At 38.9% G+C, this 71164-nt stretch overlaps 5 protein-coding genes across 5 annotated transcripts; all 5 read right to left on the bottom strand.

Moving 5' to 3' along the window:
- Positions 1–1929: 1929 nt before the first annotated feature.
- Positions 1930–5430, bottom strand: LOC113021633 (uncharacterized). Its single transcript, XM_026166334.2, has 7 exons — positions 5095–5430; positions 4536–4823; positions 4137–4445; positions 3603–3698; positions 3191–3265; positions 2905–2960; positions 1930–2494 (listed from the first exon to the last, which is right to left on the bottom strand). The coding sequence occupies exons 1-7, from the start codon at positions 5216–5218 to the stop codon at positions 2195–2197; spliced, it is 1248 nt and encodes a 415-aa protein (XP_026022119.2). The 5' UTR covers positions 5219–5430; the 3' UTR covers positions 1930–2194.
- A 14150-nt stretch (positions 5431–19580) lies between these two features.
- LOC113021867 (uncharacterized) lies at positions 19581–30250 on the bottom strand. The gene is made up of 8 exons (XM_026166680.2): positions 30062–30250; positions 23325–23516; positions 22836–23156; positions 22437–22751; positions 21638–21664; positions 21361–21438; positions 21011–21066; positions 19581–20582 (listed from the first exon to the last, which is right to left on the bottom strand). The coding sequence occupies exons 1-8, from the start codon at positions 30123–30125 to the stop codon at positions 20271–20273; spliced, it is 1365 nt and encodes a 454-aa protein (XP_026022465.2). The 5' UTR covers positions 30126–30250; the 3' UTR covers positions 19581–20270.
- A 3155-nt stretch (positions 30251–33405) lies between these two features.
- On the bottom strand, positions 33406–39281 carry LOC145428755 (polymeric immunoglobulin receptor-like). The gene is made up of 10 exons (XM_080301443.1): positions 39180–39281; positions 38619–38918; positions 38173–38475; positions 37775–38083; positions 37422–37455; positions 37229–37296; positions 36932–37003; positions 36547–36602; positions 34124–34150; positions 33406–33477 (listed from the first exon to the last, which is right to left on the bottom strand). Exons 1-10 carry the CDS (start codon positions 39217–39219, stop codon positions 33406–33408), a joined length of 1281 nt encoding a protein of 426 aa, XP_080157569.1. The 5' UTR covers positions 39220–39281.
- A 4166-nt stretch (positions 39282–43447) lies between these two features.
- On the bottom strand, positions 43448–59196 carry LOC145428816 (uncharacterized). The gene is made up of 8 exons (XM_080301556.1): positions 58936–59196; positions 57578–57859; positions 57054–57365; positions 56662–56955; positions 47640–47678; positions 47299–47385; positions 46950–47005; positions 43448–45720 (listed from the first exon to the last, which is right to left on the bottom strand). The coding sequence occupies exons 1-8, from the start codon at positions 58973–58975 to the stop codon at positions 45415–45417; spliced, it is 1416 nt and encodes a 471-aa protein (XP_080157682.1). The 5' UTR covers positions 58976–59196; the 3' UTR covers positions 43448–45414.
- A 799-nt stretch (positions 59197–59995) lies between these two features.
- On the bottom strand, positions 59996–70754 carry LOC113021632 (polymeric immunoglobulin receptor-like). The gene is made up of 9 exons (XM_026166333.2): positions 68167–70754; positions 67216–67515; positions 66599–66901; positions 66201–66509; positions 64437–64484; positions 64224–64304; positions 63702–63757; positions 62790–63105; positions 59996–62109 (listed from the first exon to the last, which is right to left on the bottom strand). The coding sequence occupies exons 1-8, from the start codon at positions 68198–68200 to the stop codon at positions 62791–62793; spliced, it is 1446 nt and encodes a 481-aa protein (XP_026022118.2). The 5' UTR covers positions 68201–70754; the 3' UTR covers positions 59996–62109; position 62790.
- Positions 70755–71164: the final 410 nt, after the last annotated feature.

Below are 71164 nucleotides of genomic sequence, written 5' to 3'. Positions count from 1 at the left end.
CGCCATCTCTACTGCACTCCATCTTGCCCTCACACACTTGGAAAAGAAGGATACACATGTTCGAATGCTGTACATAGATTTCAGCTCAGCATTCAACACGATCATCCCCCAACAACTGATCGGAAAGCTGAGCCTGTTGGGCCTGAACACCTCCCTCTGCAACTGGATCCTGGACTTTCTGACCGGAAGGCCTCAGTCAGTACGGATCGGGAACTGCACCTCCAGCACCACCACACTGAGCACTGGGGCCCCACAAGGCTGTGTGCTCAGTCCTCTGCTGTTCACACTGCTGACTCATGACTGTGTAGCAACACACAGTTCGAATTACATCATTAAGTTCGCTGATGACACGGCCGTGGTGGGTCTCATTAGCAAGAACGACGAGTCAGCGTACAGAGAGGAAGTGCAGAGGCTAACGGACTGGTGTAAAGACAACAATCTGTCTCTGAATGTTGACAAGACAAAAGAGATGGTTGTTGACTTTAGGAAGACACGAGGCGACCACTCACCGCTGAGCATCAACGGCTCCTCTGTGAAGATCGTCGACAGCAACAAATTCCTGGGTGTCCACCTGGAGAAGGACCTCAGCTGGTCGCTCAACACCAGCTCCCTGCACAAGAAAGCCCAACAGCGTCTCTTCTTTCTGAGAAGACTGAGAAAGGCCCGGCTTCCACCACCGATCCTGACCACCTTCTATAGAGGAACTATTGAGAGCATCCTGAGTGGCTGTATCAATGTCTGGTTTGGGAACTGTGCCGCAAGACCCTACAGCGGATAGTGGGAACAGTAGAGAAGATCATCGGGGTCTCTCTCCCCTCTATTGAGGACATCTACACTACATGCTGTATTCGCAAAGCCACCAGCATTGTGGCTGATCGGACACACCCCTCTCACACACTCTTCACACTCCTACCATCTGTGTTGGGTCCGTCTAGCACAGGCCCACCGCTGGAACGAGACAATTAAAAAACACAGCAAAAGCATTGAACACCAAGTAGGCAAAGTTCTTCTTGTTACTCATGCATGAGGGAGACCTGCCTGGAGCCAAGTGTCGTTCCACCACTTGACCTCCGTCAGACTCTCAGCCAGGTTCCCCATAGCACTCCTTTTATTGTGGTTACATGAATATGCATAGGGTCATTAACATATAACATCTTACATAGGTATACATGTGAACAAAGAATACTGTGTGTGTGTGTGTGTGTGTGTGTGTGTGTGTGTGTGGGGTCAGAGTGTGACCCCATAAACAACTTCCCTTAACCTGCTGGTCTGGAAAATCCAACAGTTCATCTATATGTAAAAGGCACTTAGACTCAACTACGTTAATCCTACCATAAAACAATAAAACAAGGTACGACCTCTTCCCATGCTCCCAGGATGTAGGTGTGCATTCCAGTGTGGAATACACACCAAGCCTTTGCAGCCTGCTAAAGATCACACATCCTATCACTACACAATTGATTATACACCTCTAAGCATATATGGTTAAATATTTCTAAGCATAAATTACAATCAACAATACAAAACCTAAAAATCTGGAAAAAGGTACCGAAGCATTCGGGCACACACATCCAGACTGTGCAACAGCTTTTTTCCACAAGCCATCCGTCTCCTCAACAAAAAGGGACTGGACTGATAAACACACACACACACACACACACACACACACACACACACACACACACACACACACACACACACACACACACACACACACACACACTCATACACAAATACACACACACAACATTATCACTCAGCTTAACTACCTCAAGCATTGAGTCTAGACTGACTAATCAAAATAATAATTAAAAAGTCATGAACATTTTTTTGTATCAAAAAAATATCGAACCGTGACACCAAAGTATCGAACCGAACCATGAATTTTGTGTATTGTTGCACCCCTACTATCTATCTATCTATCTATCTATCTATCTATCTATAGCAGTCAGTCAAAACCTCTCTCTCCTCGTGGTTATACGCGGTTTTTGCAGCTACATAGTTTTACAGTTTGTTTTACTAACTCTTCATTCTGAACCAAATTTTCAACATCCTAAGACAAGTTGCTGAACCCCTGAGTCATATTTAACGTTATTTAATCATAACATCACATTAACACATTTTCACTAAAACTAATTCTACAAGTTGGATCTATAATGCTGAAATCATCTAGAAATTCCTGACAGAGCTGATCTTATTTTCGTATTTGCTCTAGCTCATTGACTGCTGAGTAGAGATTCTCCTCTGCTGGTCTGGATGCTTGAGTGATGGTTGAGTTATCTGGACGTTTTCTGAAATCCACAGTAGAATATTCACAGGCAGACGTGCTGGGATTCACTTCCTCACCACCAGCTTCCCGAGAGTGGCTCTGAAAGTTGATGGTAGAGTAATGTACTGAGGTGACATCTGTGTGCATGCCGGCAGTGACATAAATCGAATCCACTGCATTTCCTGGCGTCTGGAGGCGCTCCTGGATTTCCTCATAGGCAGAGTCCTGCAATTGAATGCGATGAAAAATTAAGTTAAAAAACAACACATAGCATCCGAAAAATTAACAATATACATGCAAATTATACTCAGAATATATATATATATATATATTAAAAATTATTATGTCATTTAGCAAATTCAAACTGTAGTTTAAATATTTTCTGAAATTATTCTCAAAGAAGTTCAGTTGTGATGTGTTGAGTTGCTGTTATTAATTTAATTGTCATTCAGATGTATTAAAGCATTTTTTTCTTTCTTGCAATAATGTGAAAAACATTTGAAGCTTTATAAGAGACGCCTGACTAGAACACTTTTGTAAGCCGACATCTGCGTGTGTGCAGCTCTGTTCAATTATCCATGATTGCTGGGTCAGACTCTGTGCACCAGTTATATTAAAGACATTTTCACACTAACCTCTTTGACGTGCTGCAGCGATGCACTAATTCCTTTGTTTTTTGTACATGAAACTCCTGGCAGAAACAAGTAAGAAAAATTAGGGAACAAGCAAAATCACATGTTGAGTATTTTCTAGTAATTTGGTTTTGTTCAGTGTGATTTAAATAGAAATTTTCAAACTATTATTAACTTGAAATTTTAGCAGTAGACATTACAAATAGAGAAGTACATGGGTGTGTTTATGTGGGTAAAAATAGCCTGTATATAGTTGTGTTTCATGATGTGCAATAATGCATGTTCTCACGTTTGTAAATAAGGAAGAAACCGATCAGAAACACAGCCACGCCAATGATCACAGCAGTGGTAATCCCAAAGATGACTGCAACACAAAACCAGAATAAACATTTCCATCATAAACGTCTCAAACTGTCTTTGTTGAACAATTGAAAGAAAATAGTATAAAAACAATGTGAATGTTTTATACGTGTGACCATCTTGAAACTTCCCCATTTCTTATGAACAGCAGAATTTTCAGGGTGTATCACACATCTCACAACGACTCGCAGCAGAGCCTTTGGTTCATGTTACATATGATAGAATTCATAAATTAAATGTAAAACACGCACATGTATCATAACTTTATGTCCTGAGGAAATAAATGAGTTTTACAGATGTTAAAAGGTAAAACTAAACAACGTGGACATCTTCAGACTTACCATCTGTCTCCAGCTCTACTGTCACACCATGACTCTCAGCAGTTGTGGTGGTTGTTGTAGTTAAAGGGGTAGCGGATGAAGGTGGTGCTGGTTGTACTGAAAGCAAAAAATAAAAAATATCTGTTGAAGTTTGCAAATTAAAAGTGTTTTTTCTTGTGTTTGTTATTTTGATTTCTTCTTGTGTTGTGATCTCTGGTGGGATGGTTTTGTTAAAAAAATTGACACTCTTGCTTAAATGTCACAGCTTTTTAAAAATTCATCTTGGTAATTTTTTAAAACGTTGTGCTTTGTTGCTGAGAGTAAAAAACAGTTATTATTATTATTTTCCTATCTTAAAGCTCAAACAGCTTCCTGTCATATAAAACTTTTGTATGTTACTATGTTTGTGTAAGTATGCAGTTTAAGGGTTCATACAGTTTATTTCTAGTTATTATGAATAATGTATAATAAAATAGGTAAAAAAAACATATGTCTGTCTTGTGCTTAATGACCACGGGTCAGATGACAGCCACAGAATAAAACAGCACGTCTCACCTGTCAGGGACAGTCTGTTGAAGAACTTGTTGCTGCGTTGTTGTTTTGTTTCCGCTCCACACCAGTACGTCCCGCTGTCTGCTGATGTTACTTCTCTCACTGTTATCGTGATGTTTTTCTCTTTTATGTTATCAGTCATGAAAAACCTGTTGTTCATACCAGGCTGGCTGGTGTTTATGAGAGCTTGACATATGGATGGATCTTCTCCCTTACAGATGAACTTTGTTGTTGAGGAGACAGTCTGGTCGTATTTACACCAGTAAGTGAAGTTCTGTCCAACAACTGGGCTTCTTTTGAAATTTTTAATCTCTAAAGAAAGAATTTGCCAGCAGACAGTATTTTAGTTGTGCCATTTCCTAAAATTTAGACCTCGGGGGCTGAACATGTGAATTTACTCACCTTCGACTTTCAATTTTACTTTTGTTAGTGCGACATGATGATTGTTCTCAGTGAACTTTACTCCACACCAGTAGGCACCCTTGTCCTCACTGGACACATTACTGATGGAGACACTGTATGTGTTTGTGTGAAAGGATATTCTGTCTGATAAAATGTTGTTACAGACAGAAGATTTCTCTTTGCAGAAAAACCACAACTCAGTTTTATTTTCAGGATGATCGCATCTGATGGTGGTTTTAGCTGTTTTGTATGCAGTTTGATTGAATTGCTTTGGACAGCCATTTTCTTCTGCAAAGAAAACAACAAAGAAAAACGTAAACAATTCTAACAAAATGGTTGTAGGAAATGAGTAAGTAAGTAAATAAAATGTCTCTAAAAAAATAAATAGTGCATTAATAATAAGTGTAATTTCTTGAATTGGCAGATAAAATTTTTACTATTGGAAGCTTTTTTGTTTGTCTTTTTCATTGTTGATGGTTCTTATAAAAATATTGTTTTATACAGTAAAAACAAACAAACAACAAATAAAAACACTTGAATTTTAAAGCGAGTCTCTTACCAAGTTTAAATTGCAGTTTTTTTTTGTCATCATTCTTTTTGGGGTCCTTGTTCTCATCTTGTTTGAGGATTACTCTGAGAGTCTTTTTTTCAGTTTTTGAGCTACGATCAGCTACATGGACCATTTGACATTTTCCAGGTGTTTTTTGACAGTTGCAGGTGAATTCGGTCCATTCTGATGTGAATCTCTTCGTTTCTGACTCACAATCTAAAGACAAACACTCACATCATGTCAGTCATTGTAAGATAATCACAGGGGTTGATGCAATCATCTTAAAGACATCATCATCATCAATCATCTTTTTTAATATAAATGTAACAAAAAAAATCCAGAATATAAATACTAAACGTTTCTTCTATTTCTGGTCATATGAGTTGCGTGAGTTCTGGGCCGTGCACTGTTACGCGAGTTGATCACACCCAAAGTATCTTTCTTTATTTAGAATTATTGACCCTACATTGGCAATCAAGACAAGCAGTGACACAAAGCTGTTTAACAGCTTAAAGTAACAATTTGGTTACTTTGGTTTGTTACTATAATTTAAAAGAACTGAAAATAGCTTCTAAATTATAGTAATAAACTTAGTGCATTTAAATCCAGAACAGAAAGCTGCTGCGTGAATTAAAATATTTATCAATATCAAAACTCAATCATTACGAAACTGGAGAATCTGATTGATTATACTCGAGTATTTCATCAGTTTCTGCTGCAGTCTTGTGGTGTTTAAAGCTCTGAGAGTAAAGACTAAAGATAAAAACAGAGTCGAAGCAGAAGAGGCTTGGCCTGCAGGCAAATTCCACAGAAGGAGGATCGTATATTAATGGTAATTGTTCGAGGCAATGATGCAAAAGAGATTAAAAATGCATAACATAACAATTTACAACATAGTTATTATTATTGCATCATATGTATTCTGATCTCCTCACCTGATATAAGTAGGAGGATGAGCATTAGCAGTAACTTCATCGTGTTGGTTTGGGTTTGAAGGCTTATTTATCTGCAGTTAGTTTGTCTCTCCGGTCTGTTGGTCAAAATTTAGTCTTCTGACTTTCTGTCTGTACTTCCCCTTTGCACTTTCTAAGCATACACTCCTCCTCTTATACATTACATCTTTTAGCACCAAACAGGAAATAAGTGGTCTGTGAAACAGAACCACTCTTGACATGCAATAGTTTTCCAATAGTTAGACAAAATTTGCAAATATTATTGAATCTTTTTGCAAAACTCTAACCACTCTCCCACAGTGAAGCATATTTTCCCCAATGATTTACATGTGGTGAATAATTCTAAAGACAGAAGGCAGAAGTAAGGCAGGAGCACAAAAAGCCCCTCTTCTTTGGAACCAGCTCCCAGTTTGGATTTGCAAGACAGTTTTATGACCCAGGTTATAATTTTGTGCATTTCTTTCACTGCTCCACACCTCAGGGTGGTGGTGTTCATTTGTTCTTCTGTGTTATCAGTAGTGGTTTTTGATACGGGCGACACGGGCGGTTGCCCGGGGCGGCATCGTGGCGGGGGGCGGCATCATGGTCATCGGCAAAATAAAAAATTGCTCGTACTTATGCTGCTCCAACATCAGCCAGCGCATATTGGGAATGGCATAGGCACCGATCGGTTTTCTGTCGCCCATTTGCTGGGAGTAAGGGCGCCCTCCGTTTGTGAGGCTTGCTGCACAGAGAGGAGAGGGCGGGGCGGCGGGGGCAGCATCTAATAACCAACTTGCAAAATAAAACAAAAATAAAAACAAACCAACAAACACGAAAACACCAGACATCATGATACAGACTTATAATTTGCACCGATGTTTTCTCGAAATTCTATACACGAAAAGTGAGCGCAAGAGCCCTCGGTGCGCGTGCTCGCTGCTGAAGTCACAGTAAACTTTATTGTCATCTCTGCTACATACAATCCAGTATATAGAGAGACGAGACGACGAGGCTCCAGTTACAGCAGTGCAAGTAAACAAACAATAAATATAAGAAGCGTAAGAAAATAAATATACTCTTTAGGACTCGGGGTAAAGGCATCAATAACAATTTAAAATTTATAATTTACAGTTTGATGATTTAAAGTCTCACACAGGGGAGGGGGGGCGGCTGCTTCCAAATAGAGCAAATTTCATTTATAATGATGTAAATCCAAGCCCATTATGTATTCATGATTTGAATCCTGGGTTGTGTGAACTCCCAGAAATACACCTTAGACAAAGTGAATCTGTGAACTAAGCTGTAGGTGTCATGGATCGCTGTGTGGCAAGCAGGAGGAGGACCCAAATGCATAACTCACAGACACGGGGATGAACTCGAGAAACACAGCTTTAATGCTAGCACGGCAGAACACAGGAAATACAAAACTAAACTGGGGAAAAGTAAACTAACACTCGCAGGTAGACACAGGAAGATCCACACAACATGAGGGAGAACGCGACGCCGAACAGAGGGAGACGCAGACAGAAATACACAGAGGGTTAACGAGGAAAGTGGGAACACACGGGGAACACAGCTGACACAGATAACCATAACGAGACAGGGCGGGGTGAACATAACACTGACGGGAGACAGGCAGAGTCAAACAGGAAGTACAGAGGTTCAAACAGGAGGAGAGAGAGCACGGGGAAAAACACAGACATAACGGGCTGAGGAAGACATGGAATAAAACACGAGGGCTCACAGTTACACAGGGGCACACAGGAGGTAACCAAATAAGGAACATCTTAACAGAAGAACCTAGGAACCAAGGCATGACTAGGGGATGAAATACAAAACATACAAAAACCGAGAATACCGGGCCCACATGGCCCGGGTCCATGACAGTAGGTCTATTAGGTTATGTTGTGGTGAAACTGGAGTTGGGGGACTTGTGTTCATACTGGAGTGCGAAATTAAAACCAATGGAAGATGGACAAGACAAGTTCAAAGTCATCAGGTGCTCAGTTTAGAAAAAAGAGAAAAGAAGAGGAGGAGAAACGAGCAAAAGATGCAAGCAGATGTGTCAATGGATAATGGCAGCTCATCCTGAAACAATCAGAATCAGAATACTTTAATATTAATCCCTAAATAATGTGCGTTACAGTTGCGCCAAGAAGAAATGGTAAATATAGCAACAGTAACAGACTAAACTCCAAACATTATGATTTTAATATTAATTAGTCCTTGTCAATTGTTGATTTGTCCTGTTCTCATTCTATGATGTATTATGATGGCTGTTTGGTAGCCGTTTGCATACAATGCATACACATATGTACTTCATGTGTGTGTGTGGTTCCGACAACAGTTTTATGTTAATGTACAATCCAGGGAGCCAAACAGGCTAGGACCGCCACTGTGTGTTATGATTGCTTAAGCTCCAGCTGGCTGCTGACCATTTGTTAGAAACCGAAGAAGTTCATGAAGTCATTACTAGTTAACGTTAAAGGGATGGTTGGCTCAAAAGAGCTCTGACTTTTTGTCAGCCTGGCTACAGAGCTGAAGAGAAACCTGGGGTGGTTCTTATTTTCTTCAATCAGTGATGAATAGTAAGATGTTCTGGCTTTGCGGAGGGCTTTCTTATAAAGCAGCAAACTATTTCTCCAGGCTAAATGATGATCCTCTAAATTTGTGACACGCCATTTCCTCTCCAGATTACGATCATCTGCTTTAGGGTACGTGTTTCAGAATTATACCACGGAGTCAGGTACTTCTGATTAGAGACCTTAGTTTTCACAGGAGCTACAGTATCCAGAGTCGTACGTAGTGAGGAGGTGAAATTATTAACAAGATAATCGACCTCTGTTGGGGTAGCGTTCAGATAGCTGCTTTGCTCTGTGTTGGTACAGGGCATTGAAGATGATAACAGTGGGTGGATTATATTCTTAAACTTACTTACAGCGCTTTCAGAAAGACATCTACTGTGATAAAGTCTACTCTCCACCGCTGTGTAATCAATTATTGTAAATGTAAATGTTATCAGGAAATGATCAGACAGGAGAGGGTTTTCAGGAAACACTGTTAAATGTTCAGTTTCTATGCCATATGTTAAAACAAGATCTAGAGTGTGATTAAAGTGGTGGGTGGGTTCTTTTACATTTTGAGAGAAACCAATTGAGTCTAATAACAGATTAAAGGCCATGTTGAGGCTGTCATTTTTAGCATCTACATGGATGTTAAAATCACCCACAATAATTATTTTATCTGAGCTCAGAACTAAATCAGATAAAAAGTCTGAGAAATCAGACAAACTCTGTGTAAGGCCCAGGTGGACGATAGATGATAACAAGTAAGACTGGTTTCTGAGGCTAAGCTTTCAGGCTTTCAAGTGAATTAAAAGTCTGTCTTGGTCTTTCATTAATTAATAGGCTGGTGTGAAAAATTGCTGCCACACCGCCCCCTCGGCCTGTGCTTCGAGGTTTCTGGTAGTTAGAATGACTCGGGGGTGTTGATTCATTTAAACTAACATAATCATCCTGCTGCAACCAGGTTTCTGTAAGGCAGAGTAAATCGATTTGTTGATCAATTATTAAGTCATGTACTAACAGAGACTTGGAGGAGAGAGACCTAATATTTAATAATCCACATTTAACTGTTTTTTTATTCTTTGGTTCAGATGTGGATACTGTATTGTTCTTTCTTTGTAATTGTTTATGTTTAAGTTGTTTGTTGCTGGTTTTTAGTTTGTTTTTTGTCTTTTTGGAAGCTGACACAGTATCTATGGAGATGGGTTTTTGGGTGGGTAGCAGGAGGAGAGAAGCTGCAGAGAGGCGTGTAAGACTGCAACTCTGCTTCCTGGTCCCAACTCTGGATAGTCATATTTTGGGGGGTTTAATAAATTTGTCCATTTTTCTAGAAATGAGAGCTGCTCCATCCAAAGTGGGATGGATGCGGTCTCTCCTAACAAGACCAGGTTCCCTCCAGAAGGTTTGCCAATTATCTATGAAGCCCACATCGTTTCTGGGACACCACTCAGACAGCCAGCAATTTAAGAAGAATATCCGTCTAACATGTCACTCCTGGTCTGATTGGGGAGGGGACCAGAGAAAACTACAGAGTCCAACATTGTTTTGGCAAAGTTGCACACCGATTCAATATTGATTTTAGTGACCTCCGATTGGCGTAACCGGGTGTCATTACTGCCGACGTGAATTTTGATTTTAATGAATTTACGTTTACCCTTAGCCAGCAGTTTTAAATTTCCTTCAATGTCGCCTGCTCTGGCCCCTGGAAGACAATTGACTATGGTTGCTGGTGTCTCTAGCTTCACATGTCTGAGAACAGAATCACCAATTACCAGAGTTTGACCCCCGGCGGGTGTGTCGCCAAGTGGGGAAAAACGGTTAGACACATGAACGGGTTGGTGGTGTACCTGGGGCTTCTGTTTAGGACTATGCTTCCTCCTCACCGTCACCCACCCTCTTTCCCCAGCTGCTTGGCGTCTGCCGGGGAACAGCTAGCGGGGCCTATGCTATCTTCGGCTGCACCAGCTACAGGGGCCTGGCTAGCTATGGGTGAATGAAGAGTGCGAAGCCGAGTCTCCAATTCAGTAATCCTGGCCTCCAGAGCTGCAAATATGCTACATTTGTTACAGATATCATTATTGCTAAAGGAGGCCGAGGAGTAACTAAACATCTGACACAATGAGCAGGAAAGTGCAGAAAGGACAGGTGAAGTAGCCATGGTGCTAACGAGTTGGCTACGAGCTAGGCTAAGCTAGCGAAACAGTACAGAGAAAGTGAGTGAATACTTTGGCTATAAATTAGGTAGTGAGTACACAGAAAGTGTGCTTCGGATGAAGCACGTGAAGATTATACTATGAAAAAGAATGTATTTAAAAGTTGTTAATTAAATTGCTAAGCAAATAAGCTACTCAGAAACACCACTGTGTTTGAGCAGGAACAGGAAGTGATACTCTACCGCAGAGCGAGCAAACACCAAGTGACAGCGCCACCAAGAGTTATTAATCTCTGTTTCTCTTCCACAGCATGTCTTTATCCTGTTTTCCTTCTCTCACCCCAACTGGTCATAGCAGATGGCCCCGCCCCTCCCTGAGCCTGGTTCTGCTGGAGGTTTCTTCCTGTTAACTCATTCACTGCCATTGACGTCTATAGATGTCAATTGAAAAACTTACGTTGACTGCCATTGACGTCTATAGACGTCAATTAAGTTTTTCAATGGGAGGGGCCAGAATACAACCTCGGGCAGCTTGTCAGTGAATTTTATTTTTTCATATATTTGTAAATAAATTGTTTTGATAAAACATAACCTTTCTCAGTGTTATTTCTGTTTTATAGAAGTGAAAAACTATTTTATATGTTAGAGGTGTCACAAAGCAAGAAATATTAGTGTCAAAGGCACTTTTCTGCTTGAAATGTATTTTTCACAAAAAGCTCGTTTTCTCCCTTTTTTTGGTCAAAACAGGCATTTTTGGTGGAACCCACCTCTCTTCTACAGCTGATTACTAAAGAATGGAAAATGGTAGAAACAAGCTTTTTTTTTGGATGAAAGAAGAGAGTCTGTTCTTCATTTTGGTAGGTTCAGCGTTTATATGATCATAACACACAGTTTTCTGTGGCTCTTCAAAAATGAGTAAAAATGCTCAAAAACCCTGGCAGTGGGGAGTTGCCTGATTTGAAAATGGCTGGCAGTGAATGAGTTAAAAGGGAGTTTTTCCTTCCCACTGTCGCCAAAGTGCTTGCTCATAGGGGGTCACATGATTGTTGGGTTTTTCTCTGTATCTTATAATTGTACAATAATAGAAGGACTATTGTACAATACAATATTGTATCTACTGTGCAATATAAAGTGCCTTGTGGTGACTGCTGCTGTGATTTGTGTTCCTGGTAGACTAATGCTTAAAATAAAACTTCCTTCACTGTCCCCACTTCCTAAACACAATACAAACAAACTTTGTAACTTAAGAGGTAATGTATTATTATTTGCCTTGAACATAATTAATAATGTCTGTAATTTCACCAAATCTTCTAATTTCAGCAATTTCAATTTTATAAACAGTTCATTTGTATGATCTCTGTATTTAACATTATGAACCATTCGTACCGCTTTCTTCTGAAACAAGTATAAAGGTTTTATATTACTTATATATGTATTCCCCCACACTTCAACACAATAATTGAGATTGGGGGAAATTAGTGAGAAATATAAAATACGCATTGCCTTATAATCTAGTATCTCTGACATTACTCGAAATATAAATATTTTTAACCATCTTTTTTCTAACATGTTCAATATGACATTTCCATCTTAATTCATCATCCAATATTACCACCCCCCAAAATGAAGTTCAGTAACTCTGGTGACAGCATAATTACTGAATGGGTTTCAGCTGCCCTGCACAGATCTTAAATGCTGATCAGTGGTAACGGCAGGAAGCTACGAGTTTTTCTAATTACTGTGGAACATGGCAACAGCAGTGGTGACAATACACAGGCACGTGAACTACATGATGTATTCCTGTTTTTTCTTTTTAAAGCAACTTCACATTTAGGCTACATAAGAAAGTAGGATGTGACATTAAACCCAGCACAATACACAGAAGCAAAGAAAAAGGAAAACACAACATGAAATGTAAATATGAACAATGGCTTTCATGACCATTTAAAACATGCATTATTATAAAATATTTTTTGTAGCAAATCTCGGCCTCTGTGACACAAACGTACACTTAGATGATGATTGTATATGAATGTTAGACAGAAAACGCTTTGAGTATTCAGAAAGAGTAGGTGCTATATAAGAACCAGACCATTTATCATTACCATTTAACTGCCCACTCCAGATACTGTCCCTCCCTCTGTCCACCTGCACAGTTCTGCAGGTTGAACATAAGCTGCTGAAATTCCTGGCCTCGGGCAAAGTATTCAGGCCAAGCAACTTTTCCTTGAGCTTGGGACTTACTCTAAGTTTTCCTTATTAAGTAGGTCCAACACACAGTCTCCTGCCAAACAACAATTCAAAGTAAGAAAGATTCAGTGGAGGCCCATTAATCCTGGTGGATGAACTTATAAATCGTGGACTTTAAAGCCTAATTTCGGTGCTCCTGGAGGTGGTACACACTAGTCCGAATAATTTGTACAGCTCTTTAAAATGCGAGGTCGGATTTAAGTTAAGACTGAATGAGCGACAGGTCAATGAACACCAGAGGGAGGAGAGCAGGGATGTTGGAGTTAAGGAGTTAGCCAAGGTGTGTAAGGCTTTTGAGCGGGGTTTTTCTGCAGAGCACTGGAGCGTTATCAGGAGCAAGAAATCCTTCCATGGCGAGTATCGCTTTGCCATCATCTTTGCTTATATTCAGCAGCAGTTAACCAGCTGGCACATTATAAACTGCCCAGATTTGTTTGTAATTACATGTTAATCTATGGATATTAATGAGTACAACATTTGTTTACATTAAATAACCTCAAAAATGACTAAGTGGCAGAGCTGTCCTTATGTCTATTATTGCTCAGGCTCATTGACTGCTGAGTGGTGTTTCTGCTCTGTTGGTCTGGATGGTTGAGAGACAGTTGGTTGGTTGGAAATTTGCTTAATTTAAGATTGTAATATATATTTACAGGCAGAGGAGCCGGGTTTCAGTGCTCACTACCAGAGCAGCTTTGAAAGTTGATGCTAGCATAATGTGGTGAGGCAGCAACACCTGTGGGAATGCTGGGAGTGACACAAATTGAGTTTGCTGCATCTTCTGGCTGCTGGAGGCGCTCCTGTATCTCCTTGGACACACAGTCCTTCAACAAGAGAACGAAAAATGTTGTTGAAATAGTTGATTCATAATCCTAATAATAAATGCTATTCAGACAAATTGGACTTAAAACTGCAAATAAGGTAAAACATTTTTACCTAAAACTTTTACTACTGAATTTCTAGCTCAACAACACATAATAACCATCACACACATTATTGCTGTCACACAATTACAATTTGACAGAGATTAATGAACATTCTCACGTTTGAAGATAAGGATTGAAACTCCCAGAAGCACCAGCACAGTTATGCACTTCATTACAGTAATGAGCAGCTCGAAGACACCTGCAAAATAAACAAAAGGGTGTAAACTTTAGACACCGATGGAAAAATGTCTGTTCCAGCTGGCATCATGTTTCAAACTATGTGAAGATGAGTCTGAAATCACTTTAAGATTCTTAACGGGACTAAATATAGTTTTTAATTGTCTTTAGAGAGTTACTGATTCAAACTCAGCATTTACTTTTATAATATGTTCACATGTTGAAACAAAATAAAATAAAAATGTCAACATCTTTTCCGCAACCAATCACCAAAACAGTCTTACTGAGTCTAGCTAATCTCATAAATCAACTGTCTTATTGCATTTGCTCTAATTTCAGGCGACACTTTATAATGTTTAAAATTCAAAAACTCGATGCAGTAGCTGGCACTGTTGTCTCACAGCAGGACTGGAACATCTTTCTGTGTGGACTTTGCATGACCTCTTTTTGCATCTGCACCAGTTCTTTCTGTGCTAACCTGCTGAGGTGGACTAAACAATGGACTGATCCCTGGTAGATTCCCAAGTGTTAATTAACAACACAGACATTAAAGTCATTGTAATTGTAATGTTCTGGAACTTAAAACTCAGTTTTCTATGTGAGATTGAATCAGCTCAGTTTAGAGTTCAACTAAGTTCATATTCACTTTGTTAAACATATTTTTGGGCAATACAGTGGTCCTTCACTATAAAGCGGTTCACTTTTTGAGGCCTCGCTGTTTTGCGGATTTTCTTGTGCAATTTTGCATGGGTTGTTGTTGTTGTTTTTTTACAACACGTTGTGTTCTGCATCTCCTCCGTGCTGTGTCTCCTGTTCAGTACAAAATGCGTTCAGCTTGTCAAATTTACATAATCTTCCATCGCTAGCAGTGTGACTCTGAAGTACAGTGCTGTATGTTTGTAAGTTTTCTCCCCAACAAACACAACAATGTCGATGAAACTTTTCGCACCGTTTTGTCTGCTGAAAGCAGAGGAAGATGATAACTATCAGACAAAAAGTCTGACTTCTGGACGTGCTAAAGGAAAGTAGAAATTACCGTATTTTTCAGACCATTAGGCGCACCGGATTATAAGGCACATTAAGCGAAACAAAACAGTCAGATAAGTCAAACTTTACTCAACTCATTCTTCTTGCTTCCTCTACATCTGTACCATTGATTCATTAATGCTGAATTCTCTGGCAGCTGCTCTGTTCCCATGTTCTGGACCTGAACACAGGGTTTGATCTTTGGTTTCGTTCTATAATACTGGACTTATTTTTCTACTAAGGTTTGAACTTTGAGAGTTTAAACAAGACAGAAAAGTGTGAAAATGTTCACGCCTGTCATAGAAAAGTGTATAAAGTGTGTCGTGAGGGGTTTTACAGCCTTAAAACATCTATATTAATTGTAAAAAATGAAGTTGGCTACTTTCTGGATTTAACCTGTCCTGGGTTATTTTTTAGAACTCCCGCGATAAACGAGGAACCGCTGTACAGCCCTTTGATGCTCAATCAAAACAACATTTTTAGGAATCGAGCTGTAATTAATCTAAATTCAGCTCACGCTCCATGCCATTCACTGGTGGTAAGGTACCATGAGGCTCATGTGTGACCTGCACTGTGGTCACACATGTGCCCAGTCCCAGTACTTGTGTGTGATTTGGGGCATATCTGGGCCTAAGTGGAGCAGTCTACATCTAGAGTGTGGGTATATGCCTTCCTAAATGCAGGGATGCCTAAACAAAGGAGAGATTATGGCCATTTTAAATAAATGTACCAGACCACCTTGAACTTTTCAGCAACGATATTTAATTGAAGGACTAAAATGTGCAGCCAATGGTATACGCTGCTGCATTTCATTGTGACATAGTCCAGTGTGGGCTTCTCTGACTACAGACTACCTCTGCTGGACATACTCTTACATCAGACCCACAGGACCATGTCTGCTGGCTTAGAGGCTTCAAAGTGGTCACACCCTTTGTGGACAAACACAGATTCTTACCAGAGCTCACGTGAGGAACAACAGCTGACTGTGTGAAAGTTGGTGATGCTGTTGATGGCTCTGTAAAAAAAAGTGAGAATTATAATTAAATGTATTTGTCCAACAAAAGATTAAGACATACATCAAATATACATCAGGTAGCAAAAGTAACACTGACCCATCATAGATATAATTTAGATAAATACACCAGTTGAATTTGGTGAAACCCTTAGAGCAGCATTGTGGTCCTCGCTCCATACCATTCACTGGTGGTAATGCACCAAGAGACACATGTGTGACCTGCACTGTGGGTCCCAGCACTTGTGTGTAATTTGGGCCATATCTGGGCCCGAGTAGGGCAGTCTACACCTAGAGTGTGGGCATATGCTCTCCTAAATCTAGGCATGCCTAAACCCTTAAATAAATATAGCAGACCACTTTGCAGCAGTATCTGACTGGAGGACTAAAATGTCAGCCTGTGGTATAGGCTGCTACATTTCATGACCACGTGCCCAGTGTGGGTTTCTCTGACTACAGACTTACTCTGCTGGACATATGTCTCCCCAAAGTGCTCTCACACAGGGCCCGCATGACCATGTTAGAGACTTCAAAGTCATCACTCCCTTTGTGGACAAACACAGATTCTTACCAGAGCTCTCGTGAGGAACAACAGCTGACTGTGTGAAAGTTGGTGATGCTCTTGATGGCTCTATAAACAAACAGTGAGAATTATATTTAACTGTATTTGTCCAACAAAAGATTAAGACATACATCAAACATGCATCAGGTAGCAAAAGTAACACTGGTCCTTCACAGAAACACACCAGAATGTTTTGACTCTTAGATCCTGAAAAAATGTTTCCTGGACTTTTTAATTGGTTTGATATATGGACTTAAATATATGATACATGATTAATAATAAACCTACAGCACCTTCAACCTCCAGTTTTATTTGTCTGACTGAAACTCTGTAGCTTCCATCCTTTGATCCCACTCCACACCAGTAGACACCAGCGTCCTGTGAGGAAACACCACTGATGGACACGTTGAAGCCTCTGTTGGTGTTTGTGAGTCTGAATTTCCCGTTTAACCTCTGACCTTTTGTTGACAAAATATCGTTACAGGTGAAATTCTCCCCTCTGCAGAAAAACTGGACCCCGTACTTGAAATAAACATCTGAATGACACTTGATGTTAGCTGCTCTGGTCACAGTTTGAGTAAATGGCTGCTGGCAGTTTTCTGTATAAAAATAAAGACAAAACCCCCCAAACAAGGACAATAAAGTATTTGAATGTGCTTCATTATATCACAACATGTAACTTGTACTTTGTCACACACTACTTTAACATTTTTAACTTCCTCGTGTGCTGACAAAGGTGTGAAACAGATGAAGACACGAGCAAACTGTGAAATTTCCTTTCAAAAGTCTGAGATGTAAAGTAACTTCTGAGATTAAAAAACAAACAAAGTAATGTAAACATGCGTTTAACCTGTAATCGGTAATAAATCTTTACATTTCCAAACTATGATTTATGTTGTGTGATAGAAACAAACTATATAATACCAAAATACAGGTGAGGAAATCTGATTTTAGTTATTAATTTCTTGTGTTGTACTAATAACATCAACAACAACAATAATAATCACATTTCTTACCAGATTCCAATTCCTTTATGACAGGAGATCTGTTTGAGCCTTGATCAAATTCACATCTGTACGTCCCAAAGTCTGCTTGTTTAAGATCTCTGATGCCCACCATCAGAGTTTTATGTTTTGTATCATGGTACAGAGAAAATCTGCCTTTATCGTCCCAAACATCCTTCAGAGAGCTTCGTAAGCTTGTTCTATTGGGAAAAACTACATTGACGTGGTCATATTTTTTATTTGCTCCAGGATATTTGCAGATGAATTGAACCCATCCTTGTTTGCATGCCATCAATTCATCATCATCATCAACACCATAGGCAGCACAACCTGCAGATCAAAGAGAAATGTTAGTATCCTGTTATGTCCTGTTATTGAATTTTCTGTGTTTAGTAGGTAGGACCCCTTCTCATACAGTTAACACTATAGATAATCAGACATCTGTGTCACATATGTATATGTAGTGTTGCTTAGTGTGAGATATCTGTAAGTATGTGTTAGTAATGTTTTTACCTGTCGTCAGTGAGAGGATGAGTAGTAGCAGTAAGTTCATTATGTTGGTTTCAGATCTGCAGTTAGCTTCCTTTTGTCACGCTGGCTCTTCTGTTGGTCGCTTAAATTTCTGTCACATAATACCTAAAGTTTCCTCACACTAACTTTTCTGTTTAATGTTATTTTGTCATAGGTTACGATCTTTTCATTGGCATTAAAGATGAGGTAAGTGTTGCGTGGGACAAAGGAAATGATCAGACAGCACGACAGAAATAGCTTCATACTTTTAGTTTTTACTGCACCATCACGTCAAGGTTAGGCTATGAAGAATATTTCACAAAAGCAAAGCAACGTTTATTTGTATGTGACCACATGATGTTGAATGACACTGATTCCAGAAAATTTGAACACTGTCTGAACTGGAGATGAAAGAAAATATTTTAGTCTCTTAAACCTCGACTGAAAACACCTCGAAGACAACACGTCGAATGATGGGAAAGCGACATGTTTCCCACCACATTCATTCACAACGTCAGGTAGTTTGCTGAACTCTAAAATCGTTTTAGAATATTTATAGTAGTAATGTAAATGTGAATCACTAACCAAGCCAATTTAATCAAATCTTTAGTTTCACGTCACAAAATCTGTCGTTTTCATCCTGCAAACCAGATGTTTAAGGCCCAGTTTCATCTGTAAATTGATGTAATCTGTAAACCCTGTAAGCTCAAATGAGCCTGCATCATTTCTGCAGAAGCAGAGCCAGGAACAGGAACTGTTCTAACCCTGAGAGAGGTTGGTGTTGGCAATGCAGCAAAAATAACGATGAGTTAACTTCCAACTAAAAACCTGTGGGATCAAGAAGTGGCACAAATAAACTGCTGCATGACCACAGACATGCAGAAAAACACTTATCTTGAAAGCAGGAAGTGATGCTAACTACATCACTGTGATACACGGACCTGTTAACTTGTCACTGACAGTAAGATGTCAAAGAATGGCCTGGTAAAAGTTAATTGAGTGGTTGAGTCGACAGCACACACAGACTGATTTGTTCTTAGTTTAGATAAGTTCTGGTTATTAGTTTCTTTTCTTTTTTTTAAATTCCCTGATCGATTACTGATAGATGAATTGATAAAGGAATCTATGACCCTTTCTTTCTTCCACACAATGTGTTATTTACAGTCTGTGTGACCAGCTCACATTTTATGAACCAGTCATTGTGCTAAATAAAATCACTGAGCCAGTCATCCTTCTGGGAAATACTTTCCACCAATTATGACATCATTTGCAGATTTCATCTAAACTCTTTGTTATGTCCCCAAGACGGAGGCCCGAGGAGGGTGTGGGGAGCAACCAAAGTAGAGCTGGGAGAGAAAGAAACAAGCAAAATAATACAGAAACTTTTAAATTATAAACTTTATTCTTATCGACACAAAGAGACAGCAGTGCTGTTATATCAATATCAAAACAAAAAGAAAAACATGACACAATTCACCAGGAAAGAAGGACATTCTGCTATTACTAAATAAAAAAGCAAATATAATAACGTTGTGTTATCTTAAGTCAAAAGCCAAACCAAAAACATACATAAGAAATATGCACGCACAAAAAAAAGAAAGAGAAAAAACTCCCCAAAGACATATTAAGAGGACCACAACAGTAGTCCGATTGCGCGAGCTGAGTGTGAGCATCATTAGCAGTTCATTTTTCCTTTTCCAAGCTGCTCTTCATATTCTTGGCCACCAGATGCCGCCAAATAGCACCGTGTTGAAAAACTGGGTAACAAACACTTTTTCAAAACAAGCTTAATTTGCCCATCACTAGATTTCAACACTGCTCCCACAAACACAACTCCAAAATACATTACCGGGCTCTTCTTTTGCTCAACCTCGGTTTCATACACTAGAAAACAACACCTGGATTTTATAATGTCGGGGTTAATGGCCGAGTGGGTCCAGGTGCCGACTGGGGAAAAGAGCGGCATGTGGGCCCTGGAGAGAAAAGAGAGAGAGAGTGGAAGAAAGAGCAGCACCACACACCTACACCTGCCCAGCTCCACAGAATATAACACGCTTTAAAAAGCACATTTCATTTTGGCTCAGGCTCATTGATTACTGAGCAGAGAGTCTCCTCTGCAGGTCTGGATGGTTGAGTGATTGTCGGGTTGGTTGGACATTTGCTTAATGTCAAAGTAGAATATTCACAGGCAGAGGAGCTGCGTTTCAGCGCCTCACCACCCGCTTTGTCAGAGCAGCTTTCAAAGTTGATGCAATCGTAAAGTGGTGAGGCAGCTACATCTGTGGGGACGCTAGCAGTGACATAAATCGAGGTCAGTGCATTTTCTGGCTGGTCTGGTTGCTGGGGGCGCTCCTGTATCTCCTCATACGTACAGTCCTTCAACTACAAAATAAAAAAATATAGTTTAAAAACTTCATATAAAATCACATAAAACTTTTGGATGTTTATTCATCTGTATGATTTATTGCTGTCATGTTTTATCATAAATACACCCTACAATCATTTTCAAAATGATTAAAAAAACATTGCGGCAGGTTATGTTGCAATGTGCTGATTAGTTGTAATCATTAGTTGCCAGTAAAATATATTTTAAAGGAATGTATATTTTCTTTCATTATTGCCGTAATGTGAAATATATTTCATCCTTTATAACAGACGTCTGCCTGAAAAGCTTTTATGAGCCAACATCTGTGTGTCTGCAGTTCAGTCCAGGAGGTTTTAACTGGGGAGACATTTCAACTATGTTTCCTGGATTGTCACCAGTTATACATGAAAATAAATAAATAAACAAACTAAAATTCCACACTAACCTCTTTGGCATGTTGCAATGCTGCATTAGCTCCTCTGCATTTTGAAAAGGAGATTCCTGGCAGAAACGAAGCAGAAAATCAAGAAATAAGCAAAATTATCTGTTAAAGATTTACATTTTTTCTAGTTTGATTGTTTTTAAATGTCTGATATGATGAGAACTCAGCAAAGATTATATCTTTCATAACTTTAAAAAATCTACGTCAGCTAATGTCATGCATCATGTATACTGCAGATTGTTAGATAGCATTTGTACAAAAGTACAGGGATGTGTTTTTTCTTTTTTTGGATAAAAGCAGCAAACATGTTTGTGTGACTGATGATGTACAAAGGATTTAGTGAAAGTTCTTACGTCTGTAGACAAGGATGAAAACGACCAGAAACACCAACCCAGTTATTATGATTACAACTATTCCAACGTCAGAAATGCCTGCAGCGTAAACCAAACAACAATTTTCCAGCATTATTCATCATCCCAGCATTGACATCCCAAACTGTCTTTGTTGGAAAATGTGAAAGGAGCAGTTTTTAAGAAATTTAAAAAATAAAAAATGTTATGTGAACATCGACAAACTTTCCCACTTCTCATAAGCTGCAGAAGTTTTAGGATACCACATGTACTCTCTCACCATGACTCTCAGCAGATGCAGTGGGTCCTGTAGTTGAAAAAACAGCAGACGTAAATGATTGGTGGAAACCGAAGGAAACAAATGTGCATTCAGACTCTACTTTGAGGCATTAGATTAACAGAGTTTAATTAAAGGATAAAATAATATCATCAATTTGGGAAAAAAAATATTTATAATTTTTAGACACCAGCTTAGAGGTTACCATCTCGTTTTCCTCTCCAATTTTTAAAGTGGCATTACAAAATCTGCATATCAAATATCCTTGTGCAAGATACTAACCGCTGGTTGCTCTCCGATGCATCCATCAGAGTGTGAATGTGTAATAGAATGTAAGTTAGGTTGCACTGAAAACCTAGAAAAGTGCTTGTGTGAATGGATTTGATTTGTTGAATGAACAAGTTGTATAAAGCGCTTTGAGTGCTCAGAGTAGAAAAGCGCAATATAAGAACCAGTCCATTTACCATTTATTAACCTAATGTAGTAATACCTCATAATCAGAAAATACACATTTTTAGTGCCGAGTATAAGCACATCCTCTTTTCTTAAAGCTCGTTCTGTGTCAAACCTTTTTGGCAAGTTCGTTTCTTTTAAATTCTTTTAAAGTCATTTTCTTTCTAACAGTTACGATTAAAAGTCTTTATTTTTTAATATTTTTATTTTTAAAATGATTTTATTAAAACTGCAAAAAATAAAACATTATAAATAATGAATTAAAAGTAAAATATATGTGCAAAATGAGCCTGCTTTAATATGCTGTGCATTATGACCCAGGGTCAGATAATAAAATAGCACGGCTCACCTACAGTCAGGGACAATCTGTTGAAGAACCTGTTACTTTGGTGTTCATTGGTGCTTTCTGCTCCACACCAGTATGTCCCACTGTCGTCCGCTGTCACTTCTCTCACTGTCATGGTGATATTTTTCTTTTTTTTATTGTCATTCATCCAAAACCTCTTGTTCCTATTGGGATCTCTGGTGCTTACTAAAGGTGTACATATAGATGGATCTTCTCCCTTACAGATAAATTTTGTACAATTTGAGAGAGTCTGGTTATATTTACACCAGTACGTGAAGTTCTCTCCAACAGCTGGTGATCTTGTGAAGCTCTTAATATCTGTGGAAAACAGAGGCAAACATACGTTAGTAGTTCCTAAATATAAAACGTAAACCTTTAAAGTGGAAAAGATAAGTTATTTACTTTTAATACTTAGTTTTATTTTTGTGAGTGCAGCATGATGAATCCCCTCAGGTGATCTTACGCCGCACCAGTAAATACCATCATCCTGAGAGGACACATTACTGATGGACATATTGAAGCTATGGCTGATGTTTGAGGGAGTGAATGTCCTGTTTGACTTTGGATAAGATTTTGTTGATAAATTGTCCTCGCAGGTGAAACCTTCCCCTTTGCAGAAAAACTTGATCCACGACTTGTATTTGTCTTCTGGATAATCACATCTGATGGTGGTTTTAGCTGTTCTGTATGCAATTTGATGAAATGCTTTTGGGCATTGTTTTGCTGGGGAAAAAAAAGTATTACTCACAAATGTCTTTTTCTCTGGAAAGGAAAGGCTCACATGATCCATTTATTTAGATACAGTAATCCAAACTATGAATGTGTTGGCCAATGTGAATTAAAATCAGCCACAGCATATATGAATGTGAATAAGAAATTATTCCTTCTTACCAATTTTAAATTCTAATTCCTCTCTGTCAGCTGATGAATTCTTCGTCTGATGTTGCTTAATGATCACTCTGAGAGTGTTTTGCTCAGTTGTTGAAGCCTTAGTCATTTGACATTTTCTAGTTGTGTTTTGTTTGCAGGTGAATTCAACCCATCCTTTTGTGCAAATCTTCTCTTCTGACAGCAGCTCACAACCTAAAGCAAACATTCACATGATAAAGGCCACTGAAATAAAATCCCAGAGGGGGGTCCGAAGATGGTATTTAGGGAAGGTTACTTTTAAAATGTATTCCACTACAGATTAAAGAATACATGCTTCAAAATGTATTTTGCAACGTATTCTGTTACTCAATGAGAGTAACATATTCTGAATACTTTGGATTACTAATATATGATCATGCTTTTTACAACTACATGAATGTACTATTGCTGTGTGATTTATTACTATTACTGAAGATTATTTGCCATACCAATACCGACTAGATTTTTAAATCTTTATTTAAAATGAGTAACAGTAGGTGGACATTAGGTAAGGCTGCACTTTTTGCAGCGATCTCATAGAAAACTATTCCTGTATCAGTGATGTTTTCTTTTTGTCTGCTTTCATAACTGCACATGATTATTTGCAGCTAGCAGGTTGTTAATGCAACATTCATTAATAGTAATAAATCAGACAGCAATAGTACATCAAAGATACTTTAGTGGCACATAACCCAGGTAACTACCACAACTAAAACAAGTTAGTTGCATTAGGCTAACGCTAGTTTTTTAAAAAGAACTTACTTCCAGCTGAGAGCAGCTTGTTTGCTGGCAGGTCAGATTCACTTTAAATGTGAAGTGGTGTCGGAATTTACAGCTCCTAACCGTAGTAAAGAGACATCTGTCTAATAAGTCGGGCTCCATGTGTACACGTGTGACAGTGTGACACAAGTAAGTGAGTGTTGGGCCGGAACGTTAGGCTGTATGTTGTTGTTGTCACATGACTTGCTAATAAACCTTACTACTCTGCTGGGTAGGAAATAGATATTCCATTAAAGAAGGAGCTTTAAGATCTTCAGCGCAGAGGGATCATCACACCAGTAGAATGCAGCACAGACTGGATCAGTGGGATGGTTGTGGTCCAAAAGCAGACTGGGAACTTAACGGTGTGCATTGATCCAAAACTCTTAAACAAAGCCCTGCCTGATCTATCAAAGGCTAAAGTGTTCACTGTCTGCGACATGAAGAGTAGATTCTGGCACGTGAAATTGGAGGAGGAGTGAAGCTACCTGACAACATTTTCGACTCCGTTTGGAAGCTACAGATGGCTGAGGATGCCGATGGGGATAAGTCCAGCTCCAGAAGTGTTCCAGAGAAAGCTCACCCAAGCTTTGGATGGACTGGCAGGGATCTACATCATTGCAGATGATGTGCTGATTACTGACCCCAGAGACACAGATGCTGAAGCAGTACGTGACCATGACGGGAAGCTGAGAAAGTTTTTGACTCATTGCAGGCAGAAAAACATTACGTTGAACGCAGAAAAGTTTAAACTTGAACAGAAGGAGACTACGTACATTGGACATCAGCTGACAAGCAACAGTCTGAAAATAGACCCAGAGAAGGTTAGGGCTATAGAGCAAATGTCCAGACCTACATTCACGAAGGCAGTACAGAGACTGTCAGGTATGGTGAACTACTTAGCAAAGTTTTGCCCACATCTGTCTGACCACTGTGACATACTGAGACAACTGACACACAAATACAGTGAGTGGAACTGGACACCTCGACACGAGGACGCATTCCAGAGACAGAAAGAGAGTATAGCAGAGGCTCCAGTCCTGAGATACTACTGCCTCTGGGCTGACCGTATAATGTGACGCTTTGGACAAAGGGTTCGGTGCAGCACTCGTGCAGAAGCGTAAGCCCCTGGCTTTTGTGAGTAGAGCACTTACACGTACAGAGCAAGGTTATGCCCAGAAAACTGTAGTTTTCTGTATGGAGAAGTTTCATCAGTACACATATGGTCGTAAAACGGTAGTACACAGTGATCACAAACCCTCAGAGACCATTGTAAGAAACCCAAACGGTTGCAAAGAATGCTTATGTGCATTCAGTAATTTCAGATTCAGATAATGGTTCACAGTATACGCCTGGTGAATTTGAGAGATTTAGTCGACTGTGGGACTTCCAGCACAAAACATCTTCATCAGGTTACCCTCAGAGAAATGGGAAAGCTGCATCGGCAGTGAAGACAGCAAAGAGGCTGCTGCTCAAGGCAAAAATGGCAGAGCATGACCCGTATCTTGCGATTCTTGACCATCGCAGCACACCATCACAAGGCCAGCTCAGAGGCTTCTCAGCAGAAGGACACAGACCCTTTTGCCAACCAGGATGAACCTGCTGAGGCCGAAAGTCATTCCAGCCCTGCAGGAGTTTGCGATGAAACTGAAGCACCAAAACATGAACTCTTTGAAGCTGCGGAACAGTGTCAGAGTTCAGCATTTTGACCGGCATTCCTCTTGGAGCGGGAGAGTGGACTATTCACCTGAGGTCCTATGAGGTGCAGTTGGACTCTGGGAATGTCCTGAGGGGGAATGAGGAGGCACCTGAGGCGTGCAGGCATTAAGAAAACGTCATGACAGACACTGGGGTGCTGAGCCACTCAGTGGCAGCTCAGTCAGACACTCGTGAGCAGCAGATTAAGACTGACAAGGTTTCAGGGGGTGTCAGGTTGAGACCAGGCTGCAGAGTGCTTCCATCACTTTGGTACAAGGTGTCATGATCCTGGGCCATGTTGGCCCAGCTTTCTTCGTGTGTTTTGTATTTTGTTCTTTATTTATGCCTTGGTTCCTGGGTGGTTCTGTTAAGATGTTCCCTATTTGATTTCCCCATGTGACTTTAGCCCCTGTGTGCCCATCTGTGTATCGGTGAGTCCTCGTCTCCCCTCCTTGTGTTTTATTCCATGTTTCCCCAGCCCATTATGTCTGTGTTCTCCCCGTGCTCTCTCCCTCTCCTCCTGTCTGCACCTCTGTGTACTTCCTGTTTTACTTTGACAGTCTCCCGTCAGTGTTGTGTTCACTCCTGCCGTGTCTCGTTATGATTATCAGTGTCAGCTGTGTTCCCCGTGTGCTCCTACTTCCCTCGTTAACCCTCTGTATTTATGTCCACGTGTCCCTCAGTTCAGTGTCGCGTTCTCCCTCATTCATGGCCGTGTGTTTCTCCGTGTAATACGTTACAGTCTCCAGTTTAGTTTGTATGTTTTTTCTCTCCAGCAATAAAGCTGTTTTGAGTTCATTCCTGCCTCCGTGAGCTTGCATTTGGGTCCAATTCCTGCCTGCCGCACAGCAGAATCATGACACAAGGACTGTGTTACATAACGAGGACTTGGCAGCCTGTATTGTCTGAAGGGAAGAGTTGTGTATTCTTTGGAAATGAATGTTCACTATAGTTTGCAGAACTGTACATGTTTTAATAGTGGAATGCTTTTGTATTCTTTGAGCAGTGTTGGTCAAGTTACTTGAAAAAAGTAATCAGTAACTAATTACTGATTACTCCCCCCAAAAAGTAATCCCGTTACTTTACTGATTACTTATTTTCAAAAGTAATTAATTACTTAGTTACTTAGTTACTTAGTTACTTTTTAAAAACACGATTTACAACCTGAAGAGGTGATAAAGTGATAGATCTTTCAGCCCAATTCTACTTTTTCTACATAATCCATCATACAAAATGTAATCAAATGGAAAAGTCTCTTTTTTTAACTTGTTTTATCAGTTTTAATCTTTTAACTTTATGCATCAAGCAAAACATTTAATTATATGCAACATTCTCTGACTTGAATAAATTAGTTTAACATTTAAACCTATTTTCTACACATTCCAGCACATAAAATAAAATATTTTTTGTGTTTTCACTCACTCTTTCAAACAGATGCAAGTAAAACACAGCAGAAAATAAATAAAGTCAAAGACTCAGCGGTCCTTTTGCTCTATTTTCACCTGTAAAGCAGGAGCAGGGTAGGCGGAGGGTTACCCTGGTGCAGGTGTGCTGCGGTCAGTTGAAGAATCCGCGCAAGTGTCTCTGTGAGTTTCCCATTACGTCGTAGCTACTCGGTGCTTGCTCGGAAGTTTAGGGGTTTTTTTCGCTGTAAAAAGAAGTTTTCTTCCCACGCACGATGGACGCTAATGTTTTTGTCACTTTTTATGGAATCAAACTCAAAGTAAGGTCAGTACTTCCACGCTTTAAACGCTGCACGCTCATACTCTCTCCCGCACTCGATATATTATCCATTGTTGATCTGCACACAGCTGCTGTCACCAACGTCGCACTTGCTTACGTCACTGTCATGAGACATTCTCGCAAAAAAATCACGGTTTTAGTAACGCAGTAACGCAGCGTTCCTACGGGAAAGTAACGGTAATCTAATTACTGATTTTGCAATAGTAATCCCTTACTTTACTCGTTACTTGAAAAAAGTAATCAGATTACAGTAACGCGTTACAAGTAACGCGTTACTGCCCATCTCTGTCTTTGAGTATTTCATATTGTTTTCTCCCTCAGTAAGAAGAAGAAAAAACAAAACAAAAACAAACTTTTGTTTTTTCAAAAAAAAAAAGAAGGGATGTAATAATGTGAATTATTGTCTACAGGATGCATTGTGTTCCACAGTAGGTTGTGTTGCTACACGGACGTTTTAGAGTGTGACACCAGTAAGTGAGTGTCGGGCCGGAACGTTAGGCTGTATGTTGTTGTTGTTGTACATGACAGAGAGGCAATCTGAGTCACATGACTTGTTAATAAACCTAACTACCCCGTTGGGGTATTCTGTAGTCTGTCGTGCATGAGACCAGAATACAACACCGTGTTCCCAAACCACAACCACAAACACAGTGTACTTCTAAGTCTTAACAGCTTACTTACAACTGGGCTCGTACGTGTATTCTGTTACTCCCCAACACTGCTCTCACAGCACTCTTTTCTGCACAATGGAAGCTGCAGTACAGCGGCCTCATCTCTGCAGCCACAGTACCAATCCATCTATCGACCTCCCGCTTCCCTCTGAACAAGACCCTGTGACTGCACAAGTCACTGAACAACCTTCCACCATCTGGCTATGCCTAGAAATTCTGTCTACAAGAATTAAGAATACAATCAATGACAAAGAGCAGCGTTCAAAACCCACCAGGAAATAGTCCAAATTATTGCTGGCAATGCAAACCAGGCTCTTGCAGCAGTTGTATAAGAACCAAATAGCTTGCAACAACCGACCAGATACCCCATAATAGTGGATCATGTCCCACAGAATACTTTGAGCGACAAAATCGAATGCATTGTCTCTGATCTATTGTTCTGCACAGATGACAGGCTGGACCCGTTTCCTGACCTGGACGCACAGAGAACAAACCCTCTCATTCAAAAGCCCCGACATACAGGCAAGGAAGCCGAGGGGACACCAGGCTACGCACCCCAGCCTGCTGCCTCTCAACAAGGACACTGGTTCCAGAGCTCAAACCGTGTGTAGAGGTGAGCCTGATTATATCTGGCTGGTACCTCTCAACCTCACATACTGACCCAGGATCCTTCCCCACCAGAGAGCTGATGTTTCATATCCACACCGCCAGCCTCGGTTGCCAGGGATCGGTCCGTCAGGGCCTCTGCCCTCGGCTGCCACAACACGCAATCCACCCTACCCCCACAGTGCTTCCTGTGGGTGGGGGGCCTACAGGAGGGCATAGAGACCTTTTTTTTTTCTTTCTTTTTTAAAGTTACTTGTAATCTGTCACAATTGGCTTGTTACATCATGAGCTCATTGTAGTTTTCCTTTTTCTTGTCACTTCCCGTTTTACTTTGCCTTTTGCTTTTGTGTGTCATTTTGCCTTTACTGGTTGTGTTCTTCTGTTCCTGTTTGATGCCACTGAGCTCATGTTCCTGTTCTATTGTCTTGGAGTTATGTTGTTGTTAAAACACATTGTTCATTAAAATTGTTTTTTTTTTCACTCTCTGCCTTTCCAAATCTGTGGTTTCCTCTTACATCTGCTCAGGGGCGTTTCCTAAACGTGGACACAAAACCTCTGACGTAAACACACACACACAAAACTTTACACTTTAAATAAAAATAGAAGCTTAAATGCTTCTAGTTTGAAGACACAGTGTTTTAGTGTATATAATGAGTGCCCATTTCATAGGACATTACACATAACAATTAAAATTTTGGCAAAGAGAAATTTCACAAAAATAACACAGATGTGAAATTAAGTGTTAGTCTTCTAATTCTTCTAAATGAGGTTAAAAAAAGCTGTAAAACAGCTAAAAATGAACTCAGACTATTTGCTTCTGTAATCCTCTGTCTCCCACATTGTTTCACCCATGGTTGGTATCAACTTTGAATTAAGCCTGGCTTGGTTTTGCACTCTAAACTGGCTTAAAGCAATAGTAGTAGCAACAGCATCATCAGAAGTAAATGTCAACATTTTTATTACAAGTATTTTACTGAGTGATAATGTCATTAGTTTTACTAGAGGATTAAATGAGGTCTGCAAATCATATTTAAGTCTGTGAAAACTCGTTATTTTTGCCAAAAGATGGCCTGTTTCAAAGTAAATTATTATAAGTTATGAAGACAGTACATAAGCAGAAAATAAAAAGCTCAAACTCAAACGTCCTACTGTGTATGATTTAACACCATAATAAGAACATATAATGTAATATACAGTACAGCACTCATTATTATATAATATCAGGGTTGGTAATCTTTTTACCTGTCATTAGTGAGAGGATGAGCAGTAGAAGTAACTTCATTATGTTTGTTTTGTTCTTTAACATCTGTATGACTAAAGTATTCAAATGCAGTTATTTCCCATTTGCTTGTTGGCTGCTGAGTTGCTCTCCAGTGTCTATTCTTAACTTCATGGTTTATGGAGCCTACATTTTCTTGCTGCTCCTTCCTGTTTCTACTTCCCATTTTGAAATTGTTTTTAATGCCCCCTTTCAACATCACACACTCTCATTTTTAGTAAAGAGGAAGTTATTGGTATGTGTAAGTTTGAGAAAGATGGACAGCTTGTTAGGGTGCCTGGGTCGTCCACCCAGTGTTTTGTGTTTTTGGTTCTTTGATTTTGTTTATTTCATTATATTCTAGCTTTGTCTTATGGGTTATAGGATTATTCTTAGTTTAGGTTCTCTATGTGGGTTTTGTTAGAGTTTTAGTGTTCTGCTTTTCTGTCTGTGATCCATAGTTGCTGTATCCCCGTGTCAAGTCCGCATCTCTGTGTTATGTTTCCTGTTTTACTTTGAAGTGATGTCTTATGTTAATGTGTCTGGTTTTGCTTCCCCTGTCTCGTTAGGCCTGATTTGCCCCAGCTGTGTTTCCCTCCTGTTACCCATTGCCTGATTGCTCCCTCTGTGTATTTTAGCCATGTGTTTCTCTGTGTCAGTGTCGCATTCATGCTGTGTGTTCTGCCTGAGTTCATGTTTATATTTTGAAGTTTGTTACTTTTGAGTTCACATTTTGTCTCTGGAGTCTGCACTGTAGGTCCTCCATTTCACCACTCCTGCCTGCACACAGCCTTCACATGACACAGCTAAAACACTGCTTTTCATTCTCTGAATCAAATTCTCAATTTTCTAGGGAAAGTCACTGAATCAACCATCTTTTTTTAAATTGGGTTTAATACAGTTTGTGTATCTCTTGCAATCTTGTCTGCAAAACAGATGATTATTTAATGGCACACCTTTTTGCACAGTTACGCACTTTTTGTACCTCTCGCCCTATGACAGCTGGGATAGGCTCCAGCGCCCCCCAAAAAAGAATAAGCGGAAGCGAATGGATGGATAAACAGTAAATCATGTTTTTACACATGACACGAGACCCCAATGAAAAGAAACAGAAGACATACAATATAATTTTAATAGATATAATTATATTAGATATGTTTATAATGTATACACATACACCATGTATGTACACAGTTCTGAAAACACGAAACTCAAAATATTTTGGGCACTTTTAGGGTGTGTAATTTTTCACAGTTACTTGAATAAAGAAGCTGGTTCAGGACTTCAGTTTTTACCAGAGTATTTTTAAGATAAGTGTTTGTACTTCTACTTTAGTGAAGAGTGTCTATTTTGTCACCTCTGTTAAACAACACGATTAAAAGACTGATGAAGAAGTTCAACTTGTGAAGAGAAAAAAGCCTTACAGACATTTTTATTTCTGCTGTCCCGTGGTTTGTGTTGAACCCTTTGAACACACTGACTGAAAGCCCAAAATAAATACTGTCCACGGGTCACTGCAAGACCAGCAGATAGACATGTGACAACTATGTATGTATGTATGTATGTATTTCAAAATGCTAAAAATTCCTTCTGATTATAATGCATGTTTTATTAAAGAATGTATCTTTAAGATCATAACAATCTAATTTTGGTTCATAATCTTATCAAATAACAGGACGTTAACTTGAAATTCTGGTTTCTTTAACTCTTTAATAAAACCTGTCATAATTAATTTTGTAGTTTTGCGTAAAAAAGGTTTTTGTTAGGTTGAAATTGTTAAATGTTGTCATTGTGTTACTTTAATTGTGTGATCAAAGACATTCTCTGTTTCTGTTCCCCTCCCCGGCCTGCTGAATGGTGGGGGAGACAGTTAGCTATAGTTTTTACCTGCATACATTTCAAGTAAGGTTCTCGTGTCCTTATTTAGTGAGGATGATTTACTTCCTGCTCTTTATCTCCTCACCTGTGTTTGTATAGGGTAAACCTTTGGAGGAAGCTAAGCCATATACAGGGGTGAGGGGAGATGATCACCAGTTTTTGCTTATCAAACGGTTAAAGTGTTCTGTCTTGCTTTGTTCACAGGAATAAGTCTGAACTAGCAGGCCTGCTGAAGCGCAGACCCAACAGTTTTGCTGACTGGAAGCTGATGATTGTCTTCAGCAGCTGGACCTGGCTGTGATCGCAGAGCTAACTGTAGCAGGGTTGTAGCACTGTATTACAACCCTGATTTCCCACTGGGTCTAGGCTGACTACTTTCTAAGCACCAACGAATAGTTTTATAAAACATTTACATGAAATTGCTAAAGTTGAGATTTAGTAGAACAATAAAGACGTTAGAGAAAGAACCAGGGGAATGGTATGACTTTTTATTGTTTATTGTGAATATTCCTATTATTCCTAATAATTACAGTCAGAAAAATTCAATTCAATTTATTTATATAGCACAACCACAAAGTGCTTCGCAGTAATATAAAAACAGATATACATAAAAACAGCACAGTCAAACGTTCAGCACAAATGAGTCTTAAGCTGCTTTTTAAAAGAATAAATACAATCAAGGCAATGTAATGATGGAGGGAGCGCATTCCACAACCTGGGGGCCACTGCTCTAAAACGTCTCCTCTGGTCTTAAAACGTGTTCGAGGAATTTTTATGGAATTTCTTTTGCTTATCAAGCCAGAAGCAGGGTGTTAAATTCTTTGTGTTTTTTATTTCTCCTTATTTAGTAACATTTTATGTGCCCAAGAGAGGAGGAGAAATTGTAACAATTACAAAAATCAGCTGTCACACAAATACAGCTGTCAAACAGTACATGTGTGAGTGAATACAACCAGCCCGTACCCAACCACAAAACAATGAATTTCAAATCAATTTTAAGAGTAATCTCGTTGTCTCATATCTATTTTGTTGATCCTTTAAATTGACTTAAACTATTAAGTCTATTAAGTCACAGTAACAAGTTCTAACAGTTTTATTTTGTTCTACAGACTATTCTAGGAACAAAGGGCAGTATTTTTAAAAATGATATTTATTTTTGCCCAACTCTGTTATGAACTCTGAGAATAAAAAGTATTTCTTGTTTGACTGTGTTAACTTTAAACCTCATTTTTTGGCAATGCGCAGTAATCAGAAAAACATTCCTCTTTGTTGTTTTAGCTGATAGAAAGGCAAGTCGGGCTGGTTGAACATTTGCTGAACTCCACAGTAGAACATTCACAGGCTGAGGAGCTGGGTTTGAGTACCTCACCAGCAGCTTTGACAGAACAGCTTTGAAAGTTGATGTTTGCATAATGTGGCGAGAAAGCACAGAGTGAAGGTTGGCTCTAACTTAAATTGAGTTCGCTGCATGTTCTGAGTCTGACACCTGAAGGTGCTCCTGTGTATCCTCACAGGCACAGACCTTCAGTAAGAGAACGACAAACATTGTTTAGACACAGTCACAACACTTGTGATATAAACTGCACTACAAATTACAACTAAAATAATAATTATACCAAATTGTTACTACTGGGTACCTGTGTTTGAGACAATAGAGAATACATACAATAAGGTATACACACAGGCAGCCACACAGCATTCTGAAGTAATGTTTTGCTCTTCACTCAGTGATTCCTTTCATTTTTTTCCTTTATACTTCGACTATAACATACTGTTAGCTGTTGGCACTAAAACTACATCGTTAAGTTTATAAAAAAGAAAGGAAATTTGAATTTAACTTAACATATTCCTCTTTTAGCATGGCTAAAGGTTCATTACATTCAATCTTCTATGATGAAACAGTACCTAAATTTTGTCATCTGTAGTAGAATAGCATCTATCTATCTATCTATCTATCTATCTATCTATCTATCTATCTATCTATCTATCTATCTATCTATCTATCTATCTATCTATCTATCTATCTATCTATCTATCTATCTATCTATCTATCTGTCTGTCTGTCTGTCTGTCTGTCTGTCTGTCTGTCTGTCTGTCTGTCTGTGTGTGTGTGTGTGTGTGTGTGTGTGTGTGTGTGTGTGTGTGTGTGTGTGTGTAAAAACAGCTACCTCAAGGTATTTGTTGTTGCCATTATCCTACAATAAAAAGCAGAATAAAAAGCATATTGTAATACAAGAAAAGAGAGAAAAATTCAAACAATCACATGAGCAAATGCTTTTGAAACAGTGTGAAGGAAAAACTCCCTTTTAACAGGCTCAGGGAGCTGCTGCTGCGACATGCTTGGGGTGAATCCTACCTCAGCATGACTTAAGGAGGATTCAGGGTCGCCTGATCCAGCCCTAACTATATGCTTTTACACAGAGCGGGTGTCTGTCTCCCAAATCCAAAGCTGGTTCCACAGAACAGGGGCCTGAAAACTGAAGGTTTGGGAACAACAAGCAAGCCCGCAGTCAGAGAGCTAAGTGTTCTAATGGGGTGATATGGTACTATAACTTCGTTAAGATAAGATGGGGCCTGATTATTCTAGACTTGTATGTGAGGAGCAGGATTTTGAATTTGACTATGGATTTAACAGGAAGCCAATGAAGAGGAAATCTGCTCTCTCTTTCTAGTCCCTGTCAGGACTCTTGCTGCAGCATTTTGGATTAACTGAAGGCTTTTCAGGGTTTCAGGACATCCTGGTAATAATGAATTACAGTCGTCCAGCCTGGAAGTAATAAATGCATGAACTAGTTTTTCAGCATCACTCTGAGACAGGATATTTCTAACTGTAGAGATGTTGCACAAATGGAAGAAAGCAGTCTTACATATTTGTTTAATATGTGCGTTGAAGGACATTTATTGGTCAAGACCAACTGCACGATTCCTCACAGCGTTACTGGAGGCCAAGGTAATGCCATCCAGGGTAAGAATCTGCTTAGATACCATATTTCTAAGATTTTCAGGGCCGAGTAAAATAACGTCAGTTTTATCTGAATTTAGAAGCAGAAAATTAGAGGCCATCCTGGACTTTAAGACATGCCTGCAGTTACCAATTGGTGTGTATACAGTGAAAATGTATACCATGCCCTCTAATGATACTGCCTAACAGACACATGTATAATGTAGCAGAAATGGTACCAGAACAAAACCCTGCGGAACTTCATAATTAACCTTAGTGTGTGAAGAGGACTCTCCATTTACATGCACAAATTGGAGTCTTTGAGATAGATGTGATTCAAAACACTGCAGCGTGGTACCTTTAACACCTACTACATGCACTAATTGCTGTGTTTTTTCAAGCTGATGGTAGAAAAAACCAGCAACTGGTTATCCAGTAAGGGTCTCCTGGCTAGACACCCCCCATGCTAAAACCAAGCCCTGGAATGGCATGGCTACGTCTGCTGCCTCATACACAAGCATTTCACTACATGTTGTACTGTGTATGTGACAAATAAAATTTGAATTTGGTCTGTGCTTGTTGTTGGTGTCGGATTTAAAACATAATGGTGACAAACACTGGATCGAGGTGCCCCCTCTTAATATTTGCTTGAGCTACAACAGACTCTAGAATCTCCACTGGTGAGACAACAGTACTAACCAAGTACCTTGAATCTAGTTCAGACAAGCAAAATGAAAGCAGGACTCAGAACATCTTGATGTAAAATGTCGCTGGAGTTTTATCTGATGGATTACAAAGCCACAAACCTCTCAGCAGAGGAAACATAGGCAGTGGTTTTCTACAGAATGCTACAAATTTAATCTCTTCAGACAGGCTGCAAGACATGTTGAGCAATATGTCAACATTATTTCTGTTTTTTGGATACGAGCTTAAATAATGTCCATGCAGTTAGAGATTAATAGCTGGCCTGATGAGGAGAGTCAATAATAAAATTATGTCCCTAAAATTTAATCAACGTTACTTCCTCGTTGTGTGGAAAATACTTTTGTTTTAACTAATTGGTTGTTTATAAATTGCTGCATTTATGAGTGCAATCTTTTATGTGAAATAGCGCTACATAGTTATTTTAGATCACTTGGTACAACATTGCTGCCTCTACTCTCAACAATACTCATTAAACAATGAGGCTTAGCAACATCACCATAATAAACCCTCATTGAGTGGTTTCTCTCAGGATGACAAATCCACAGAGGTGATGGATGAATACTCATACCTATCATACTGGATAGGCTGATGAGGAGGTTTATTCTCTACTAGTTAAGAGGTAATGAACTGGATTTCTTGATTTCTTTTGTGCTTTTGGGGAGTTTTTAGTTGATTGTCTGACAAATTATATGGTTTTACTAAAAGACTAGAAAGTCTGTGGTTTAATTTGGGTGACTGAAATCCATATAGTGCATCCTTTCATGGATTCAGCTTACTATGATAACTCTCCCCTCTCATCCAAATCCACCACATCATTGTTTTTTGTACCTTTGTTGCTGCTCTCTCCTCAGTATAAAAATTGACTAATACATGAAAAAGTTAACTAATGGTTGTATCAAAACATTGCTGCATTAACTATACTTCATATCAGACACACGCACCCACCTGTTTGACATACGATGCTCCAGCTCCATTTTCAGCATTTTTTAAATGTGAGACTCCTGCAAAGTGAAAAGAAAAAAATAAACACATTTCACTAAACTGATATGCAGCGGCCTCCACTGGCTGCTTCTGAAAAACTGTCCAGCAAAGAACTGCCAGAGTTGCACTGATCATTATCACTGAACTATTTTCCATTTTGATTTAATCTGATTTAACAAGAAATTTGAAAAGATAATCATAACTTGTATTCAGAAGTCATGGGATGGAGAATTTGGGGACTCTGCTAATGTCACTCTGTCTGCTGTGGATTTTTAGGTGTTATCTGTGCAAAATATGGAAGAATCTCAATATTGTCTTATTTTTGAGAAATGAAAATGAATGTACTCACGTTTATAGACAAGGAATAAAATGATTGCAAACATCAGCTGCAACACAGCCACACGTAGGATCAAGGTCATCACTACATCACAGAAATTTAGACCAGAAAATTATTCAGCATGACATTATTGTTCAACTGCCGGTGCTGAAGAACATAGGAAAGATAAACCTTTTGAAAGTTTTAAGACTTTCACATCATCAGTTTATTTCTACGTTTTCATAAACAGTGTGAACATCTTAATCCAGCTTCAGCACTTGCCTTCATAGCAGATTTAAGATATTAAATAAATTAAATAAAGTCTCTCACCAGAACTCTGAGGAGCTGCGGTGGTTGCTGTGGTTAGAGGACCTGTTTCTGTTACAGGCAAAAGCTCTATAATAACAAATGGAAAATGCATTGTTAATGTGTTCAAACATGGTTTAAAATCTAATTTGTATTTTTTGGTATGTGATTTGAATGTGAACACAAATAAATAAAGACTCATTAAACACATTCATCTCTGTCTGATGATCTTCGAGCAGGTGATTTGGTCCCTGGTAAAAAAGAATAAAAAAAAAAAAAAAAAAAAAAGAGGACCTGTTTCTGAGAAAAACCACAGTCCTCACTGTTAAAGCTTTTTCTTTATGTTTTTATAAACTGTGTGAACGTCTTCATCCAGCTTTGTCACTTCTTTTCTGTATTTTTAAGATACTAATTAAAACCATCTCTTGCACAAGTGAAACATAAAAGATGTTTACCTAATGCAAGAGATAAATCAAATATTATTGCTAACATTATTTTGTAAGAGTTCTATGAAACTCAATAGAACAGAAACATGTTAAGAATTAGTGATAAATTGTACAAGCAACTTACCTAGAGTCAAATTAAACCCATCAAAGAAGTCGTCATGTGTTTGATTGTCTTTGTGAGGGTCTCTTGCTCCACACCAGTATATCCCACTATCGTTTGCTGTTACTTCTCTCACTGTAATGGTGATACTCCCGTTGTTCTCTTTCATTATAAATCTCTGGTTCACGTCAGGCTCTGTGGTGGTTACTAGCTGTTTGCATACAGTTGAATCTTCTCCTTTGCAGATGAATTTTATACATGAGGAGGCATCCCGGTTGTACTTACACTGGTAAGTGAAGTTCTGCCCAATAGTTGATGGCAAAGGTTCAATATCTGAAGACAAAAAGACAAATATTTGCCTTCAGCTTATCAGCCAGCTTTTATCATTTAAACCTGTGATACTGAACATGTGGAATACTCACCTATAACTTTCAGGTTTACTTGTGTGTGTGATAATCTGTAACTTCCATCATTTGATTCCACTCCACACCAGTAATCACCAGCATCCTGTGAGGTCGCATGACTGATGGAAATGTTCAAGGCACGGCTGCTGCCTGTGAGAGTAAACTTCCCTTTTGACGTTGATAAAATGTCCTCACAGGTAAAACGTTTCTTTTTACAGAAGAACTTTATGTGGGACTCGTAAACATCTGGATAATCACATGTGAAGGTGCTGTTAGCTGTTCTGTACACGCTGAGATATGTTCGCGGGCAGTTTACATGCTCTGTAAACAAATCAGAGAATTAAAGTATTTAAAATTTAGCTCCATAGGCAGTGACTTTAAATCGATGAGGACTTGCAGATTATGGAAATTGATTAATATATAATTATTATTATTATTATTTGAACAGATGTCAGATTTCTTACCGGTCTCCAGTTTTCCTTCCTGTATGTCAGATGAGTTCGATCTTTGGAAAAACCTGCACATGTACTTCCCAAACTCTTGCTCTTTAACATGTTTTATTGCAACCTTGAGATTTTTATTTTTTGTATCATGGTAGAGGACAAATCTACCATTATCTTCCCACACGTCCTTCTTAAAGCTTTGTACAGGTGTTCCACTGGAAAGAACTACATCAATGTACTGATATATGTTATTTGTTTCAGGATATTTGCAGGTGATTTCAGCCCATCGATGGTGACATGCTCTCACTTCAGCCTCACGACCTGAAAATGAAAGAAAATAAGCTGCTATGCTTACAAGCCTTTTTTGAGTTTGTGAGCCTCGAGCTTTGTGTAATCATAGATGATTTTTGTATTACCGTAGAATTTTACACATAGTTTTTATACGAACAGATTAAAAAAGGTCAAACTAGAACTAAAACAAACTAGAACAAAATGTGTTGAAAAAAACGTTATATATCAGTAATATAATAATTAATATTCAAGTCTGTTATCACTGTAAGCAATTGTTAGTAATCGTATTACCTGTGGTCAGAGAGAGGATGAGTAGGAGCAGTAACTTCATTATACTGGTTTTGAAGCTTTATGTCTTCGTTGTTTGTCTTCAGTTTGTGTCTCCAGTCTGTTGCTCGGCAGTTTTGTTTGCTGATTTTCAGTTTTTGTGGCCAAAAATTTTCACTCCTACCATTCTAACCACCCCTCCCTCTTCCTCTAATGGCCCATACACCACCGCCCCCTCTGACAAACACAAACACAACTTTTTGCATTAAACAGGAAATAAGTGGCTCGTTTGGGTGTGAAAAGGGCAGTTTGGTAGAAGCATGTGACTGAACATCAGAAATAACTTAATAGTTCTATAATAAAAACTAGGAATGGAATCAGTTATAAGTAAATGAATCTCTTTACACTGCAGACTGAAACTCTGACATTTTAGGTTTTAAGGGCAGGAGACTCGGTTCATTTTTAACCACACTCTGTGCTTAATGTGTCATTAAATACATAATGAAGTATCCAGATCTTTTTCATGTTTTTGTGAGGATAATACCCGTAGATTGTCTTGGGACCTTTTTGTGGCTTTTGTGTTCTTCGTATCCAAGCCATTTGCACTGTGTTGAATGGAATATAGCCAGATTTTCCAAAAAAAAGTTCGGTTACATTTAATTTTAAAATTTCAGTCTGACTTCCTTAAATTAGCTTCAGTGGCTAAGCTACAGATAAACTTACACTATTGTGCCAAGTGGTCGATGTGTGTCCCATTGAAACCCATTATAAACGCTATTTTTCACTGCAAAATAATTACCGCTAATGTAATCGTCATGTTTCCACTTTCAGTTTCATTTTGAACTAGGGGCCTTAGAGTTGTAATTTTTTTATTTGTCCACCAGGTGGCGCCCCTGTTTCATATTTGACGCCTGCTCGAAAATACACCTTTCCAGCGGGCTGCTCGAGACAGACTGAAATGCACCGGGATGTCAAGAAAGACAGACGTAACAACATGTCATCCCCTATGTAGCCAGTGTATCAGAAAAACTCAGGAGAGTTTTCTCCAAGCATGACATCCCGGTGCATTTCAGACCCAGCAACACGCTCAGACAAAAACTGGTCCACCCCAAAGACAAAACGCCAAAACACAGACTTAACAATGTGGTGTATGCTGCACAGTGCAGCGAGGAATGCCCAGACCTCTACATTGGAGAGACCAAACAGCCACTTCACAGAAGAGCCACCTCCACAGGACAAGACTCAGCAGTCCATCTGCATCTTAAGGATAAAGGACACTCTTTCGAGGATGCCAATGTTCACATTTTGGACAGAGAGGACAGATGGTTTGAAAGAGGAGTGAAAGAAGCATCTATGTCCACTGTGAGCGACCATCTTTGAACAGAGGCAGTGGTTTACGACACCAACTCTCTGCCATCTATAATCCAGTTTTGAGTTCCCTTCCCAGACGCCTTATCGCCCACTCACATCCTGGGCCATCTGACCTCAGGAATTCGCATGATAAGGTGGGGCCAGGTTTCACAATGAACTCACCCGAAACTCTGGTTGATTGGGGCCCACACCCAGTTTCACACCTTGGCTCAGGCGATTAGAGGATCATCAGGGGGTCCTTTTGTCCCTCTGTGGGGGGTCACTCCCACTAGGTTTATATCTGGGACTCTCCACCATTTGGCCTTAGAACTGAAGAAGCTTCTCGGATGAGAGGTGAAACGTCTTCAAGTAACTTAAAGAAGTCCAGACGCTTTTCTTTGCAAGATCCTTTGACTGTAGTCCGTGTTGCAGGGAGAATGGACTGCCATACACGTTATGGGTCTGTGAGCGCAAGGAGGGAGAAAAAGGGGAGTGGAAAGGTACGAGTCCTCATCGAGGAAAAACGGGAGCTGGAAGCATGTAAATATAATAATAACCACTGCAGCCAAGAAGAGTGCCTGACGAGCCCAGTTGTAAGTGTTGGGATTCAGAGATTCTTTTATTGCTACCATATAATCTGCCTTATGAAGAATGTATTAATAACTTGTTTTACAGTATCATTTATCAGTAATATTTCCTACGGGGTTTATATTGCATTGAATATGTCTGTCATCACATTGACCTTTCTATTTTTACAGGTTGAGTTCATTTTATACACAATGCATAAATGTGCTTGGTTAAGAGTTGATGTTCCATTCTAGAAGGTTTTAAGCTTCACTGGTGAGAGTGTCCAGATGATCCATGCTGAGGGGAAACTAGAACATAGAAGGATAACTGCAATGCATGCTTACAGTACACATAATACATATAATCTAGGAATAGGCCTGAGCAGAGGCCCCAAGGTTTCCAGCTTCTTGTTGCAAACCTGTTGCATTTTATTCTACTTGGTAACAGATGAGCAGAGTCAATAATTAGCCTCAGAGACCCCGAGGGCTTAAGATTATTACCTTGTATGGAAGGTGTTATAGAAAAGAGAAGTTCTATGTCTGCTTATAGCTATTAAAAGATGTACAAGATGTACGAGTAACTGTGACTAATGTCTGGAACCTATTTTAATCTGTCATTGACGCCATGGGGGGGCGTGTACCCCACTGCTTTATAAGTATTCACAACATGTATTTTGATTAGAAGACATATGTTGATGTGTTTTCCTGTGACAATAAAACTCATCGTTTGATTGCACTTTTCCGGAGCCTCTGTCGTTTGTTGTCTGGTCTAAAGTTGATCGATCTCGTAACATAAGTAAGCTATTAAGACTCGACTGTACACCGTGTTCGTGTTTTCCTCCGAAAACAATAAGTTCCGTTGGAGCAGCCTTTCAACGCCTCTCTCTGTCTCTCGCAAGAAAAGTTGACCCACACAACAAAGTAAAGCTAGTTTTCGGCTACGAGCCGACAGGGACCCCGCCGTATTAGACAGAGGTCCCTTTACTACAGTTCGGAGTCGCGGACCTTCAGTAATAAATCACACAGCAATAGTACATTCACGTTGTTGTAAAAAGCATGATAATATATTAAGTAATCCCAAGTATTCAGAATACGTTACTCTCATTGAGTAACGTAACGGAATACGTTACAGAATACATTTTGGGGCATGTATTCTGTATTCTGTAACGGAATACATTTTAAAAGTAACCTTTCCAACACTGCTCACTGCAGACCCTAACAATTATTCAAGGAGCTATTATAAATGCTATATAACTGCACAGCACTACTCTTACATACTGCTGCTTTGGTTGTGAAGTCTGCATTTATGTGTCTAACCTCTTGGTATATATAGATTTTTTTTTCTAAAATATATCACTCTGTTGACAGCTCACCTGTCCAAGTTTTATAATTGTTTGTCATGTACTGCCAACGACACTCTTTCATGCTCAGAGTTGACTCCTGGACTTCATTTGATTACTTGAACTGATGATTGATGTTAAATGAAACTGAACGATGGACAGATATCACGGCTACCTGAAACTTGCTTTATTATACAGTCCACAAAACTACATATAACTACAGATTCATTCTTTAAGGACACCTCCTCTGCCTAATAAAATTTGAACATCTTAAAAAAATTATGATCTCTTTTGTCTTTAAAAAAATACACAAATGGAGCTTGACATAAATATAAACACGATTTAAAATAAACAGCAATCGATGAAGCTTCAACCCTGTCATGATCATGGGCAGATTTCTGCTCAGAAACTTTTGAAGCAACCAGGAATTAATTTTTAAGCTCTTTCCTTCAAATTCATTTTAATGGGATGAACTCCTCAACGTCTAAACAAACATTTGTACAGAACAATACAGAACACATAATACAACAAAGGCAGATCATATATAACTAATTCAGAACAACAACAACTGATTCAGCTGCTAAAGACAAAAAGATTAAAGGTGACAAATTCCAATCAGCAGGAACCTAAAACATAAAGGTTTTTCACAAACTTCTGTCAGTACAAAAGAGACCTTAATGAGGATCTCAACAGAACATTTTAGAGCACGACTTGAAACAGAAGGAACAAAAAAATTGTTTTAGACAATCAAGTTAAGAAAATCAAGTCAAAGTCACTACATTTAATGATGAATTGGTACGAGTGGTATATCACAAACTTATGTCTTAAACCAAGGTGAAGATGTAAGTCTGTAAGATGACAGAGTCTGTAAAACATAGTAAAAAGAACAGCCTAACAGAAATCTGCATATCAATATATATATATATATATATATATATATATATATATATATATATATATATATATATATATATATATATATCTCAATATATATATCAATATATATATATATATATATATATATATATATACAATATTAAGAAAATGAAGACAATCTTTATTTAATGTTGAATGAAAACAATGATCATCTCTGGTGAAGCGCAATAAGAGAAAGAGAAGACTGAAACCACATCAGTGCATGCTGGGAAAGACCAATAACACTAAGCTCATCTAAAGAAAGAAGGATGAACTTGTATTTATTATGTTGCTCTTTCTTGTTTGTTTTCTCTTCTGTTTTTTTAATCTCCATACAGGTGATCCAGGTGTTGTGTTTGTTTTTCCTTTTTTTTCTTCCCCCCTTTCTCACCATCTCTTCTCCCCGCTCTATTTTTCTTTCTCTCCCTCTCTTTCATTCATTCTTTCTCTCTGTCCTTTCCCCCAGTCATGTCTGTCCTGTCTGTAACATCCGAAAACCAAATAAAATAAATACATGATTATAATAAAGGTCAATCAAATGGACCAATATGGCAAGGCCATGATGATCCAGTTGGTAAAGTAAAGCCGCTTGGCATCTTTCTTGGCCTTCAAACAACAATTCTGATGGCTAAAGATCAAAAAAAAAAAAAAGAAAGAAAGAAGAATGAACCAAGTCAAAAGCTTTTGTCAGACCTACAACTATCACCACTTTAAGATGACCACGATCGGCAGAGAACACGGGATTTTAAGAGAGCATTAGTTGGGAAGTATTTCAATCTGAAAACCAAGTTTATGCTGTGAGAGGATATGATTATTATTAAGGTACAGAAATAACTGATTATAATTTTTTTCAGTCACTAAATGAAAGAATGTGATTGTGGATAAAAGTGATAGAAATGAGATAAGTGAGATAAAGTGAGGACCACTCAGCAGGGGCTTGAAGTAGAGCCACTCCTCCTCCATGAAAGGAGCCACTGGGAGTTCTAATTGAAAAAGGGAAGGTAGGGAAGAAATTCCCTCTACTCGGGCCGCCCATATTCTTCTCTTCTCTTCACCGGCTCCAGTTAGTTCAAAACGCAGCTGTCAAATCATACTAGTTTTAGTCAACTTACACTGGCTCCCTGTTGAAGATCGTATCAATTTCAAAATTATCTTGCTTACCTTTTAAATTCTAAACAATTTGGCTCCCAGCTATCTGTCTGAACTCCTCCATTTGTATATTCCTAATAGAGCACTAAGATCTTCCAATCAGATGCTCCTGACGCAACCGAGGTCTCGTCTGAAGTCCGGAGGTGATCAGGCCTTTGCTATCGTAGCACCCTGACTCTAGAATAACCTCGCTCCTTATATTTGTTCCTTCGACTCCATCCAGTCATTTAAATTGCATCTTAAAACTTCTTGTTTTAGTCTGGCTTTTAATTCAAACTAGTTGGTAATTTCGTGGCTAGTTATGCTGTTTACCCATATTGTTTTCTCGCCCTCCTTCTTGACTGTTTTTATTCTAACTGTCTTATACTATTGGTCTGACCAACTGCAAAGCACTTTGATCAACTTTGTTGCATTATTATGTGCTATAGAAATAATTTTTGATTTTTGTTGATATCAAGAGTGACACTGTGGTTGTACAGCAGAGTAATATGTGCACTTTTCCAGATAGATGACATTGAGTGATCGAAAGATAAACATCAGGATTGTTTAGGATTTTTTAAATCATTGCTTAAATAATATTTACAGTAACCTGAATTTGACTTTTGCTAATGTTAGTTAGCTGAAACACATGCCTACACCCCAGCCCAGGCTGCCTGAGCCAACCCATGATGGGTTTAAACTTGAACAAGTCTAATCCCAAAGTCCAAACAGGCTGGTCAGCGGGAACGCCTGTTCAAACAAAGCAGCATCAAGTGTGCCTTGTATCGCTGGGACTCTACCAGTTGATATCTAAGAGCTCAGTATGGATCAGTGTAAAAAGATCGCAAGTCCTCACATTAGTTGAGTGATTTAACACAGATGTAATGACCTGAATTCTTGGCCATGCAGGTTCTGTAATTTATACATTTCTAACAAGAGAAATGAACTCTAATTCCCGTTTTAGTTTTTTCCAGTCCTTTTGACTCTGGAGTACAAAGACTCCTCTGTAGGTCTGTGTAGCTGATTAACAGATGAGTTGGTCGGATGTTTGCTGAACATCACAGCAGAATATTTGTAGGCAGAGGAGCTGGGTTTGACAGTCGGTGTCTCACCACCAGCTCTGTTAGACCTGCTTTGAAAGTTGATGGTAGAGTAATGCAGTGAGTCAGGCTGGTTTGGGGGATTCACAGTGAGATAAACTGTGTTTGTTGCAGTTTCTGAGTCTGGATACTCAAGGTGCTCCTGGAACTCTTCATAGATATTCTCCTGCAGGAAAGAATGAAAACACACCGTTGAACAGTTTATATTTGATCTAACAGGAAGCCTTTTCCATGCAAAGCGCAAATAAAATTCCTGGCCAACTCATTTCAATTGTGACTTTTCTTGTGATAACATTATCAAGCAAGATCCAGTTAGCCAGCTGGCTACAACTTAACATTGATGCACTGATCTGGCAATGGTTAGGTCATAATTTCTTGAGCATATTCACACAAGATCATTAAGAAACTGGTTTCCTCTAACAATCACATTTTCATTGGTAAAATGGGCTTCATCACATGAAAGCAAGAAGCAACCCAGCTGAAAAATCCCCACCCAAAAGTGCCAGAAACTTGAGCTTCTCTCCACCTGCACCTTAACCCAAAAGCAAGGTAATCTCCATAAACTACCACATTATAATGATCAACAATACAGGATTAAAACGCCTGAACAAAAAGTGGTTTTGGTCTCACTGTATAGTTTCTCCAAGTATGACAGCTCTATGGAGGTCCCCGCCTCTCCTCCAGTTGTGCACTGAGCAGTGGCTCCCCACGAGTGTGTGTGCTGAGCCCACTGCTCTACACCCTCTACGCTACAGACTGACCTGCTCACTCCAGCAACAAGTGTGACAAGTGCAATACCCATAGGTTGTGTTTTTATTGTTATCTATTCAAAATGCTGCAGCTGGGAGTTGCTTCTAATTTCGTTGAACATCTGATGTTTAATGACAATAAAAGAATAGTTATCCTGATTCTGACTTTTTACAATTCATCCATATAGATTTTATAGTTAGATCTGTGACAACTCTGACTTGTGTTCCATTTTAAATCAGGTATCTTGAACTGGCTCAAGTCAGACTTCCAGTTCATAAAGATATAGCAGTCCCACCAAGCCTGACTTAACACTCCACAGCTGTGAATGTAAATAGTAGTAAAACTGTAAGACATGTTTAAGAGCTTTATCCAGGCTCTGGATGTGAGTCCGCTGCAGCTGTGTTTTCAAACAAAAACAGCAAGCACTGATGAATTAAAGGTTCTACCTTTTCTAAAGAGAGAAAAATCCTTCATATCTCTGCTTTTCCAACTTAATGCTTAGTTATTGTTACTGTAACAAGCTCAACTGAGGAGTCACTCCCAGCTCAACCATCAGACTTCTGAGGCATTACATTAATAATACTAATACATTACAATGCAATACAGTGAACAGACATGACACATGACACAGCCTAAGTCACTCACCTCTTTTATATTCTGTACTGCTGCTTCATTTCCTGTGTTTTGTAATTTTGAAATTCCTGCCAAACAGAAAAGAAATAGTGCAAATTGATCAAATTTCTACAAATCTCATAAAAATAAATTCAATTTCTTCCACCAGCTCCATGACCTTTAAAGAAAGAACTGTAAGAGTTTCATTGATAATGTAGTATTTACATATTAAAATATCAATTTCAAAAAGCAAATAAAAATGAATAGAAGCTGCTAACATCATCCTGTCTGCTGTGGGATTTTAGACATCATATGTACAAAACACAGGGAAGGAAGTGATGGTCGTTCTGTGCTCCACAAATGAATAATAAAATGTACTTACGTTTGTAGATAAGGATCAAGACGATCACAAACACCAGCAGCAGCAGCAGCAGCAAAGTGACACAGACGATCACAACAATCACTACATCTGAGGAAATGAAGGCAAACAAAAAGTCAGCATGGCTTTATCTCCCAGACTGTGGACGCTTGTGTAATTTTATTTGAGACTGTAGAGAAATTTAAATGAAACTGTTCTTTTTAAACCTCATGAACATCTTCACGTCACTCGTGTTCAGCAACAGTTTTAAAACATTAAATGCATGGAATGGGTCTTGGTTGGAACTCAGTTTATCATGTTCGTAGTGACAACCAAGAATTAAAACATTAAGTGTAATCTCTTACCATGACTTTTAGAAGCTGCATCAGGTGTTGTGTTTGCATCTGTTCATGAGGAAAAACGTTTTATTTTCTTCATATAAGACAAACAAATCAAATATAAATGCATATGCAATGTTCAGTCGTGTTCGGGGAACAACCAACAAACTCTGAGCCTGGAACCAAAGACAACAGGCAGTGGTGTATTTTCAGAATCAGAATCAGAATCAGAAAGGGGTTTATTGCCAAATGTTGAGCAGGTTTACAACATTAGGAAATTGCTGCGGTGCTTCAGTGCAAACATAGTGTCATAAGTTGCGCTTAAATAGACATGAAAAAATAAAAGTAAGAATAAGAATTAAAAGTGCTACGTAGAAAGATATATGCATGAGATATACATGAGATATATACATGAGAATAAGAATTAAGAGTGTTACGTAGAAAGATATATACATGAGTGCAGGTGGTGATCAGTGCCAAACATGGAATGATGCAGTGACACAGCGTAGGGTCATGTGTTAGTGGCGGGAACAGTCATATGGTTATTGTTCATGTGTCCAACAGCAGAGGGGAAGAAACTGTTCTTATGGCGAGAGGTTCTGGTGCGAATGGACCGGAGCCTCCTACCTGAGGGGAGCAGGTCAAACAGACTGTGTCCAGGGTGAGAAGGGTCAGCTGAGATCCAGGCTGCACGCCGCAATGTCCTGGAGGTGTACAGGTCCTGCAGAGATGGGAGTCTGCAGCCAATCACCTTCTCAGCAGAGCGCACAACACGCTGCAGTCTCTGTTTGTCCCTGATAGTGGCTCCAGCAAACCACACGGTGATGGAGGAGGTGAGGATGGACTCGATGATTGCAGTGTAGAACTGCATCATCGTCCGTGTTGGCAGGTTGAATTTCTTCAGCTGCCTCAGGAAGTACATCCTCTGCTGGGCTTTCTTGATGACGGAGGTGATGGTGGGCTCCCACTTCAGGTCCTGGGTGATGGTGGTACCCAGGAAGCGGAATGAGTCCACAGAGGTGATGGGGGTGTCAGTCAGGATGATGGGGGGGAGTGGGGCTGTGTGCTTTTATAAGAAGCTTGGATAAATAATCTGGGGCATGGCCATTTAGTGCTCTATGTTAAAACAAGAATTTTAAAACGAATTCTAAAATCTATTTGGAGCCAATGTAAATAATATAAAATGGGGGTAATGTGAGCACGCTTGCTAGAGCATGGTAGTAGCCTGGCCGCTGCATTTTGTATAGCTTAGAGGCGAGAAAGAGATGATTTGTCCAAGCTGGTAAACAGGGCGCTACAATAATCTAAACACGATGACACAAATACATGAACAATGTTTTATAATTCAGCTGAGGAACCCATATGTTGGAGTTTAGAAATGTTCCTTAAATGAAAGAAGCAGGAAGGAGGTCCAGAGAAGAATCAAAGCTTACTCCAAGATTTCGAATATTTGACTTGGCAGAAGGAAAGAAAGAGGCAATAACTTGACTGATTTTAGACTGTAGTTCTTAAGGAGCTACAGTCATGGTCTCTGTTTTATTTTTGTTTAAAATAAGGTAATTGTTAGAAAGCCAATCAGAGATTTGAGTTAAACACTGGACTAAGGTGGACAGCCTACCCAGCTGGTGAGGCTTAAAGGACATATGCAGCTGAATGTCATCGGCATAGACATAATAAGATTGAATTATGCCAGCTAAAGGAAGAATATAAAAAGAAAATCATAATAGACCCAAAACTGAACCCTGTGGAACCCCACAGGTTAGGGGGGTAATGTTAGAGGTAAACCTGTCAGTCCTAACAGAAAAGGTCCTATCTGATAATTAGGAAGAAAACCAGGCAGATCCAGATAGGCCAGCCAAAACCTTCAACTTGTTAAGTAGAATTTTATGGTCAATGGTATCAAAGGCAGCATGGTGGTTAGCACTGTTACCTCACAGCGTGGGTTCTCCCCGGGTACTCCGGCTTCCTCTCACAGTCCAAAGACATGCACGTTGTGGGGATAGGTTAATTGAAAAATCTAAATTGCCTATAGGTGAAAATGCAGGAGCGAATGTGAGTGCGAATGATTGTCTATCCCTGTGTGTTAGCACTGCGACAGACATGCGAACTGTCCAGAGTGTACCCCGCCTCTTGCCCTATGACAGCTGGGATAGGCTCCAGCGCCCTGACAAGGATAAGTGGAAGCGAATGGATGGATGGATGGTATCAAAGGCTGCACTGAGGTCAAGCAAAATGATCACAGAACAATCCCCTGCATCAGAAGCCATTAATAAATCATTATAGACCCTTAAGAGAGCAGTCTCAGTGGAGTGATGCTTTTGAAAGCCAGACTGAAAAGGGTCAGCAATCTATAATCTGCATACTAAGGACCTGAACAGATTTTCTACATTTCTTTACAGTAATTTGCTTAAAAATGGCAATTTTGAAATAGACTGGTAATTACTAGTAGAGCTGTTTTTTCAATAGAGGAGTTACCTCAGCATGTTTAAAATAGGATGGAACACAACCTTGCCTCAGTGTGCTGTTGATGACGGATAGCAATGTGGGACCAATGCTGCTGAGAGTCCCAGACAGGACAAAGGGAAGTAATGGTGAGGATTTCATTTTACCTATCACTGTAATTAAATCATTAAGTGTGATTGGAGAAAAGGAAGTACATGACCCAGGACACCGAGGGGCATCTTCATAAGGGGAGGCACTTTAGGAGATTTTGGATCTCAAGTCCATCACCTTATTTACAAAGTGATGGAGAAAAGTATTACAATCTTAATCAGAAAGTAACTGAGCATGCTGAGTTGGAGGAGAAACAATACTGTTGATGGTATCAAATAGAATTCTTGAGTTATTCTTATGACGATTTATAAGATTATTGAAATAAGAGGATCTAGCCTTTTTCACAGACTCGTTTTATAAGTGAAGAAGATCTTTGAATTGCTCACGATGGACAACCAGACCAGTGAACTTCCAGAGACGCTCTGCTTTCTGACAGGAGCGTCGAAGACCACAAGATTGATTATTTAACCAGGGTGTACGGGACCGAACAGAACAATGCCTAGTTTCAAAAGGAGCAACCTGATGGAGAATGGCAAGATAGTGTTCATTAAAAGAGTTAATGTGGAGCTCAACATCGTCAAAAGAAGTCTTAAAATCAAAAAAGGGAGAACATTTAGAAATAAAAGTCATCAATAAAACGCCTGCGCCTAATAAACCCTTGTGGAAGAGACTCTGAGTTGACAGATACATCAAAAGAGACTGTCTTATGATCGCTAAAAACGACGTCATTTAAATCCAACTGGTCAAGGGAAATGCCATAAGTGAAGACCAAGTCCAGAGTATGCCATGCAGTGTGAGTAGGGGCTGATACATGCTGAACAAAATTAAAAGAGTGCATGATGCTCAGGAATTCCTTAGTTGTACTATTTGATGAGTCCTCTGCATGAATGTTGAAGTCTCAAACAATGATGACCATGACCAGTTTAATAGTGGAAGTTAAAAGTTCTTGCAAGTCTGAAAGAAAAGCTGCAGCAGACCCAGGTGGACGATAAATTAAGATACCGTAGAGGGGCTAATCTCTTCCAATTTTTATCATGATCATCTCGAAAGAATTGTAACAGCTCAAAGAGATCATCTGGCATAAAAATGTCTTTTTAAAAATTACAGCTGTTCCACCTCCTCGTCCAGATATCAGAGGTGCACAGAGAAATGAACAGTCTGCGGGACAAAGCTCTAAAAGACGTGAGACTTCATTCTCACGTTGCCACGTCTCATAAACATGAAGTCAAGCTTCTTTGCACAGAACAAGTCATTTAAAATATAAGACTTGTTGGCAATTGAGCGGGCATCAATTCACTTTTTGCATCCCACCGGGACAGGGGTAGAGTCCGCACAATGTGGTAAGCCACACAGCAAATCAGGGTTCCTACTGCAATGAGCCGTGGCTTTCCATGCTTTCAGGTGACAGCCCGGATGGTAAACACAGGGAGTCGTGGGGATTAATCCAGCTCCAACAAGTTTCTGGCGTATCTTACCAGCAGCAGCCCAAGAGTAAAGCCCCTGAAGACCAAGTTCTCTGCTTCCTCCGATGAGGCCTTGGAAGCAAAAAAGAGCTGACCAGCAAGAATGGAGGTAAACCGGGTGCTGCGCCGCGCTCAAGCGGCGGTGGGAAAACAACCTTGTTTCGTTGACTCTGAAAATTATCCATAGCAGATTTGATTGCCAATAACGCATGGAGATCATAAATGCGAAGTGCGCTGGACAAAAGTGTAGCAAAGACACTAGCACAACATGAAAAGTAAACAAACAGGGGCTATCTTGCTCATGACAAATGTATACACTTACTAACACAAAATAAACAAAATATAAAGGGCATCAAATACCCACTCAATTATGGAGTAGGAACATGTATGTAGTCAAAGGAGCTTGCAAAGAAAAGCATCTGGACTTCATCTTCACCAGTTTTTTGTCTGAGCAGCAAAAAAACTGGTTCACCCGAAAGATAAAACGCCAAAACACAGACTTAACAATGTGGTGTATGCTGTACAGTGCAGCGAGGAATGCCCAGACCTCTACATTGGAGAGACCAAACAGCCACTTCACAAGCGCATGGCACAACATAGAAGAGCCACCTCCACAGGACAAGACTCAGCAGTCCATCTGCATCTTAAGGATAAAGGTCACTCTTTCGAGGATGCCAATGTTCACATTTTGGACAGAGAGGACAGATGGTTTGAAAGAGGAGTGAAAGAAGCCATCTATGTCCACTGTGAGCGACCATCTTTGAACAGGGGCGGGGTTTACGACACCAACTCTCTGCCATCTATAATCCAGTTTTGAGATCCCTTCCCAGACGCCTTAACGCCCACTCACATCCTGGGTCATCTGATCTCAGGAATTCGCATGATAAGGTGGGGCCAGGTTTCACAATGAACCCACCCGAAACTCTGGCTGATTGGGGCCCACACCCAATTCCACACCTTGGCTCAGGCGATTAGAGGATCATCAGGGGGTCCTTTTGTCCCTCTGTGGGGGGTTACTCCCACTAGGTTTAAATCTGGGACTCCCCACCATTTGACCTTAGAACTGAAGAAGCTTCTCGGATGAGAGGTGAAACGTCTTCAAGTAACTTAAAGAAGTCCAGACGCTTTTCTTTGCAAGCTCCTTTGACTACGATGACCTGGATGACTGAGAACCTTCACAGACAACATGTATGTACATACTTCCTACCCGATGTTGAACACGCTATCAATTCACCATATTCAGTATCCGATCCCGAACCAGCAGACTGAGAGAAAGCTTTTTCCATCAGGCAATCAGACTGCTGAACACTTCATAGACACCTCGCCTTCACTACTGGAACTTCAACATTATGCACTCCATACTGTACATTAATGCCACTTGTTTTGCTCAATATCCTACTACCAACCTCTGTGTATTTTATATATTTTATTTTATTGTTTACTCTATTTAATTTGTAAAATTACACACACACACACACACACACACACACACACACATATACAGACACGTAAATATACATATTTAGTATACACATTCAGTAAGGCATATACAGACTTATATTGTACATATATTTATTCATATAACTCTCAGATTTAGCCATTCTTATATTTTGCTTGTTCTTATGTTATTGTATTTTTGCACACCTCTGTTGCTTGTGAAGCTCGCACACAAGAATTTCACTCACATGTACTGTACCAGTGTACCTGCACATGTGATGTGACACTAAAAGTGATTTAATTTGATTTGATATTCATCATTACCCCCACTTCCCCTCAGTGCTTGTAAACACTCACCCCACACACAAAATAAGAGGAAAAAGAAATGAAAAATCTATGTATAAATATAACGCTAGATAGGAATCTGATATGAATTTGCATAATAATGTATACAATCAGTCATCAATTTCATTAATTTCTTCTTTTTCTAAAAGCAGGTTTTAAAATAAAAAAAACCCAATGTTCCACAGTTTTACTCCACAAATGGAAACACAACAGGTTTTAACTGTTAACATTAAGTCTTCAGATTTCGCCCCAGGTTATTCTCTGTGGAAAACAACATCCTCTGTACATAACAGAGTAACATAACATAACATATCATAATTATACATGTATATAATTTGGCAGTTTTATATTTTATGAATTCCATGAACTTCATGATTTTAGTCTTTAAAAGTAGAACATTAGTGTGGTCTCTAAATCCAGCTTGATTAATGATCCTGATTGCTTTTTTCTGAGGTTTACACAATAGTTACAAAAAAGTTGTGTGTGTGTGTGTTACCTCAGACTTCCACACAGCACTCTAGGTACAGCAACATGAATGACTATTAAAATGCACGGTGATTTATAATGCTAAAAAAGCTTTTGCTCAACTCAGTACAAAGATGCTTTGTGACAGTTTGTGTGCTTTTATGTTGTACCCTGAAATTTTGCATGAAAGACTCGCCTTGAACAACAAGAGACAGTCCTCGTCATTAAAGCCTTTTCTTTTCTATAAGTGAAACATATGAAATAAAAACCTATATCATTGAGTTCTACTGCTAAACATTTTTTTTGCTTTTAAAACTTTAAAAAAACAACTTTTAAATACATTTCAGATATTTGATTTGGCATGTCTTGAGTTATTATACCAGACACCCTTGCTGATGTAACCCTGCAGTTTGTGTCTCCTCCCACTCATGAACTGAGAATCTTTTGTGTTTTAGATGCATTTGTAAAGTATTGCACCATGGAGCCACTTAAAGAATCACCTTAAATTAAAAACAAAAGAAAGAAAACCCAATATCTTGGAAATTGTTGACTATCAGGGAGCCTACAATGTAATGAAAACCACTGAAGAAGTCCGCAAACTACACTGTGTCAAACCAGTGTCGCTGAAAAAATAGACAATGTTTTATGAATAGGAAGTGTCGTTGTCAGTGTTGCATTACCCTGAAAAATGTGAACTTGATGAGGTTAATTTAAACTACATTTTAAATGACAGAAGACAAAGATTTAAAAAAAGAATTTCAAAACTGAAGCGATGTCAGCGATTTCAGTTGTGGCTGATAATTTCCTGCTATTGCATTTCTGTGGGTTACAGGAGGTGCAGGAAATGAAAACAAAAACAGCAGCAGCTGTACATGCTACTGCTGAGCTGTGTTGCTGTTAGAGTTATGATAACAGAACTGACTTTTTACAGGAATGGGTCTTGGTTGGAAATCAGTTTATCATGTTCGTAGTGAGAACAAACAATTATTTATTTCAGTCACTCCACTTAGAGAACGACCATGTGGTTTAAAATCAAGACTAAGTGTGTTGATCAAGCAGCAAACTTTGGGGATAATAAATGATGCCAATGTGGAACTAACACAATCTATAGTTCCTCTAATAGACTATGTGCACCTTAGCATATGCTGCTTCCGGTGGGAAAACTGTATAGCGCTTTGTTTCCAGTGCGATATTCATGCCTTGTTTACGGTCAGGTTTCCCAAAACAAGTCAACCAAATGGATGAATCAACAGCAATTTACATTTCTCTCAAGGTTCAAACCTTTGTAGAAAGATAAGTCCAGTATTATTGAATGAAACCAAAGATCAAACCCAGTTTTCAGGTCCAGAGCATGGGAATAGAGCAGCTGCGAGAGAATTCAACACTAATGAATCAGAAGTCCAACTTTTTGCGCTTCCTCTGCCTTTTGGATGCTACCGCAGGTGCCTTTGAAAAACGTTTCGTCGGCATTGTGTTTATTGGGGGGAAACTTACAAACATACAGTATTGCACTTCAGAGTCACACTGCTAGCGATCGATGTAGCGATTCTGTACAGGAGAGACGGCACGGAGGAGATCGACAATGATCTACAACTGATTAGGAAGCAGAACACAATGCACTGTAAAAAAAATAAAAATGCAAAAGTGCACTAATAAAAATCAGCGAAATAGCGAGGCCGCAAAAGGTGAACCATGTTATAGTGAAGGACCGCTGTAATTTTGAAGGTAAGTCACAACATACCCTTTGTAAATACTAATGTGTAAAACCCTTTACCAGCAATCGTTCATTTTTTGTGTGGCTTTTTTTCAAGGTTTGTTAACATGCTGTGTAGGTGTGTACTTGACTAGCTGATATCGACATAACGGGGGAAACATCTGGTTTGACTATTGTTCACCTGTAGTTTGAATGCTGAACATTTGCCTGTTTAAATCATAATAACTGTCACTATACAGAGATGTGCTTCTGAATGTGGACGATGTGTCTTCTGATTCTGTAATGCAGTTCTGCTTTTGTTGAGTGGTGTAAACAAACAATCGATTGCACACTCTTCAAACATCAAAATTCATCATTAGATTTTTTATGACACAGCAATGGTGATTGTTCCCACCTTCTGCTCTTTGTATTTTGGACATGATTTTGGAGTCCGTCTTCACAGTAGCAGCTGACTGCAAAATAAAGTTACGGGAAATGTACAACTGTACATCCGGTCTTAAAACAGGGACGGCTGCTACTAAAAATCCCTTTCTTCACATCAGCTGTATGCGGGTAACTCTTTTTAAAATAATAATTGGATTTCTCACAGTTAGCAGCTGCTGTGACTGCAGCACCTTTTGTGTGGTGCAGATCATCCACGTTTGCGCTATTTCATTAGTACATTTATAGCATTATAGTCCTTCTCAGCATTGATGAACAGATATTTGTGTGTTGCAGTCATATAGTTCAAAATTGCAGCTTGCTAGAATTAACTAATAATTTTGCACTCCATCATATTATGTAAGTATGATCACCTCTGGTTCCAAAAAACAACCTGACGGTGTCCAAAATCCAAACATTCAGACTTTTAAAAAGTTTAGAAAGAAACAGATGACAGGTCAGTGGACACATCCATCTTTCATGTTTGGGCAAACTTTAGCTTTTTACGTTAGAAACTACGTTTAAATACGTTTTAAGAATTCCTGTCATGGAACTCCTTTTGTGGTTTACTGTACATCTCAAAGTGACTCATTTTGTTGATAGTCCTTACGGAATTATTATAATTTGAAATAATATAAAAATCGTGACTCACCTACAGTCAGGAACAATCTGCCAAAGAAAACGTTGCTTGTTTGGTTGTCGGGTCTTTCTGCTCCACACCAGTATGTCCCACTGTCATCTAATGTTATTTCTCTCATTGTTATAGTAAGGTTATTCTTTCTATGGTTATCATTCATAGAAAACCTGTTTATGTTGTTTATGAGAGGCTTACATATAGATGGCTCGTCTCCCTTACAGAAAAATTTTTTAAGTGAGGAGATATCCTGTTTGTATTTACACCAATAGGTGACGGTCTGTCCAACAGTGGCTGATTTCTTTATTGCATCTATAGGAGTAGAAAATAGAAAAAAAGAAAAACATGATATATTTGAGACTTGTTTTTGTGTATTTGAAACTCAGAAGCTGAAAATGCGTAATACTCACATAGGGGCGCTGGGGTTAAGAGGTTAATTTTTACTTGTTTGAGTGAAAATCTTCCCTTATTTGATACCACTGCGCACCAGTAGACACCAGTATCCCATCGGGACACATGACTGATAGAGGCGCTAAAGCCATGGCTGGTGAGAATAATTAATCCTTTCGACTTTTGAGGATGATTTGTTAATAAAATATCTTCACAGGTGAAATTGTTCTTTCTGCAGAAAAACGTGAACCCAGACATGTAATCATCTCCAGGAGAGTCACATGTTTTCTTGTACAAAATGAGATTCAGTGTTCGTTGGCAGCTCTCAAGCTCTGTAAACAAAACAGTGAAATCAAATATTTGTCATCTTATGAGGACTTGGAATGCTTCTTTCATGTTCAAATTAATTTTCCTAAGTCTTTTGGCAATGATTTGAAATACATGGGGAATAGATCTCTTAGGTCTCTCATGATCCAGTTCATTTTTATAATAATACTACTACTACTACTAATAATAATAATGATAGACGTGCTACATTTCTTACCAGGTTCTGGTTCCTCGTCTTTTCTGTCAGTCGAGTTTGATCTTCGGTTTAATTTACACTTATCTTTAAGGTCTTTAATGGCTGCCTGGTGATTTTTCCTATTTGTATCATGGTAAAATCTGCCTTCAGTTTCCCACACATCTTTCTCAGAGCTTTGAATGGTTGTTTCATTGGAATCGACTATATCATTGTCTTGATGTGATTTATTTATTTCAGGATATTTGCAGGTGTCTTGAAACCATCCTTGGTGACATGCTTTCATTCCAAAGCTGACCTCACAACCTGCAAATCAAAGAAACTGTTATATTACATCATGTTCTCCAAAAGGAATCTCATTCTCATTTTACACTGTCAGCCACACGCAGTCCGGTTTGATCTTAACCTCTATAGTGTCTCACGTTTGATATGTGAGATTTTGTGACTTCTATATCATCAGTGTGAGTGCTCTTGAAAAATCTAAAACAAAAAAATGTGCATAATACATTTTTAAGTAATAAACAGAAAAAAATGCCAGAATTAGCAAATATACAAATTAAAGTATTTCTTCAATTGTCAGAAAGTTTAATAAATGCTCCAGTTAAAAAAAATATTCTGGTAATCATTTCATGGTTCAGACATAAGTGAAACTGCCCTTCCAGTCCAGCACGTCTCAGTTTTTCTGGACCTAATAAAGAAATGCTGTCAGCACAAATATTTGAGCTTATATTGTAAGAAATAATTAATAATAATAATAAAAAAGTGACAGAAAAATGTACGTCCTATAATTATAAAACAGAAATGGTTTGTTAATGCAGAGATTGTTTTCTTTTACTGTGAACCCATTTTTTTCACATAAAAAAAACTAAAGATAGACATTTGTGTCACAGAAATTACTAGATTTTTACTAGATAGTAGATGAAGTGATGAAGAAGAATGAAAGGCATTATCTAGTATTTCTTATCCCACAGAAATAATATATTTGCACCACAGTGATATGTTTAACATGATGATTTTTATAAAATTTGCACATATTAAGAATTGTCCCTGCACCACATGTAAATGTTTAAATTCATCATTAATTGTGTGTTTATGATTATCACAACTGTGTGTATGTGACAGCAAACTTTTAAGTAAATTTAAATATTGTACACTGTCTTTTCAAAATTATTGTTCAGTTTGTGAGTTTGAGTATTTTATTATTTGCAGCTGGATTTCCTTCAGGTTCACTGTCAGACTGTTTCTACATACAGTTTGCATCCCTTTAGTGTTAAGCGGTCTTAAAAAAGATTACACCACATCAAAAATATGTTTGTTATATATAATATTATACATTCAGATAAACTCTGAGTGTTAATGTGTTAGCAAATGAATGTTTGTACCTGTTGTTATTGAGAGGACGAGTAGCAGCAGAAACTTCATTATCTGGTTTTGGATGTTTGTTTAAGATCTTGAAGTCTGAATTATTTATCTGCGGTTTGTTTCCTGATGTCTTTTTCCCTCCTCGGTCTGTTGGTCTACAGTGATCTTTCATTAATTTCGGTTTTAAGTTACCTAAAATCTTCCTGCCCCACTTTTCAATCTGTCCATTTTTTTTGTCTTAAACAGCTCCTTCCGCTTTGTATGTTGCTTCCTCTAATTGGTGGTAAACAGGAAATAAATGGCGTGTGTGGTGGAGAATCATATCACGCTTTGATTAACAGGAAGTCTTGAAACTGCGTGACAAAAATAGCAGTTTGTAGGTATTATAGAAAACTGCTTTTATCAGTTAGAAGGAGACGGGTTTCTTTTGTTTGCACAGTTCAGTAATGTAAACTGAGCCTCATGGATTTCAACATATAAAGGCGGCTCCTGTTTGACAGTACTAAGCTAACTTTATGGGGGAAATAAAAGTCTGCAACTATACTACTATACTATAAATATAGTAGTAGTAAAGCTGTAGTGATATTAATATTATGATGAATTGTACGTATGATTAATATAAATGTATCTATGATGGTTCTGCTGGTTTCCCAATCTACCAGCTTGCATCGTTCATTAAATTTTCAAACTAATTTTGAAGAACTTTTTTCCGTCTAGATCGACAAATGACATGCTAATTTAACTGCTGATTGCTGTGCAACTGCTGTGCAACTGCTGTGCAACTGCTGTGCAACTCCGACATGGCAAAAAAACAAACCAGCCCTGGCATTTTTGGTCCAGACGGCCCATCATACTTATATATGTCATGTATATATCATTTTGTTTGATTACAGATATTAAAAACAGGTTTGAATCAGGTTGGTACAGTTGATGTTAGTTGGGTTAGTTCTTGCTTGTACCACCAAGTAAGAACTAAGAACCAAATGATAGGAGTGATGATTTCTAAAGCTCAAGGTGTATAAACAGACATGTGTTTTCTCATTGGTGTCAGCTCAAAATAAATACACAACAACATTTTATTTAGGTAATAGTTTACTTACAAGAAGCAGGAACAGAAAAGTGTTCAAAGTTTCAGATGTATTGTACATGAAGTGGGATTTAAAATCTGATCAGTAAGCCAAGTAAAGATGTGTCGGAAGTTAATCTGGTTCTAGATAATGGCTCTTTACTGCAGGTGGCATTAGTGGACTGGACTTCACTCCATCAGTACAGATAATGTACACTGTATGCTTTAGCTGCAAGGTTGGCGACCCTCAAATAACACTGGAGTGAGAACAATATGATGGGAAAAATGAGACAAGAACATTTTCTCACTGCTTTGTCTAAACGTGCCTGCTGCCACTTCCCCATCAACCTTATGCATGGAAATATCACCAGTTAAACAAAAACAGTGTTTTTAAGTAATTAATTTTTGCTCTAAACAGTGATCTTGTTGTGTTAAACTAACCTCAGATGTTGTAAAAAGTAGCACCCACAGCACATCTGTCTCATTCTCCCCAGTAAAACATACCAAGTAATCTGAACCTCTAGCTGAGGTTTTTCTGTGATCCCTGTAAAATGCAAATCATTCAACATTGGCACAAGTGACTTAGAAGACAAATGCTGAAATCGTTTGTGAATTGTTCATATGTACAGTCTGTCAGTGTTGGGCAAGTTACTTTGAAAAAGTAATTAATTATAGTTACTAGTTACTTCTTCAAAAAGTAACTGAGTTAGTAACATGAGTTACAATATTCTAAAAGTAACTAATTCCCTGAAAAGTAACTATTGCGGTACTTAAAAATGTTTAACCCTCTGGGTTCCAGGGTATAATTGGCCATTTTTAACTACTTTTGATGTTTCCTCCACATTTCACCTTTAAAAACTATTTACTTTGTCTTGTTTGGTATCATTCTACTCAGCACAACCTCACGTGTCTGAATTTACAGTCATGTTTTCATTTTGACTGACTGTATTAACACAATTGATCTAAAGTCAGACAAAAAAACATAAAAACAGAGTAGAAAAACTTATATTTTTTACTGTAACAACCACAAACATGTTTATTGAATCATATTTCATAACTTTAAATGCAAATATAAATTGTCAATTTTAAAATCCTATGTACAAGTTTTGCAAACAACAGTTATTTGCAGCCATTTACCTTTTACCTTGATTTTTTAAATAACCATTTCAAACTATTTACACAACAATCAGCTGTTCTACATTCAATAAGATGTCACACAAATTATTTGTGCCACTCCAAAAAAATTATTTCTGTCCACTATAAAGGAGAACATCACAGCCTGATACCTGCAGGTCTGACAGCAGCAGGTGTATCACTGCTGTTTCTACCTGGAGACAGCAGTCGCCTCATTGTTCTGACACACAACACAAAACTATCCACAACACTACACACTAACTACACAAGACAACACATTAACTACACACTCCAAACACGCTAATCTCTCAAATCTCTCACATCTCAAAACTCTCTCTCTCTCGCGTCACTCCTAAAACTTTGGGTGTTTTTTGTTTGTTTTTTTGCTCATAAGCAGAGAGGTCTCGCTGCGCTGTCCTTAGACAGTAAACGTGACGAAACTATTGAGGAAAAAACGCTGCTAATATATTTTTTATCATGACTCTGGTTTTACTGGCCTATCAACACAGTTTATAGACTGGTATATATCACCTTGTTGCTTTGTCTTGAAGTGGTCATGTGATTGGCTTACCACGACTACTTTATTCTTCCTCAGTCAAACAGCAGCACTCATGTGATTGTTTTGCCCCCTGAGCTCCAGGTGTTGTGCGAGACAGTGATCGTGATTACCGTCCGCGGGAGCGCGCGCAGCTGCTTGAAAAAAATAACCCATCACTGCAGTCTGTGGGGTTGTTAAAAGGACACCAGGGATGTGTCTCAAAAGTGTTTCAATAAGGAGAGTTCACTTAAAAGAACATGATTTACTGACATAGAGAAATGATTGTATTTGGCAGTCAGACTCCAGCAGCTCATCATGGCAGAACACAATCCCAGCAGTTTTAGGACAGGACCCACCAGAGTCCAGGTGGTGGTGGTGAGGATGTAGACTGAGGTTTGGATGTTTCCAGCTGAGGTGGGTTTGAGGTTGACAGGGGTGGATTGCATCAGGGAGAGTCTAAAAGGGAGAATGATGGAGAGTGCAGATTTAAACCAGTGGAGGCTCAGCATCCTGATGTCATTTTATTAAAAATGATGCTGCTATGTGTATTTAAATAAACTTTTCTGTAATTTTTATTTAATTCAGTTTGAGGTAAAGGCTTACTCTGACTTACTGCAGCATGAACATGATCAAGGCTTTTTTGCTGAATATGGAGTCTTTTAAGTTAAACATAACCACGCCAAGAGATTAAAGACATTTTCAGTTTAATTTGAAAATAGATTTCAAATCTTGGATTTAACCTATTTTTATCATTTCCAAATATCACAAGATTCCACTAAGAAATGTGGAAACTGTGACCATAAAAATATTACAGTATTGTGTGAATCCTACCAGCATTCATGAAAGCACAAGGACAAACAAGAAACGCATGCAAGAAGATTCATATTTTGTAACTAAAAACACCTCAAGGAAGGAAATGTAGACAGAATTTATCTACGCAACAGAACACCGCAAGTTTCACCTTATCAGACTGGTTTCAAAACATGTCACGCTCTACGTCAGCGCACTTCCTTTTCAGTTTGGGAGCATGTTGCCAACATTTTGATACACTTGTTTTGCACCTCTTTGTTTTTTTTTTAATTACTATACACGATTTGACATAAATCAGTCAATGTATTTCATATTTCTTCACAGACCTTATTTCTGTCTTGGCTTCAACTTGTTGACTTTTGAGTAGAGAGGCTCCTGTGGAGGTCTGGGTGGGTGTGTGGCAGTCGACGTCGTCAGACTCGTGCTGTGCTTCACAGTCGAATATTTGCAGGTCGATGAGCTGGGTGTGAGGATCAGTGTCTCAGCAGCAGCTATGTCAGAGCTGATCGGAAAGTTGATGGTGGAGTAATGGAGTGAGGCAGGATGGTTTGTAGGATGATCGACGGTGAGATAAACTGTGTTTGTGGCATATTCTGAGCCTGGACTCTGGAAATGCTCCTCTATTTCTTCATAGATATTGTCCTTGCCAGAAAGAGGAGAAGAAAATACAGTTTGAACTGTTTATATTTGATCTGATGAGGTTTACCATCAATCATTATCTGTACATCTTGAAATTCAAATTGGTGTTGCTAAAACTGTTAAGCAATGCTTAGTTCAGAACGCTGGCAAATAAAATGATATGAAAATGGCCAAAAAAGCTAAACCAGGGATTATTAATCATGCATCCATTAAATCAGTTCACTATTTTTTTTTACTTGGGAGAGCTTTCAATCAGTCAGTGTTAGCAGGTACTATAAGGTCAGGCCTCGGCCGCACAGGTCTAGAGACTGGCGAGTGATGATGTGGCAGTGACTCTACTTTCATGTGTATTCTCTGACTGGTTGCTGTTGGTGCTGGCAGTTGCCAGGAAACTGCTTATTCCCTGGACACAGTGGACTAGAGAGGTGTCAGTGACCCCCCTGGCAACCACAGGTCTTTAGGAAAAAAATATGCATTGACTGATTGGTTGGCATGTGGTTGCTGGCAGCCAAGTATATGGTACTGCATCAGAAACCTCCCTGTGATTGCATGGATCATAGCACACTGCCACAGTCACACATAGAGCACCATTCACTCACCTCTTTGATATACTGTGCTGTTGCTTCACTTCCTGTATCCTTTGAAGATGAAAGGCCTGAGAAATCGAAAAGAAACAGAACAACGTAGATTCATTTCGACACGTCACTGAACTGAGACTTAACTAGCTCTTCATTTGACATCTGTCAGGATCCAGTGTGTGTGTTGCTGTTTGGCATATTTTTCCACAATGCACTCCGGAAGCTCCGATTCTCACATCCAGCTTCCCTCAACTACGGCTCATCTCTAGTAATAACCTGTCAGTATTTAAGGACCGGCTGAGACCTTCACTTTCCGCCAGATTGTTAGTACCACTGTAGTGCTGTTCGGCCTCCTCTGTCACTGGTCCTTCTCGCCAACTTTTTACCTGCTAGAAACTAACCACCGCCTTCTGCTGCTCACTCCGTCTTGACATCTTAGATCTGGAAATCTCACCTGTCTGCCCCCCTGCTCACGGCAACTTTCTGCCAGATGTATGATTAGATATAGATGTAAAAATGAAGGTAAGTGATAAATGAACTTACGTTTGTAAATAAGGATCAAAACTATCACAACCATCAGCAGCACTGGCAGCAGAAAAGCCATACAGACGGTCAACACGACGACTGCCTCAGAAAAAACAAAAAGAGTCAGGATGACTGGAAACTGATTCACATGCAATCATCACACAACACTGTCCGAGGATGTCGTGAAAATGTCTGTTTGTTTTCTGCGAGATAGTAAATGTACACTCTCACCAAAATTCTTATTCTCATGTGGATGGAGAATACTTCCTTGTTTCAGACCTTGAAGAAAAGGAGAGTGTTCAGAAAGTCGTATGTCTTATATAACTGAAACAACTGACGTTAATATGCAAAACACACAATTTTGAATATTAAGTCTTATTCCTTTAAGAAAAAGATCAAACGATGAGAATCTGTTTGGGGTTTTTTGTTTGTTTTGAGACAGAAATATTTTGAAATCATTTTTCACATCCTGCACAGCAACATATCGTCAAAGGTTCAGCAGTACAGACACTAGACATTATAATAACATCTCTAAACTAAATTCTTCTGTTGCAGTAAAGCTAGTTACAGAGAGTTTCAGATATCGTGCAGATTAAACTGTGCTAAGTAAAGATGTTTAAGGCTGATGGACTCTAGGACTAGTGCCCTCCCAGGTGAAAACACTGACGCTGTGAACGTGTTATATGGTTTCCTTGAAGAAGACTGCACTGTGAGGGAAAAGTTTTTCTAAAAAGTATTGTGTTCTGAGATTTCCCCTTCATATTAAATATATATAGGAAAATGAATGTTCATCAAGATAAACCTGTAAATATTCACGTCACACCTCTGCAGGTGGTGAAGGTGGTGCAGGAAGACTGAAGCATAAACAGCAACAGCCTCAGAGGTTATTACATTCATACAGTGAACTTTGTCAAGTGCTTTTGCAGAATATACTTTTGCAGACTTTGTAACCGATGCAAATAATGCACCTATTAATTAATCCCTTGACCTGACTTTCACTAGTTCTGATCCAGACCTTTCAGTAGCATTTGAGGTGTGCGTGACTGAACAGATTTGTACAGCCTGCTATGTGGTGCACGCCATGCAGGTAATAGAATGCTAGCATTAGCAGTCTAATAAGCAGATGTGTTTCTGTGTGTTTCATTGTTACAGTGTATGGAACATGGTGGCACCCAAAACCTTATCAGTCAGACTTCAAAAGTCTAGAAACCAATGTATGTTTTTAATACACAGTTTCTGGTGTAGATCATTATCGATAATATTGATGTTAAATAATTAACTAAAGGTCTTGACTGCACTTTTAAGTATAAGTTAGTAGGGGTGGGAGATCAACCTTTTAAAATGATGTCATATTTTAAGGAAATTTGGGATATTTCTGATGATATGTTAGAGAAAAGGGAAAATTTCATCATCTGCTTGCAGCTTGTAGGCTGCATATTAGGGCAAATATAATTAGGGCATTTTTCACTTTTCCCAAGGATTTGCTATCACTGATGACACAATATTGGGAAAGGAGGACTTATGTGGTGATGCAACATAAGACAAATGCAAAGACAAAAGTGTCCTAGCTTAAGTGTAATATTTAAAATGCTGGTATTTTGTTACTAAACCTTGTAACTCTACAGGTTAAGCCTGCACAGGACTGTCACACAGTAAAATTTAAAAGAAACTTTTATTTATGATGTTGTATCCTGGGTCAAGTTTTTTAACCAGTACCTTAAAGCCTTTCTTAATTTCTATCCATTCTTATGTGCACTAGGGAAACTAAAGACGTGATGTTGTTATATCACAAAATATTACACTGCTATTGCTGTTAATTATGTTTGTAGCATAGCCCAAATATTCCACTTATAGTCCAGGTGAAAACAGTCTGTGTTACCTCACATTTCCTTTTGATTTCTGACTGACTACGAGCAAATGTCTTAAAAAGTGACATATATTTTCTTTGATAGGTTGATCTTGACAGTCACCCACACAACAAACAGCACAACTTACCTAGAGTCAAATTAAACCCATCAAAGAAGTCGTCATGTGTTTGATTGTGTTTGTGAGGGACTCTTGCTCCACACCAGTATATCCCACTATCGTTTGCTGTTACTTCTCTCACTGTAATGGTGATACTCCCGTTGTTCTCTTTCATTATAAATCTCTGGTTCACGTCAGGCTCTGTGGTGGTTACTAGCTGTTTGCATACAGTTGAATCTTCTCCTTTGCAGATGAATTTTATACATGAGGAGGCATCCCGGTTGTACTTACACTGGTATGTGAAGTTCTGCCCAATAGTTGATGGCAAAGGTTCAATATCTGAAGACAAAAAGACAAATATTTGCCTTCAGCTTATCAGCCAGCTTTTATCATTTAAACCTGTGATACTGAACATGTGGAATACTCACCTATAACTTTCAGGTGTATTTGTGTGTGTGATAATCTGTAACTTCCATCATTTGATTCCACTCCACACCAGTAATCACCAGCATCCTGTGAGGTCACATGACTGATGGAAATGTTAAAGGCACGGCTGCTGCCTGTGAGAGTAAACGTCCCTTTTGACGTTGATAAAATGTCCTCACAGGTAAAACGGTTCTTTTTACAGAAGAACTTTATGTGGGACTCGTAAACATCTGGATAATCACATGTGATGGTGCTGTTCGCTGTTCTGTACACGCTGAGATATGTTCGCGGGCAGTTTATATGCTCTGTAAACAAATCAGAGAATTAAAGCAGTTTATTTTAAGGACTTGTCAAGTTTCTTTTATGTTCAGGTGACTTTTTGAAATGTCCTTTGCTCCATTACTTTGAATAGATGGGGACTCACTAACTGTGGAAATGTTTTAGAAAAGTTCGTACTGCAGCTCAGGACTGCTCATGAGCCAGAAAAAAAGTTCCCAGTGTTTCCGAAACTCCTGTTTTATTCTGTATCGATTTTTTTAATCAAATATTCTGATTTCCTGTGTGTGCCTCGTCTGGTGTCTGACACAAGGATGATGGTGATGATGATGATATTTCTTACCAGTCTCCAGTTTTCCTTCCTGTATGTCAGATAAGTTCGATCTTTGAAAAAACCTGCACCTGTACTTCCCAAACTCTCGCTCTTTAACATGTTTTATTGCAACCTTGAGATTTTTATTTTTTGTATCATGGTAGAGGCAAAATCTGCCATTTTCTTCCCACACGTCCTTCTTAGAGGTTTGTACAGGTGTTCCATTGGAAAGAACTACATCAGTGTACTGATATATGTTATTTGTTTCAGGATATTTGCAGGTGATTTCAGCCCATCGATGGTGACATGCTCTCACTTCAGATTCACAACCTGAAAATGAAAAAAATCTCTTTGTAAGAATCTGGAGCTGCAGCCACGTAGTCAAAGTCAACATTAATTTCATGCACGCATGTTTGTTCTTGAAATGTATGAGAGAAATACAATTTTTAGCACTTCTTATACCACAAAGATATTTGTACACTAAGACCTGTTTTTGATTTGTTGCCTGGTTCATGATGTCTCATCCATGTAACTATTTAAATTCAGTGTTTGTTGTAGCGATAGACTCAGGGTGCTATGTTCAGATGGTACGACCCGAGATTATCCAATCAGACGTTTTACTTCCTAAAAGCTTTAATAAACAAGGTGAAGATGTGTTATGTAAAAGAAAAAAAATGGTGCACATAATTAATGTTAACATTTTTAAGATGGTATATTTTATTAACGTGCATGAGCACAATTTTAGTTTTTCCTATTTATATATTATATATGATTAAAATGTGATTGTTTGATTGAGTTGTAAAAACCTTTTTGCCATTTTTAAAATATATGAACAGACTTAAAAAGTAAGAAATTGAAAAAAAATAAAAATAAAAATAAAAAGCTTAAATCATTCCAAAACACATAATCACCAGCAGCATATGTATTGTAATGTAACATTCAGTAGTCTGTTGTATTAACAAGTGTTAGTTATCTTTTTACCTGTCAGTGAGAAGATGAGTAGTAGCAGTAACATCACCGTGCTGCGTGCTGATGCTTCTTTAAGAGTCTGATGTATCCTCGGCTTGTTTGCTTTCACTGGTTTGTCTGAGACTCTCCAGGGTTGTTTCTTGAATTTCACCCGTATGTGATTTTAAACTTTCTTGCCCCACCTTCCTGTCTGTCCTTTTTAATTTTTTTCCTTAAACACAGCTCCTCCCTCTGTGTAACTTACTTCTTTTGATTGCCAGTAAACAGGAAATAAATGCTGTGTGCGTCAGGGTGAATGAGTTGGTGAAAATTTCCCTGGTTGAACTGGAAAGCTGTGACAGCGTGGCAGTCATGTCCAACAGTTGTGGCAGTAGCATTTATTATATCGACTTTCTTTTTCATACTTTAGATACGTTTTACATGTTTTTATGGGCAGCATGAAAAATCATTTCACATATTTAAGATTTTGTCAATTACTGGCAAATCCTTTCAGTGTCTAAAAAAGTACAATTATGTTCTGTAAACAACTAATGAGCCATTTAAAGATACATTAAAATCAGTTCCAGTGTCTTATTATGTGTGCATTACAATTTAAAGTGCATTTACAAAAAATGTAACTAAATTGAATATTTTTTCATGACCAAAACAAGAATTCAGTGTTGGGATGATTCAGACACTTAATGTTTTGTAAAATGTCACTCCTGGGATCATTAGATTGCACATTTGATTTAAAAAGAGAGAGAGAAACTGCAGGTTTGGACCATTTTAGTGATCCAGGTTTGCAGATTTAAGACCTCTAGTTTTAAAAGCTGTTTTTAACTAAACTAAAAGAGTAGCTGGTTTTGCTTATTGGGAAATGATAGCTTACATCAACAGCTTCAGCTAACTGTAATCTCAGAGATAATTTTGTACAAAAATAAAAACCTGCTTAGTTTCCCTTCATATCACAGACCCACTGGGGCTAAGACAAGAGTTTTTTTAATACTTCTTTTTTGAGATAATTTATACTCTACTCATATTCTACTCTTTTGTATTCTACTCTAAAAATCTGCCCTTTTTTATGTTACGAAATTTATCCCTTTAGTCAGTTCACTATTCCTGTGGTTTATACTACACAGTACGTATATACTTTATTTATATATCTCATTACAATAGGTAGTCTCATTAGAGTTCAAAATCTCTTTGCAGGTAGTAATTCATCTCAAACACACAAAATTAGCCACCACCCTTCAGTATCAAACCACTTCCTCTGATGTTTTCTGTGGTTTACAAGAATGTTTCCTTTTACACGTACAGGTTCAAGGGTTGTTGGTTCTATGGCTAAAAGCATATTAAGTTAAAAGCAAAGATAAAACGTGCATGGTCACCATCGTTTCATTTTTTTTTTCTTTTTTTTTTTTTCTTCTTCAATATTGATACGTTTGTTCTGTTTTCTGTCTAGTTTGCAGACTGGACAAAGTGTGACCACACAAATACATTTGCATGAAATCATTTGTTTTTATTCATCTCTGGCTCTTCCTGTTAAAAGGGAGTTCTTCCCTCTCACTGTCGCCAAATGCTTGCTCACAGCGGGGTTGCAGGGTCTTTACTTTAAAATAAAAAGCACCTTGAGGCAACTATTGTTGTGATTTGGCACTATATAAATAAAATTGGAATGTATTGAACACAACTAGCATCTTAATCACTGCCTACACCCGATATCACAACAAAGCATGTAACAGACACGCCTGTCATGCAGAAGTTGCAGTAATCTGCACTAATAACAAGGGGTATTTTATTTTATATAAAAGTATTTTATTTCCAGCCAACATGAAAATAATCATGGGAAAGCATTTAAACCGACATTATTAACACATTTACATGGCTATACATATTAGCCACCTAGCTTAATCGATTCTTTTTTTTTTTTTTTTTGCCTGTCCCATTTGGTTCTTTAGCCATCAGAATTGTTGTCTGAAGACCAACAAGTATACCCAATGGATTTACTTTGCCAAATGGATCATCGTGGCATTGCCGTATTGGTCCATTTGGTCGATCTTTGTTTTTATTATTTATTATATTTTATTTTCAGATGTTACAGACGGGACAGACATGAGTGAGGGATAGGAAAGGGAGAAAGAAAGAGGAAGGAAAGGAAAAACAGAAGGGGAGAGGGACAGTGAGAAAGGGGGGGAGAAAAAAAATAAAAATCTCCTGGATCACCTGTTGAGAGAAGAATAGAAAACAAGCAGAAAAAAACAAAGCAACATACTAAACACAACACCATCGCATTAATCTAGCTAAGTGTAAACAGCAGTAAATACTAAATATTCAATGTTGTTGTGCAGCACGCAGGACAGATGTGCTTCGAAGTAGCAGCCAAGAAAGGTGTAATTTGGGTCTACGAGCAGTGAACACCCGTGTGCATACCTGTGTGGATCCGCGCGCTTGCATTCCAAAGGTTTCTCCATGTAATGATCTGCTAGGGAGTGTGTGGGGGGGCCACAGCCCCGTCCTCCGGGGTGTGAAGCGGGTATGGAGGAGATCAAAACTCCAGACATCCAGAGGCCCCCAGAACACAAGAGACCAAGGAAGACCAACAGAGGGGCAGCCGCGCCACTGTTCCAGATGAGGGCTGAGGAGAGTCCCAGATGAGGGCTCACTCAGCAGTCGCGGAGCAGAAGTCAGGGGGAGTTGCAGTGACGCGCCCATGAGCTCCGCCGGCCCCCAGCTGTGCCTGAGTGACCGAGCCCCAGGCCGGGGGCACCCCACCTCCGAAGGGGCCCAAGCGAGCCCTAGGCTCCACGCCCATCCCCGGACACAAAGAACCACCAACGCACCGATGTCTGAGGGAGTCCGCCACTGGCAGGGGAAGTGGTGGTAGGGGGAGATAGGCCTCCAAACCTTGGAGGGCCTGAGGTGTCCCCAGAGAGGTGGCGTCTGATACCCAACCTGACATATAGACACAGACATACAGGCACACACAGACACAAACATCCATTCCCCCCCCCCCCCCCCCCCCCCCCCCCCC

The sequence above is a fragment of the Astatotilapia calliptera genome, chromosome 5 (assembly GCF_964374335.1).
Source record: "Astatotilapia calliptera chromosome 5, fAstCal68.1, whole genome shotgun sequence".
NCBI classification, from domain to species: domain Eukaryota; kingdom Metazoa; phylum Chordata; class Actinopteri; order Cichliformes; family Cichlidae; genus Astatotilapia; species Astatotilapia calliptera.
Note: the sequence above shows the minus strand (reverse complement) of the source record. Positions and strands in the feature narration are given on the sequence as shown.

What these genes read in the sequence shown, in the direction of transcription:
- LOC113021633 (XM_026166334.2), bottom strand. Translation starts at nt 5,218, where the DNA reads ATGGTCCATGTAGCTGATCGTAGCTCAAAAACTGAAAAAAAGACTCTC. An exon ending in AAAACTGCAATTTAAACTTG is followed by an intron (nt 4,824 to 5,094) that starts GTAAGAGACTCG and finishes TTTTCTTTGCAG; the next exon opens with AAGAAAATGGCTGTCCAAAG. An exon ending in TTTCTTCCTTATTTACAAAC is followed by an intron (nt 2,961 to 3,190) that starts GTGAGAACATGC and finishes TGTTTCTGCCAG; the next exon opens with GAGTTTCATGTACAAAAAAC.
- LOC113021867 (XM_026166680.2), bottom strand. Translation starts at nt 30,125, where the DNA reads ATGTTAAAGAACAAAACAAACATAATGAAGTTACTTCTACTGCTCATC. An exon ending in CATCCTCTCACTAATGACAG is followed by an intron (nt 23,517 to 30,061) that starts GTAAAAAGATTA and finishes TGTTTGCTTTAG; the next exon opens with GTTGTGAGCTGCTGTCAGAA. An exon ending in TTTCATCCTTGTCTACAGAC is followed by an intron (nt 21,067 to 21,360) that starts GTAAGAACTTTC and finishes CGTTTCTGCCAG; the next exon opens with GAATCTCCTTTTCAAAATGC.
- LOC145428755 (XM_080301443.1), bottom strand. Translation starts at nt 39,219, where the DNA reads ATGAAGTTACTGCTCCTACTCATCCTCTCTCTGACCACAG. An exon ending in GGAAGGAAAACTGGAGACCG is followed by an intron (nt 38,476 to 38,618) that starts GTAAGAAATCTG and finishes ATTTGTTTACAG; the next exon opens with AGCATGTAAACTGCCCGCGA. An exon ending in GAGCATCGTATGTCAAACAG is followed by an intron (nt 34,151 to 36,546) that starts GTGGGTGCGTGT and finishes TTTTTATTGTAG; the next exon opens with GATAATGGCAACAACAAATA.
- LOC145428816 (XM_080301556.1), bottom strand. Translation starts at nt 58,975, where the DNA reads ATGAAGTTTCTGCTGCTACTCGTCCTCTCAATAACAACAG. An exon ending in CTTGATCCTTATCTACAAAC is followed by an intron (nt 47,006 to 47,298) that starts GTAAGTACATTT and finishes TCTGTTTGGCAG; the next exon opens with GAATTTCAAAATTACAAAAC. An exon ending in CAGTACAGAATATAAAAGAG is followed by an intron (nt 45,721 to 46,949) that starts GTGAGTGACTTA and finishes TCTTTCCTGCAG; the next exon opens with GAGAATATCTATGAAGAGTT.
- LOC113021632 (XM_026166333.2), bottom strand. Translation starts at nt 68,200, where the DNA reads ATGTTACTGCTACTACTCATCTTCTCACTGACAG. An exon ending in TGGGTTTAATTTGACTCTAG is followed by an intron (nt 64,485 to 66,200) that starts GTAAGTTGTGCT and finishes CTTTTCTTCAAG; the next exon opens with GTCTGAAACAAGGAAGTATT. An exon ending in CAGCACAGTATATCAAAGAG is followed by an intron (nt 63,106 to 63,701) that starts GTGAGTGAATGG and finishes CTTTCTGGCAAG; the next exon opens with GACAATATCTATGAAGAAAT.